We start from the raw sequence: 72,089 nt of genomic DNA, 5'->3' as shown, positions 1-72,089 counted from the left end.
TATGGCTCCTCCTTATACCTCTTTGGTGTCATGAACTCTGGCTGCTCTCACTTGATGAACCTTCACTCTTACCAAGATTGAGAATTCAATGCTGGTTAGAGGGTCAGATACACTTGGGGGATTCTTGTACTAATTATTCCCTGTCTTCCTGTAGATCCTTAAGCTGTAGGGTGATCACATCCAGAAATATGCTCTTTGTAAGGCTAACAACTTCACAAATGAGAAAGAAGGGTTCTGAATGAAGAAGGGACTCGAAACATTAACTCTGCTTTCTCTCCACAGATGCTGCCAGACTTCTGAGCTATTCCAGCAATTTCCGTTTTTGTTTCTGGTTTCCAGCATCAGCAGTTCTTCAGGGTTTTTTCCTCAAAAAATTAGGAGGCTTTTTTAAAAGAAATTTTGTTCATGACATGTGTGCATCTTTGGCTGGGCGAGCCATTTATTGTCCGAATGTATTACCCTAATTGATTAAGAGTCAACCACAGTGCTGTGGGTCTGGAGTCACATGGAGGCTGGACTGGGTGAGCTCAGAAGATTTCCTTTCTGTAAGAATATTAGTGAACCAGGTGGGTTTTTAATGACAAGTGACAGTGTCTGCTATTGGACTAGTTCTTAAGTTCCAGATCTTTATTGACTTATTAATTTCATGCTCTGTCGTGGTGGAATTCGAACCCATGTGCCCAAACTAATGTCTGGATGACCAGCACATTCTAATGACTGGTGACATTCCAACTAAACAACCCAATGATGCCAGCTGCTGCTCAAGCACTGAAAATCCAGAGGTGAGATTGACACCATTTCCCACAGACTTGCTGTCTTGTGGAAGCATCTCAGAATTCTCACATGGAACAGGATTACACACTGCTATGCAACCACACCAAAAACCCGACCACATCGATACCCCAAACCCCGCTCCCGTTCTCTCTCACCCCTGCCTCCCAATTCCCAGCCCCACCACACACTTCAGCGACAACTCCATGCACAGCCATACACCCTGGGTGACCCCACACACTCCCTGCCCAGCCTCTAGTACCTTGTCTGCTGCATTTTTACTCATCATGAGGGGGAAGATCCTCTCCTGGAAACGCAGTGATGCAGTCTCATTATTGTTGCAGCCATACATGAACGCGTTGTTCTTCCTGCTGTGTCCATGGAAATCACAGTAAACGACCACGTCCCGCTCCTCCAGTAACCTGGGTGGGGAGCCTCACTGTCATCTCATCATTCACTTCCGACCTATTCAATATTTACTCCTTCCTCATTTAATATTCCCCTATTCAGTATCACCACAATTGTACCCCCACTAGCTGTCCATTCACATTCTCCACGCTCACACTCTCCTCATTCAATATCTCCCTATTCACACTTTGCCCATTCACCAATTTCCTGTTTGCACTTGCCCGGTTTGCCCCACACTCTTACATTCACCTGCTGCAGATTCGCACAAGACCCATTTACCAGCTCCACAATCGCTGCCTTGCTCTTTAAATCATCATCATTCACCTTCAGCCTCCTGTTCTCACTGTTTCCACACTCACACCCTCCCCATTTCCCACCCTCTTCTCTTCCTGGTATCTGGGTTACTCGGGGGGTGAGTTGCTCACCTCTGCACCATATTTCTGGTGTGCCAGACACAGGGGAAAGTGTCCCGGAGTATGGTGCGGTAGTTCCGGTTCAGGTCACGGCCCGTAAGTGAGCAGCGGTAGTTGCCCGTTATCACTCCATCCGGATTGAGCATGGGCACCACTTTAAAGATGAACATGTCGCGCAGGAGACGGGCATCATCGGAGCTGCCCAGGAGGTGCTCCAGGAAGCCGGCCATCACCCAGGAGCTGTTGGTCTCCCCAGGGTGAACTCTGGCCGTCACCACCACTGCCTTCTTGGCGGGGCTGTTCTTGTGGCTCCTGGGCGGTGAGGTGATGGTCAGTATGTGCACGATATTGCCTGCCAGACTGCGACATAAGACCCGCACCTTGCAGTACTGGGACTGGACTGGGTCACTGGCAATGGCTGCCAGATAGCGTTGTAGGTGGGTGTAGGTGTATGGGTATGAGTGGGCAAAGTAGCACGTGTCATTCCCATGGGGAAACTGGAAACTCCAGGTCAATGAGTACAGGCTCCTGCCCTCTTGGCTCAGGCCGTTCTTGTAGTACCGGATCTGCTGGCCCACTCGGTACCAGCCCACCTGCCTCTGCGCAGCCTCCTGTTCCGAGTACAGCAAAGGCTTCAGGCCCTGACTGTACAGGCTGCTGGCCTTCATCAGGTTGACAATGGTGAAGCGATAAGTGACTCCTGCCCTGGTGTTCCTCACTCGGAAGTAGTACCACTGGGTGTGTTTGTCTGTGTATAGGTCCGTGCGGAGAGTCAGCTCATACTCGTAGGCCCCTCTGCAACACAGGAAGCTCCCATTAGCAAAGTGAACCTCACTCCCGACACCTGCCCTACTCCCACCCCCACCCCACCCTCCCCTCTGCCTGAAACAGGCTGCCCCCCACCTGTGTCTGTTTGTAGAGCCACCTGACCTCTCCCCAGTGTAAATGCCCAGACAAACTAATGCAGCTCCGGCACACAGTTGATGCAAACACCAAGCAGGAGATAAGTTCAAGGTGCAGCTGGTTGGTGTGGGACAGGGAATGGGGGTTTCAACCACAAAGAGGGTGAACAGGAGTGGACAGTTCAGAATGTTGCACAGAGCTGAGCAGAGCTATCCTCACAGTCCACACAAGGGTTGCACTCACACTCTGATGGCTTTTTGCAGATTTCCGCTCTCAAATCTAGACTCAAAGATCAGTGAGTTGCCATCTTTGGTATTGGCACCAACTGTAGCGAGATGGAGCAGACCTCGACGACCTCCAACACGGGAACAGGTGAAGTACGAACCTTTCCTGGCTGTGAGAGCATACAAGCATCAGGCAGTAAATACCACCACAGAGCAGGTAAAAGCAGAGCAATAACACAGAGACACTCAATCCCAATATCCACAGGGAAGAGGGGCACTCAATCCCAATATTCACAAGGAGTGGAGCCCCGGAATCCCAATATCCACAGGAAAGAGAGGCACTCAATCCCAATATGCACAAGGAGAGGGGCCCTGGAATCGCAATATCCACAGGGAAGGGGAACTTCTCAATCCCAACATCTGCAGGGAAGGACAAACATCTCAATCACAATATCCATAGGTCAAAAATCACACAACACCAGGTTATAGTCCAACAGGTTTATTTGAAGACTCAAGCTTTTGGAGTCTTGCTCCTTCTTCAGGTGTCAGTGAGAGAGGTAGCATCAGACACAGAATTTATAAGCAAAAGATCAAAGGGTCATAGAACTGATGAGGTGTTGAACAAACCTAAGATGGGTATTAAATCTTTAATCAGTTACACTGGATTAATGTACAAATTCCCGAATTTCTTTCAAGTTAATGCTCCGAGATAACTAAAAGTTTTATCAGTTCCCTCAGTATACCAGAGGTGACATCCCAGGTCAGAGAATGTATTTTAGGTTTGAGGCCTTGTTAAGAATCTGGCTGTGTATCAATTTGGAGCCAGAGTGGTTTTATTTCCAAAGTAGGAATTTATAAAATGCCACATTGACTGCCTACAAATTGTGCACTTTTTGAACAAGATAGAATGTATCTGCAAATACAAATCTGCAAATGCAGGACCTCAAGCTAGTGATTTCTGGACTATATCTGGTGCCATGTGTCAGTGAGAGTAGGAATGGGAGGATTTGGCAGATGAATGCATGGCTTTCAAAAGTGAGTTAATGAGGGTTCAGGGCCAGCATGTTCCTGTTGGAGTGAAGGGTAAGCCTGGCAGGAGTAGGGAATCCTGGATTGCTAGAGTTACTGAGGTCCTGGTCAAGAAAAAGAAGAAAGGATATGACATGTATAGACAGTTGGGATCAAGTGAATTGCTTTAGGAGTATAGAGGGTATCGAAGTACAACTTAGAGAGAGATCAGGAGGGCTAAAAGGGGACACAAGATGGCTTTGGCAGGTAAGGTAAAGGAGAATCCAAAGGGATTCCACAAGTACATGTAGGGTAAAAGGGTAACCAGGGAGAGAATAGGGCCTCTTAAAGATCAACAAGGTCGGACCCACAAGAGATGGGTGAGATCCTAAACGAATATTTTTCATCAGTATTTACCATCGAGAAAGGCGTGCGTGCTAGGCAACTTGAGAAATAAATAGTGATGACTTGAACAGAGTCCAATTTACAGAAGAGGAGGTGCTGGAAGTCTTAAAAACATTAAGATAGATAAATCCCTGGTGCCTGATGAAGTGTATCCCAGGACTTTGTAGGAGACTAGGGAGGAAATTATGGGGCCCCTAGCAAAGATATTTGTATCATTGACAGCCATGGATGAAGTGCCTGAAGATTGGAGACTGGATGATATTGTGCCATTATTTTAGAAAGGCTGTAGGGAAATGCCTGGGAGCTACAGACTGTGAGCCTAACATCTGTGGTGGGTATTTTGTTACAGGGATTCTGAGAGATAGGATCTACAGGCATTTGGAGAGGCAAGGACTTATTTAGGGATAGTCAGCATGGCTTTGTGTGTGGGAAATTATGTCTCATGAATTTGATTGAGTGTTTTGAAGAGGTGACCAAGACAGTAGATGAGGACAGTGCAGTAGACATTGTCTACATTGACGTTAGCAAGGCCTTTGACAAGGTACCACCATGGTGGGTTGTTGAGTAAGGTTAAATCTCATTGTATCCAGGGAGAGCTAGCCAATTACCAATCGGCTTGAAGGAAGAAGATAGAAGGTGGTGGTTAAGGGTTGTTTTTCAAACTGGAGGCCTGTGACTACCACCCGCCATTTAGTTCAAAGCCCTGTCTACAGCCCTAGTTATGTGATTGGCTAGGACTCTGGTCCCATTGGAACAGTTCCCTCCTTCTCCAGTACTGGTGCCAATGTCCCATGAAGTCAAACCCATTTCTCCTCAACCAATCTTTAAGCCATGCATTTACTTGCTTAATCTTATTGATCCTGTGCCAATTAGCTTGTGACTCGGGTAGTAGTCCAGAGATTATTGCCTTTTTGGTTCTGCTTCTTAATTTAGCTCCTAGCTTTTCATACTCCCTTAGCAGAACCTCTGTCCTAGTTTTACCTATGTCGCTGGTACCTATGCGGACCATGACAACTAGATCTTTACCCTCCCACTCCAAGTTCCTCAACAGCCCAGATGAGATATGCCAAACCTGAGCACCAGGCAGGCAACACAACCTTCGGGGCTCTCGATCCTGGTCACAGAGTCTATGCCCCTAATTACAATATCCCTGATTACAATTACATTTCTCTTCTCTCTCCCCACTTGAATGGCTCCCTGCACCATGGTTCTGTGGTCAATTGACTCATCCTTCCTGCAGCCCCTATTCCCATCCACAAAGGGAGCAAGACTCTTGAACTTGTTGGACAAGGACAATGGCTGAGGCTCCTGCAGCTCTACCTGCCTCACTCACAGCCACACCCTCCTGTCCCTGACCACTGGCCGAATTCAAGTTAGTTAATCTAAGGGGTGTGACTGTCTCCTGAAACACAGTGCCCAGGTAACTCTCCCTAGTCTAAATCTAGAGGGCACGGGTTTAAGGTGAGAGGGAAGAGATACAAAAGGGTCCAGAGGGGCAATTTTTTTCACACAGAGGGTGGTGAGTGTCTGGAACAGGCTGCTAGAGATAGTGGTGGAAGGGAGCACAATTTTGTCATTTAAGAAACATTTGGACAGGTACATGGATGGGATAGGTATGCAGGAATATGAACCAAAATGCAGGCAAATGGGACTAGAATAATTGTCAAAACTGGGCAGCATGGACAAATTGGGCCGAAGGGCCTGTTTCCATGCTGCTAACCTCCATGACTCTTTCCATGGGGAAGAGGGCCATTCAAACCCAACAGAAAGATGGAATGGGTAAGCTCAGTTCAGATCAAGGTGTTGGGTGGTGTGCTCTCACTGTAAGCTAAACCTGGCTATAGGGGTCACAGACCCCTTTCCTGAAGTTTCATCCTGGAGTTCACAGCAGGTGGGGAGTCGTTGATGACCCACTCAAATCCTGGGGTAAAGACACATCTGAAAGATTCTCACTGGAGTGTAATCAGTTGGAAATAGATTCAAATACACGTATGAGTCAGGTTATCCAAAAGCTTTGGTAAACAAGGAGATTATGGCGAGCAGGCCAGGACAGAAGAAAAGCTGAATGAGTGAAACTGAGAGCTGAGAGGTGGAGAGAATGGGTTGGCTGTGCTGAAAGCAGCTTAATGTGATGACAGGGCTGGGTTGAAGGGGTAGGGTAAAGAACATGGAAGAAGGTGTTCAGATCCTAAAATGATTGAACTTGATATTGAGTCTTGAAGGCTGCAGAGTCCTCAGGTAGAGAATGACTTGCTGTCTTTCCAGCTTGCATTGAGCCTCGCTGGATAACTGCAGCAAGCCCGAGACACAGATGTTGTTCAGAGAACATGGTAGTGTGTTGAAATTGCAGGCAACTAGAAGCTTGGGGTTATGATTTGCAGACAGAAATTAGGTGTTCTACAAAGCGGTCACTCAGTCTATGCTTTGTTTCCCCAATGTAGGGGACACCATGTTGTGAACTAACATGGGGGTAATTTTTGGGTGATGGGTTGCCAGAAGGCAGATATGACAGAAATAGGGGAGGATAACACCGTAAAGGGATTTGAACACGAAGAACGAAAATTTTAAATTTGAAACAAAGCTAGAATACAGCGTTCACCTCCATCGATACAGAATACCACGGTTCTGCTATGTTCCCCAGCACACTCTGGCATCTCCTCCTCCTGCTGACTGGGCTGGGACAGTTTCTCAGCTTCTCGAGGGCTCCACTCTGCCAGGAGAAACACAAAAAAAGTTCAGCCACACTGGCCACAACAAAGAAATAAAAGGTCACTCCAAGGAAACACGTTGGTATCATGGCCCAAACATCCAATGGGGACAGGTTCTTCTGATGGGGTTGTTTCTGCAGTGGTCTGTCTGCTGTCTCAGGCACAGTCTGCCCCCTCCCCCAACACCATTCCCCCCCCCCCTGACACCATTAGCCCCCCCGCACCCCCCCCCCCCCCCCAAACTCCTGAGTACATCTCTCTGTGCTCTTACCAATGTGGTGGATCTGTTCCTTGATGACCTCGCACTCTATTGGCCATCGTGGGGCAAGCTGTGGCCCAGAGGTTGCAATAGCATAAAGACTGAGCGGTTCTCGAAGACGAGGAATGTGCCTTCCGGCATGATAGGCAAACATAAGCTGCCTGGTCCTCAGTAACTGGGACTCGCTGAGGAAGGAATCTGGAATGTTCAAATGGAAACACCCCTATTATATTCCAGCACTGTTTGACAGGCAGACAGTGAGACTGGGCTCTGTCAATGTGTAAATAGGTGTTCATGAATTAACTGTGTACAAAGACTTGATCTGCACTTAATGACCCCCCACAAACACACAAGATAAATTCCAGAGAAATAACCCCTCACCCCACACACACACACACACACACACACACATCGTACTGGAATTCGATCCCCACTGTTCCTGGAGTTGTCACAAAAATTAAATACTTTTATTTAAATTCACAAAGTGGCCAAATCTGACCATGTTTCGTAAACTGTCAATAAATCAGCTTTTTGATCAATTTTAAGCATGAAAGTGAACAACCTGTCTAAATCTTCACCCGTGATCATCCAAGCCCAAAAACCTTTGCTTCTCATCTTACTTCTGTGCGGTAACAAGAGTGCTAAGGCTATGCCTTGTTTTCTCTTTGTTAAAGAAGTAACCCAGATCCACACTGTAACTGCATTCGTCCACTGGTCATAAGGCTCATTTTCAGGAAATGCGTGTGCAATCAAACCCTAAAATATACACCGATATGTCAAAGGATAACTATTTAAACAGGATTCAGGTCCACGCTTTTGTGAGAGCTTTATTTCACTCAGCCACATTCCATAAATCTTACCCTCCTCCCCTACTGATTACTAGCTTTCCATATTTAAACAATCAGTTCAAACCCAATTAACTCTTAACTAATACATCCATCACTGTTTGCCTCATTCCATTAGTTCTCAGGCATTCCTGCCGATCAAACAAAAAGATAACAGCTCAAACATTAATGTAACCTTCATACATAACCCCATCATGCCAATCCCCCATCAATCCACCTTCTCTGCTCCTCCTTTCCTGCCTTGTCCCTCCCACTCCCCCTCACTCACAGTGTAATGTTGGGACCTCCTCCTCTCCCTCCTCCCGCTCAGTCGAACTCCTGCTGATCTCAGTCTGCCCTCTGCTCGGGGTTGATGGAGCTTCTCCATCCGGCTTCATGCTCACGGGGAGCCAGGCTCTGTAACCTGAACCAAGGACATAATGTCAGCATCTTTCACTTCAACCCTCCATCTCCACCTCCATCTCCACCTCCACCGTCAATATCTCCATCATCAGCACATTCATCGTCAGCGCTATTTACTCCACCCCTCCACCATCACCACCCCCCCCCCCTCCACCATCACCACCTCCTCCCACTCCACCGGCACCACACTCCCACTCCGTCACCTCCCCCTCCCGCTCCACTGGCACCTCCCTTTCCTCCATCAACACTCCCTCCACAGTCAACTCCCCCTCCCCTCCACCATTACCTCCACCGTCAACTCACCCTCCCTCACTCTGACACTGCCAGTGTTTAGATTGGTCACTCTGGCACTGCTGGACACTGTCTCTCACAAACAACAGTTTGTTGATTGTTTGCTCTGCCTTCATTTATAAATTAAAATAGTCCCCTTTCCTTCCAGCTCTCAGCCTTCCAGAATTGCTACCAGCCCTTTAATGAACACCTCCCCTCTAAATTAAAATGAACTGAATGCCCTCGCCTTGAAGTCCCAGACTCTGGCACTAGCTGGACACATAGCCTACTTGTAAAAAGAGAACAATATAATTATAGGAGCATACAGAATCAATCAGCCTCTCAGGTTCCCTCCCTCAGAAGGATAGAAGTGGAGACACTCGCTGAAAATTCCATAACGAGCTCCACAAACCTGACACAGTGACTGATAGTCAAATGCAACAAGACCTGGACGATATCTAGGCTTGGACTGACAAGTGGCAAGTAATATTCGCACTAAAAAAAATTGCCAGGCAATGACCATCTCCACTAAGAGACAATTCAACCACTGCGCCTTGTGGTATATGCTTCTGCAAGGGTTAATACTAAGGAGTGCCCTAGGCTGCCTTCTTGAACCAACGCAGTCCACATAAACACACAGTGCTGTTAAGAAGAAGGTATTTTTTAAATTTATTCATGGGATGATGACATGATTATGATATCATAAGCTGGGTCAGTATTTATTGTCCATTCCCCATCGCTGGAGAAGGTGATCATGAATTGCAGTTACAAAGGTGTTGGACATGCACAGTGCTTTTAGCAAGTTCCAGGATTTTGACCGTCCTATGCAGGAGGCCATTCGGCCCATTGTGCCTGCACAAATTCTATTACCTAGTGCCAATCTCCTGCCATTTCCCCATATCCCTGTACGCCATGTCAATCCAAATAATTGTCCAATACCCTCCTAGTTCCTTGACTGAACCTGCCTCCACCACATTTCCAAGCAATGCATTGAAGACCCTAACAGCTTACTGCATGAAAAACCTCCTTCTTCCTTAAGACACTCAACTCTGGAGCAGGTGGGATTTGAACCCTGGTCTCCTGACTTAGAGTTTAGGAATATTACCATTGTGGCACAAGAGCCCTCGACCTCATTTCTACTCTTAAAATAACAAACGTTATCGGGTTAAACAAGTATCAGTGATGAACTGTAACAAACAAAATTAAATGATTAACAGATAGTTACAGAAATACAACAGAAGCTTATTAAATTAAAATAACATCGTCCAGGCTAATGATGCACTCCAGCCCCTGCGGTGCCCATTGGTCTCGAAAGGCCTCAACCGTGCTCAGATGAGCACTATGCGCTCCCTCTTCAGGGACACCCGAGCACGACGTAACCACGAAAGAGGGCCAGACAGTCAGGAATGATGAGACCATCCGTGGCACGCTGACTGGCCTTGTTAATGACCAGGCCCAGGAGCAGACCCACAAGAAGGCTTGTAGACTGGTCTCCCCCAACTCCCTGCACCAGGTCTCTGCAGGTCAGGAGCATGGGGGCTGAAGGGCAGCCAAAATTTAAGGAGCAGCCCATCAAAAAATGAAAGAGGGGCCACAAACAGGAGCACTTGATGTACACATGAAAGACTATCCCCTCCAGGCCACAAAGACTACACATGGTCTGGCACTCAGTGAAATAACTCAAACTGCAGTTGCACAGGATCATTGGTATAACACTCTCCATCCCAGATCCCTGATGTAAGAGGGGAAAACACCTTTATGGAAGGTCCTCTACTGGAGATCACCATCACCAGAGGGCAAAACATCACGCCAAGGTGTGTCTTGGGCAGTGGGCAAAGGTGGAAAAGTGGAGAGTGTGACTTTTTAGGATTGGGCTAAGGCAGATTTTAATAAAATAAGGAAAGATCTGGCCAAAACAGACTGGGAACAGTTAGTTGAGAGTAAATCTACAGCAGAACAGTGGGACGCATTCAAAAAGGAAATAGGGAGAGTATAGGCCCAACACATTCCACAAGGGTGAAATATGGGAGCAACAAACCCAGAGAACCCTGGATGTCTATAAATATTCAGAACTGGTTAAAAAGGAAAAGACAGATGTTTAATATGTACAGGTGGAGCAAAGCAACGGTGGATCTAGAGGAGTATAGGAAATGCAGGGGTGATCTTAAGAAAGTAATTAGGAGAGCAGAGAGGGGCCATGAGAAAATGCTGGCAAGCAAGATTATGGATAATCCAAAGATATTCTACCAGTATATCAAGAGATAGAGAATAACCACAGAAAGAATAGAGCCTATTAGGGACCAGGAGGGTAATGTGTGTGTGAATCTGGAGGACACTGGTAGGGTGTTAAATGAATATCTCACATCTGTCTTTACTTGGGAGAAGGATGATGCATGTACAGAATTTGAGAAGGTGGACTGTGAAGAGCTTGAGAAGTTTAATGTAAGAAGTGAGGAGGTATTGGAGATTTTGGTGGATTTAGAAGGGGACAAATCCCCAGGTCCAGATGAGTTGCATCCCAGGTTGCTGTGGGGGCGAAGGAGGCAATTTCAGGTGTCCTGACCCAAATGTTTAAATCATCCCTGGCCATGGAGGAGGTGCCAGAGGACTGGAGGACAGCTAACGTAGTTCCACTTTACAAGAAGCACAATAAAGATAGACCAGGGAACTATAGACCAGAAAGAACAGGCAGGGTGAAGTTAATAAACACGAAGGGACTGGCAGTCTGAAGTGTGTCTATTGTAATGTAAGGAGTGTAACAGGGAAGGCAGATGAGTTACAGCCTGGCTTAGTACATGGGACTACAACGTGGTAGTCATTACAGAAACTTGGTTGAGAGAAGGGCAGGACTCTCAACATTCAATGTTCCACGTATAGATGTTTCAGAAGTGATAGAGATATAAAGAGGTATGAATTGCATTACTGATAAGAGGGGAATATCACAACTGTACTAAGAAAACATCTTGGAGGGCTTATCCAGAGAGGCAACAACTCAGGAATAAGAAAAGTGCAATCACTTTGATGGGTTTATACTTTAGGCCTCCCAACAGCCAGCGAGAGATACAGGAACAGAAATGTAAGCAGATTGTGGAAAGATGTAAAAATAACAGGGTTTTTGTAGTGGGTGATTTTAACTTCCCAATCATTGACTAGGACATCCCTTAGTGCCAAGACCTTGGATGGGGCAGAATCTATTAGGTGCATTCAGGAAGGTTTCTTGTAACAATATGTAGATATGGCAACTGGGGAAAGGGCCTCAACAGACCTTGTATCAGGGAATGAGCCTGACCAGGTAACTGAGGTTTCAATGGGGGAGCATTTTAGAAACATTGATCATAACTCCATATGTTTTAAGATAGTTATGGAACGGGTTGAGACTGGTCCTCAGATAAAGGTGCTAAACTGGGGGAAGGCTAATTACAACAGGAAAAATTGGATAGGGGACAGCTTTTTGAAGGTAAATCCAAATCTGACATGTGGGACTCTTTTAAAGGCCAGTTGATCAAGTTTCAGGACCAGCATGTTTCTGTGAGGTTGAAAAATAAAAATGGTAAGATTTGGGAACTTTCAATGATGAGAGAAATGGAAAGGTTAATCAAAAAGGAAGCATATGTAAGGTTTAGGAAACAGAAGTCAAACAAAGCCCTTGAGGAATACAAAGGAAGCAGAAAAGGAGGGCTAGAAGGGACCATGATATACCCTTGGCATGTAGGATTGGGATGTGGTCTTGTAAAATAGTAAGGTAGATATCTCCCCTGGGCCTGATGGGGTCTATCTCAGGATGCTGAAGGAGGCAAGAGAGAAAATTGCTGAGCCTTGTATCCTCTTAGCCATAGGCAAGGTCCCAGAAGACTGCAGAATACCCAATGTTGTTCCTTTGGTCAAGAAGGGCAACAGAGATAATCCAGAAAATGATAGGCCAGTGACTTGTACATCAGAGATAGGGAAATTATTGGAGAAGGTTCTTAGGGACAGCATTTACATGCATTTGGAGATGAGTGCAATTATTAGGGATAGTCAACATGGCCTTATGCAGGGGAGGTCTTATCTCACAAATCTGATTGAGTTTTCTGAGGAAGTGACAAAAATGATTGATGTGAGTAGGGCAGTTGTTGTCTACATGGACTTTACTAAAGCATTTGACAAGCTCCCTCATGGTAAATTGGTGGAGAAAATTAAGTCACACTTATTGACCTGTGGTGAGTTGGCAAGTTGGATACAAAATTGGCTTGGCCATAGAAGACAGAGGGTAGTTACAGAGGGTTGTTTTTCTGACTGAAAAGTTGTGTTCCGCAAGGATCAGTACTGGGACCTCTGATTGAGATGAGCATGTGGGAAGGATGGTAAGTAAGTTTGAGGATGACATCAAGATTGGCCAGTTGGTTGACAGTGAGGAAGAAGGTGTTAGGATACAGGAGAATATAAATAGATAGGTCAGATGGGCAGATCAGTAGCAGATGGAATTTAACCTAGTGAGTGTGAGGTGATGCATTTTGGAAGAAGAAACAAGACAAGGGAGTACTCAATAAATAGCAGGACACTGGGAAGCTCAGAGGAACAGGGGGTTCATGGGAAACTTGTCTGCATATACTTTAAGGTGGCAGGGCAGATTAGCCAGGTACTTAAGGCAGCATACGGTACATGCCATTATCAGTCACAGTATAGATTATAAGAGCAAGAGATGGAACTTCATAGACTTTTGGTTAGACCACACCTGGAGTACTGTGTGAAGTTCTGATCGCCATAATAAAGGAAGGATGTGATTGCGCTCGAAAGGGTGCAGAGGAGATTCACCAGGGTGCTACCTGGGACAGAACATTTCAGCTATGGAGAGAGATAGTATGAGGCTTCACAGTGGGGTTAAAATTGTTTCAGAGATAGTAGGAACTGCAGATGCTGGAGAATTTTCTGAAGAAGGGTCTAGGCCCGAAACGTCAGCTTTTCTGCTCCTCTGATGCTGCTTGGCCTGCTGTGTTCATCCAGCTCTACACCTTGTTGTCTCAGCTACGGAGAGAGGCTGGATAAACTCGGTTGTTTTCTTTGGAGCAGAGAAGGTTGAGTGGAGACCTGATACAGGTGTAGAAGATTATGAGGGGCATAGACATGGTGAACAGAAAGCAGCTGTTCCCCTCAGTTGAAGGGTCAATAACAAAAGGGCATAATTTTAAAATGAAAGGCAGCTAGTTTAGAGGGGATTTGAGGAAAATTTTATTTCACTCAGAGGGTGTTGGGAATCTAGAATACACTGCCTGGGAGGGTAATTGAGGTGAGAAACCTTACAACCTTTACAAAGTAATTGGATGAACACTTGAAGTGTACTAACATTCAAGCCTACAGGCCTCTGCTAGAAAGTGTGACAATATAGGCAGTAATGTATTTTTAGCAGTACAAACTCAATGGGCCAAAGGGCCTCTTCTGTCCTGAATGATTCTTTGATTGTTTGATTCTATGATTCATCAGATTGGATGGATCTTAATACAGCTTCAATATTAATTCTTTCAATTCTTTCAATATTAATTCTAATCAGCCTCTACTTTGCTTGGTAAATATAATCACTGTGTGCTTTAACTTCTAAAGTGATTAGAAGTTGCCTGGTATTATTTGAAGCAATTTATTGGCCCAGTTTCCATCACCATTGTTCAACCTGCCTCAACTCCACCTCAAATGGGTTCTTTGACCTCGACCAGGTGCAGATTCATATCTCCTTGGAAGTGGCGCCACTTATAGACAGGGTGGTGAAGGCGACGTTTGGCACAATTGCCTTCATCAGTCATAGAATGAGTAAAGGAGTTGGGACATCATGCTAGGGCCGTACAAGACATTGATAAGGTCACATTTGGAGTACTATGTATAATTCTGGTTGCCCTGCTATAGGAAGGATGCTATTAAATTGGAAAGGGTGCAAAGAAGATTTACATGGATGCTACCGAAATTGGATGATTTTATGACTTTAAGTGCTCAGGTTGCATTGGGGAGGACTGTGAAGGCTGTTTTATGCCTGTGGTCATGTTCCTGTTTTGTGCATTCACAAAGCAGTCTGTCGTCAATATGGCAGATTATACTTGAACAGGACCTTTCTTGTCAACTGTATACACAACGAGCAGGTTTAGATAGAGGCAAACATGCCTGAAACCAAGCAGATTCAGTCCTAGTTCCAAATGTGTCTGAACTTCAGAGCATGTTACTGAAAGTGGATGCCATTCCTTAGCATAAAGGGACTTAGCCATTTTCTCACTCATTACACTGTTGACAGCTTCTCATGTGTTAGACATTATTATCAGAAATGTTTCTACAGCAGATGCAATCCCAAAAAGTAATCTGTTAAAACAACAGCATCCAAATGGTGTTATAAATGCAATCTGGATTCTTCATCCAGAAGGAATAGTCAGAATCTACTCTCTGTTTGGTAAAGAGGGTTCTCCTTACCAGTGTTGTCAAATATTCCACTTTGATTTCTGGATGGATCTTAAATTTCACTGCTTTGTTTCATGAAGTTAAACACACACCAATTGTCATTTTTTTGTTGTTTCTGGGACCATAATCATAATTAAAAACCATCATCTTAGCATGATAACTGGAGAGATAATCTCTGCCTCCCTCATTTCACCTCTGGAATTCAGCTCGTTTTTTCCATGTTTGAACTATGGCTGTAAAGAGGTCAGGAGCTAAGTGGCCCTGGCAGAACCCAAACTGGGCATCACCGAGCAGGTTATTGCTGAGCCGATGCTGCTTGATAGCACTATTGATGACACCTTCCATCACTTCACTGATGATTGAGAGGAGATTGATGGGGCGGTAATCGGCCAGGTTGGATTTGTCCTGCTTTTTGTGGACTGGACATGCTAAGACAATTTTCCACATTGCTGGGTAGATACCAGTGTTATAACTGTACTGGAACAGCTTGGCTAGGGAGTGGCAAGTTCTGGAGAACAAGTCTTCAGTACTATTGTCAGAATATTGTCAGGGCTCATAGCTTTTGCAGTTTCCAGTGCCTCCAACTCCAGTGTAGTGAATTGAATTGGCTGAAGATTGTAAAAATCAGAATATTGTCCAGTTGATTGGAACCTGGATTAAAGAATATGATGCTTTATGTCAGTTTCAGAATTTCCAGTTCACGGGCTCCAGTGCCTCCTCTTCACCATGGACACAATCCCTTTACACATCCATCCTCCATCAAGATGGTCTCAGGATTGTCCGCTTTTTCCTGGAAAAAAAAGGCCAGAAACCCCAGCCACCACCACTCTCCGTTACCTGCTCTATTTTGTCTTCACTATAAATAAATTCTCCTTTAACTCCTCTCACTTTCTTCAGATCAAAGCTGCAACCATGGTTACATGCAGTGAAGCCTGTCTCTTTGCGAGGTACGAGGAACATTCCTTGCTCCAGTACTACTTGGGCTCACAACTCTTTTCTCTGGTACATTGATGACATCATCAGTGCTGTTTCCGTTTCTCTTTCGGAATTGGGAAAATGTATCAACTTCACTTTCAATTTCCATCCTTCTTTCATCTTCTCCTGGTTCACCTCTGACTCCTCCCTTCCCTTCCTCGACATCTCTGTTTCCGTTTCTGGGGATAGGCTGGCCACCGATTTTCCATCACAAACCACTGACTCCCATAGTTACCAGGATTACACATTCTCACACCCTGCTTCCTGTAAAGATTTCATTCCGTTCTCCCAGATTTTCTGCTTCCGATGCATCTGTTTTGATGATGCTACCTTCTGTGGCTGGGGTGGTGTTGTTGCGGGGTGGGGGGTCCTCCGAGATATTCACCTTTTTCCTCAATCAGATTCCTGCCACCAGACGGGTCCCTCAGCTGTGTCTGACACATTTTTTGCACTTCTGCCCTCACCCCTTCCCTTTCCCTCCCACAAAACTGATAGAATGCCCTGGTCCTCAGTTTTCACCTCACCAGATGCGCACCCAAAGGATGGTGAGCTGCCATTTCTGTCACCTTCAGCGGGATGCCACCACCAGACACACATTCCCCTCCTTTCCCTTATCAGGATTCCACAGGGACTGTTCCTTCAGGGACACTTTGGTCCACTGCTTATCCACTCCCAAGACCTCCCCATACCCACACAGCACCTTCCCATGCAACTGCAGAAGGTGTAATGCCTGCCTGTTTACTTCCTTCCTCCTTGCTATCTGAGGCTCCAGACACACCATCCGGGTCAAGCAGTGATCTACCTACACATCACTCAGTCTAGTTTGCTATGGTTGGCTGCTCACCATGTGGTGTCCTTTACACTGGGGAAATGAAACACAGGCTGGTTGCAGTTGTTCTATACCCTGTCTGCAAAAATGACCCCAAGCTTCCAGTTATTTCTCACTTCAACACACCAATGTGTCCATTGGCCAACATTTCTGTCTCAGGCCTGCTGTGGTTCTCCCCTGAGACTCAACACAAGCTGGAAGAACAGCATCTGATTTTCCACTTGGGGACCCTGCAGCCTTAAGGACTCAATATTGAGTTCAATAATTTTAGAGTCTGAACATCTTCTTCCAGGTCCCTTACACACTCCAGGCTCTGTCATCATGTGGGCTGCTTTCAGCACAGCCAACCCATTTTCACTTATTTATGTTCCCTATTAGCAGTTGTTCTTTCTTCCTTGCTTACCATTATCCATCACATTGTCTGCCCAGCTGTCTTCCTCTCTCTTTGGGCTCCTTCTCCACCTATCACTTACTCCTTTATCCCCAACACCCACCCCCTGACTTCAGATTAAATACCACTGTTTCCTGGCTACCACTAGTTCTGAAGAAGGGTTACCCATGTCACAAAATGTTAACTCTGCTTCTTCTCCACAGATGCTGCCAGACCTGCTGAGCTTTTCCAGCAACTTCTGTTTGTGTTTCTGATTTACAGCATCTGCAGTACTTTCAGTTCCTATATTCAATGCATTGACTAATAAAGGCAAGCATACCAAACGCCTTCTTCACCACCTTATCTGCCTGCAACTCCACTATCAAGGAACTATGATCTTTCACCCCAAGGTCTGTGTCCAGCAACACTCCCCAGGACCTTACCATAAGTGTATAAGTCTTGCCCTGATTTGCCTTACCAAAATGCAGCACCTCACATTTATCTAAATTAAACTCCATCTGCTACTCCTCAGCCCATTTGACCATTTGATCAAGGTCCTATTGTACTCTGAGATAACCTTCTTCACTGTCCACTCCACCTCCAATTTTGGTGTCATCTGCAAGCTTACTAATCATACCTCCTATATTCACATCCAAATCATTTATATACATGACAAAAAGCAGTGGACCCAGCATCGAGCCTTGTGGTAAAGTGCTGGTCACAGGCCTCCAGTCTGAAAAGCAACCCTCCACTACCACCCTCTGTCTCCTATCTTTGAGCCAATTTTATATCCAAATGGCTAGCTTTTGCCTGTATTCCATGTGATCTTACCTTGCTAACCAGTCTACCATACATCTGTTGGAGAATTAATCTACTGACTTTAATAGTCTTCAATGGAGAAGATCTCCCATGGAGATTCTTCCAAAGATGAAAAGGTTCTGGGAAGATGGTGTAAAGTGATGTGTATAAGTAAATGTAATATAGTTATATACATTCATATGTAATGGTGAACATTGAGGAAGAAGGCCTCGTCATTGAGATGTTGTGTAAAGAAATGCTTCTGCATTGTCATCCAATCTGATGATATCGCTCAGATTTGGATCAAGACAATTGAGTTCCACACGACTACCTGAAGGGAGCAGGCATATTGTGTTCAGTCCCCAGAGTCATTGGTCATTATGCCCAAACTGTACATATCACTATCCTGCAAGACTTTGATTCTAAGACATGTTCTCTTGTGTTTAGACTCAGCAGTGGCCTATCCTTTAACACAGATAACCTGACAGGCCCCAGACTCTATAAAGAGAGGAGCTAAACCTGAATGAGCTAATCATGCTTGCAGCAATGAAAATACAGCATTCTCTTTCCCACATCTTCCATTTCTTCCTTCTTTATCCTTCACCCTTTCAATCGCTCCCTTTTTTCATTCTTCTACCTTTTGATCTTTTCTCCCCTTGGTCTATCCCTCTCTTGACCTCTTCTGCCAGCAATCTCTGCCCACTACCTGCAGGTGCCCCTCCAAGACACTGATGATCCTGGCTTGGAAACATATCACTGTTCCTTCACTGTCACTGGGTCAAAATCCTGGAATTCCCTCCCTTACAACACCGGGTGTGTGCACACCCCAAGGACTGCAGCGGTTTAAGAAGGCAGCTTGCCAACTTCTTCAGGGCAATGAAGGATGGACAATAAATGCTGAAATTAGTCAGCAATGCCCACAACCTGACAAAACTTTGCCTGTTACCTGGCATTCAGGTGAATGGTTAAAATCAAAGCTGTTCTGTCCCAGTCTTTCAGATTCCTCGGTCAATCTCTCCCCAGTATGTTTCATGTTATCTTTAGCCCTCAATACACTTCTGTACCTGTTCCAGTTGTCACTGCTTCTGCAGCAGGCCCAGCTGCTGTCTCTTCCTCTGGGTTACTTGGCACTTGTTGTATATCAGCTTTTGTCTTTCCAGTTTGCTTCAAGGCGGTAGTTGTTCGTCAGTCAGCTGATCCAGTCCCAATCACTTGTGTTACAACTCAAGATATCGGATACTCTCTCTCCAGCATCTCTACTAGTCTCCTTTCTCTCTCTATCTTACTTCCACTTCCCTTGGTTTCACATACACTGTCTTTCTCTTTTTCAGTTTTCAACTACTTTTCTCTGTCTCTCATATCAACAGTATCACTTCACTATCCAAACCATCACTTCCACTCAATATCTCTGTCTCACTTTTTCACACAGTTTCTTGCTCTATATCTCTCGTTCAGGCCCTCTCGCTCTCAACTTAGTTGCCTCCAACTGCACTCTGTCACCTTCCCTAACTCTGTCCAACTCTCCCAGTCAATTGCTCAGATTCTCTCTATTTCACTCTGACTCAATAAGCTCTCTCTCTCTCTCTCCCCCGACATTCTGTAGCTTGAGCTGAGACTTGCCAGGATGGTCTCCTGGCAACCTCTACAACAAAAACATGCAACAAGCAGCTTCAAAAACTGAGGAGCTCCTGTAAAATCACAATATAACTCGCACCCAAGCAAAGGCTGAGAAATAAACCACTGCCCTGATCAGGAGCAGCCATTTTTTAAACTACACATCCAAAGGGACGATCATTGTATATCAACAGGGATGCTGATATATAAAGTACACCTGAATAGTTACACGATCTATAAATTACACTCCTGAGCGAGGACAGTGATATATAAATCACACCCGGAGCAGGCACGGTGATACATAAACACACCCAGAGCAGGGACAGCGATATTTAAACTGCACCCTGAGGGGGCACAGTTAGGAAAAGAAAAACACATCCTAGAGTGAGAACATATATATATATAAGCCACATCCTGATTTGACTGTATAAAACACACCCAAGACCAGGCACAGTTATATATAAACCATACCCCATCAACACAGACAGTGATATATAAATCACACCCTCAGCAGGCACGGGGATATATGTAAACCGTACCTCAAGTGCAGACCGGGATATATAAACCACACCTCTCAGTGGGACATGATATGTATAAGCTGCACCACAAGCAGGGACAGTGATATATAAACTGCACTGCAGGCCGGGAGAGTGATATATAAACCGTACCCCATGCAGGGACAGCGATATATAAACTGCACCACAGGCCAAGACAGTGATATATAAACCGTACCCCAAGCAGGGACAGTGATATATAAACCACACCATGAGCGTGGACACTGATATGCACGCCGAGTGTAAACAGTGATATATAAACCTGTAGCAGGCTGCAAGTGCTCAAGTAAAATAAAATCATTTTGGCCAAGAAGCAAAATATGCTGGGAATACCGAGAAAGAGCCAAAGAGTTCAATGAACGAGAGAAAACTACAGGTATCTGGGAAGTGTTCTAGTTTCTAAACAATCAAATGGTTATGAGTTGTTAAAGTTTGAAAAGTTTGATTCTTATCTTTGTTGCCTACGAACAAAGTTGTGACCTACTTCACTTACAATAGCTGGTGCTGTCACACTTCCCTGATACATGCAAAGGTACTTGGGTAAATTAATATTGCTTATACTGCTAGAGGGGTCTGCAGGGTCCGAGGGGCACCCCATCCTGGACAACAAACCTCTCCCCAGAGTGTGGACTGTGATATATAAACCACACCCCAAGCAGATACAGTGATATATACACCATACCCTTAGTGGGGACAGTGATGCATAACCAACACATTGATCAGGGCAGTGATATATAAACCACATCTGAGCGTTCAAAGAGATACAAACCGTATTGAAGATTGAGAACAATGATATATAAAAGGACACCCTGAGTGGGACAAAAATATATAACCCAGACAACCCTGACCAGGAACAGTGAAATATAAACCACAGCACAGGGTAAGGACAGCAATACAATAAATCACACTCTGAGCAGGGACAGTGATAATATAACCACACTCTGAGGGCAAACAGTTAGACATAAACTACATCCAAGAGTGAGAGTACTGATCTGTAAAGCATACACCAAATAGGGTCGGTGGCATATGCATAAGCCATATCCCAAGCTGTGACATCGCTATATAAACCACACCACCCGAGCAGCAACAGCAGTATGTAAACCACACCCTGAGATCAGCTAATGTTCTGGGGACCCGGTTTCAAATCCTACCATGGTAGATGGTGGAATTTGAATTCAATATAAAGTACCTGGAATCAAGAATCTACTGATAACCATGAAACTATTGTCAATTGTCAGAAAAACCCAATCGGGCTCACTAATGTTCTTCAGGGAAGGAAATCTGCAACCTCACCTGGTCTGGCCTACATATGACTCCAGACCCACAGTAATGTGGTTGACACTGCCCTCTGAAATGGCCGAACAAGCCACTCAAATGCATCACATGCTACAAAGTCTCCACAAAGAAACCAAACTGGATAGACCCCTTGGCATTGAGCTAGGCACCAGAAAAGACAATGGCAGAAACAGCCCTATTGACTCTGCAAAGCCCTCATTTTTACCAGTCGGGGGGTGGGGGGGTGGAGTTGGGTGGGGGGTGCTGTGCCAGTGCCAAAGTTGAGTAAGCTGTCTCACAGACTAGTCAAGCAACAGCCTGTCATTGTTTGTAACATATGATTCCAGGTGTGTGGCTATGTCCCAAACACCTCCATCACCATTCCTGGATATGTCCTGTTCCACCATCAAACCCAGCACAGTGGTGTACAGTCAGGAGAGAGTTGCCCGAGAGTTCTCAATATTGACTGTGGACCACATGAAATCTCATGGTGATGGGTTAAACATGGGCAAGGAAACCTCCTGTTGGTTACCATGTACCGTTCTCCCTTGACGGATGAATGAGTACTCCTCCATGTTGAGCAACACTTGGGGGAAGTGCTGAGGGGGACAAGGACACAAAATCTACTCTGAGTGGGGGTTTTCAATGTTCATCACTGAGTAGCTTGGCAGCAGCCCTACTGCAGGACAAAACCAACCCAATCAATTATCGCCCATCATTCTACCCAAAATCATCCGTAATATGATGGAAGGTCTGATCAACAGGGCTATTAAGCAGCATTTGCTCAGCAATAACCTGCTCATGACACCCAGTTTGGGGTCTGGCAGGACCACTCAGCTCCTGACCTCACTACAGCCTTGGTTTAAAAGAGCTGAATTAAAGAGGGGAAGGGGAGAGTAACAGCCCTTGACATCAAACCTGCATTTGACTGAGTGTGGCATTAAGGACCTTTAGCAAAACTGACCAGAAACCCAACTGGACTCACCACGTAAACCAGTCAGGAGTGTGATTGAATATTCCTGACTTGCCTGCCCTCCACCATTGACGCTCAGTAGCAGCAGTGTGTACTGTCGACAAGATGTGTTGCAGATTTTCACCAAAGATCTTTGAACAGTGCCTTCCAAACCCACAACCACTTCCATTTAGAAGGACAAGGGGCAGCAGATACGTGGGAACACAACCCTCTGCAAGTTCCCCTACAAGCCGCTCACCATCTCCCTAAGGGCATTGTGAGGAAAGCTACAGCATGTGGACTACAGCAGTTCAAGAAGGCAATTCACCATCTTCTCAAGGGCAACCAGGGATGGGCAATATAAAGATGCTGGCCAGCCAGCAATGCCCCACAAGTGACTAAAAAAAAAACACATCCCGAATAGAGGGCTGCGATATAAAAACCAAACCTGAGTAGGGTGGTGATATATAAACCACATTCTGAGGGTTAGGGGCAGTGAAACATAAACCACATCCCAGAGTGAGAGATATATGACGCACACTGAGCCAGGAGTGTAGTATGTAAACTGCACCCGAGCTGAGTGATAAATAAGCTGCACCCTGAGTGCAGGTATATAAACTGCACCTCGAGCAGAGGCAGTGCTATCTAAACCACACCCCTCAGTGGGGACAGTGATATATATAAACCACACCCCAAGCAGGAATACCGATATATATAAACCAGACCATGAGTTGCACAGTGATATATAAACCATATTCTGCAGGGGGTGCAGGCACTGAAACATAAATCACATTCCCCAGAGTGAGAACAGTGATATATGAAACACACGAGCAGGGAGTGTGTGATATATAAACTGTACCCCAAACTAAGATACTGATAAAGAAGTCATATCCCGAGCAGGGGCAGGGCTATTTAAACCTCACCCCAAGTGGGGACAGTGATATATAAACCACACCCTGAGCAGGGAGAAGGATAAACAAACTATAAGCCAAGCACGGACAGTGATCTAGACATCACAACCCAAGTAGGCAGAGTTATAAACAAGCCGTACTCTTGAGTTGGGGTGGTCAACAGCTAAACCGCACTCCAGAGCAGTATCAGAGATTTACAAACCATATCTCATGATATATAAATCCCATCCTGAGTGAGGACAGTGGCATATAAACCACACACTGACAGGGTTACTTAGATATAATTGCACCCCAGGGAGGGCACAGTGATAAATAAACTGCACCCGGATCGGAGATGGTGATATATAAACCACACCTCAGATCGCAGACAGTCGGGAGTGGACAGTTACCGAGTTTGGCCTGTGGATTAACAGAAAGATCATGAGACATGCCTTTGGTACATATCATGCACCCAGAGTTGGAACAAAGAAATCCAGACCATTGTTTAAAAAAATGGTTTTATTGATGTTATATACAAATGTACAGCACAGATATGAACCTGCAAATATGGATTAGCTCACAGCACGGTTGCAATCACTTTAGTACGTGAATTCATTTGTAGCTCAAATCTTTAAAAAAAATGTTCGCTGGATACAGACCACTAAATCTACTGCTCATGCACCAAGCTGTTCACAGACCCAATATCTCAGTCACATTGATTTACACAAATAAACAGTTCTTGTAGAAATGTAGAAAAATAGTTTACACAAACAGTAAAAAAAAAAAAACCCTCAAAACATTAAGAACTTGAAGCCATTTTTCTCCTCTTCAGTCTTTCTCTCCAGTCTTCTGGCAGTGCTTCAAAGTTGGCATTCTTCTCAGCCTGGCCACTACAGGAGTGAACATACACAGGACAGGATCACTGGGCAACATCATGGATCAGAGACAGGATCATTGCGCAACATCACAGATCAGAGACAGGGCACAATCACTAGGTAATATCACTAAAAAGTCACAGTGCAGAAGTAGGCCATTCAGCTTCATTATGCTTGCATCATTGGCACCAGGTAATCTCCTGTATTTTTCCCCATAATCTTGTACATGATCATTTTCCAAATACTCCAATGCTACTATTGAACCTGCCTCCACTAAATTTGCAGGCAGTGCAGTCTTAGCCCAACTACTGATTGAAAATGTTTTCCCCTCATCACCATTGCTTCCTGTGCAGATCACTTTAAATCTATGCCCTCTTTTCTTGTTTCTTTTGAGAGTGGGAACAGCTTCTCCCTGGCTACTCTATCCAGTCTGTTCATGATTTTGAAAAGCTCTATCAGATCTCCTCTCAGCTGCCTTGTATTCAAGGAGAATAGTCCCAACTTCTTCAATCTAGAACTAATTTTAGTGAATCATTTCTGTACTCTCTCCAGTGCATTCACATCCTTCCAGATGTTGCACCCAGAACTGCACAAAATACTCCAGCTGAGGTTGAACAAGCATCTTACACAAGTTCAATATCACCTCCTTGCTTTTGTACTCTACGCACCTATTAATAAAGCCGAGAACACTGTATGCTTTACTTACTGCTGTCCACTTGTCTTGCCACCTTCCATGATCTGTGCACATATACACCAGATCCTTCTGCTCCTGCATCTCCCCTTTATAATTGTACCCTTTATCCTCTGTTGTCTTTCAATGTTCATCCTTCTAAAATGCATCAACTCTCACTTTTTGGCATTGAACCTCACCTGCCATCTATCTACCAATCTACCAACTTGTCTATGTTCTTCTGGAGTTCTGCACTATGCTTTCAATTTACAATTCTTCCAAGTTTTGTTTCATTGTCAAACTTTGAAATTGTCTCCTGCACACCAAGATCCAGATCATTAACATACATCAAGAAAACTAATACCAACCCCTGGGGAACTCCACTACATACCTGCTTCCAGCCCAGAAATTATCCATTGACCATTACTGTTTCCTACCACTCAGTCAATTTTGCATCCACGTTGCTACTGTCCTTTTTATACCATGACCTATAATTTTTCTCACACGTCTGCTATGAAACACTGTTCAAACACCTTCTGAAAATCCACATATATCATACCAATAGCAGTACCCTCATTGAGCCTGTTAGCTCTTTGAGAAACTCTGGCAAGTTAAACCCGATTTTCCATTTTGAAATCTGTGCTGACTTTTCCTAATCAATCCATTATTTTTCTGTGTAACTACTAATTCTATCCTGAATAACTGTCTCCTGAAACTTGCCCACCACTGAAGTTAAATTGCTGAGCTTTTTCTCATAACCTATCTTGAACAAGGCTGTAAAGTTTGCAATTTTCCAATCTTCTGGCACCTCCCTCGAGTCCAGAGAAAACTGAAGGATTGTGGCCAGTACTCCTGCAGTTTCCACTCTAACTTCCTTCAGAATCCTTAGATGCATCTCATCTGATCCACAAGATGTAACAGCAGAAGGTGATTCACTCCATTAAGTCTGTGCCACTGTTCAATGGCATCATGGCTGATCTGATAATCCTCAACTCCACTTTCCTGTCTTTTCCTGTGTAACCATTGATCCCCTTCCTGTTTAATTATCAGTCTCAGTCTTGAATAAACTTAATGAGACAGCCTCAACAGCCCTCTGTGGTAAAGAATTCCACAGATATACTATCCTTTGAGAGAAGAAATTACTCATTTCTATCTTAAATGCGTGACCCTTAATTTTGAGATTATGCCCTTTGGTGCTAGACTCTCCAAAGAGGGAGAAACAACCTTTCCATACCTACCCTGTCAAGTCTCCTCAGAATCTTGTTTGTTTCAACAAGGTCACCTGTAATTATTCCAAATTCGAATGAGTGCAGGCCTAACCTACTCAACCTCTCCTTATAAAACAGTCCCTCCAAACCTTGTATCAACATAGCAAACCTTCTCTGGACTGCCTCCTTATGGCAGTGTATCTTTCCTTGAAGAGGGGAACAAAATTTTTCATATTATTCCATTGTGGTCTAACTAGTGCCTCATATAGTTTTAGCAAAACTTCTCTACTTTTATTCTCCATTCCTTTTGTAATAACAGCCAACATTCCATTTGTGTTCCCTATTACTCGCTGAACTTGGATGCTAGTTTTGAGATTTATGCATGAGGACTCTTTATTCCCTCTGTCCTTTAGCTTTCTGCAGGATTTCTTCATTCAATATTCAGTTCCTCTATTCTTTCTGCCAGAGTACATAAACCCATACTATATTCCATCTTCCAAGTTTTTGCTCACTCACTTAGACTGCCTATTTCCCTCTGCAGACTGTTGTCCTCTTCGCTTGTCTTCCCACCTATTTCTGCATTATCCACAAACATGGCGACAGTTTATTTCCTTTCCTCATCTAAGGCATTATTATGTATTGTGCATAATTGCCCCTGCACTGATCCCTGTGGCACTCCACTAGTTACAGGTTGCCATCCTAAAATCCCCCCCTTTTCCCAACTCTGACTTCTATTAGCTAGTTGATCCTCTGTTCATGCCAATATAGAACACATGATCTCTAATCTTATTAAGTAGCTTTGTTTGTGATATCTTATTGAACAGCTTCTGAAAATCCATATATATTACAACCACTGCTTCTCCTTTATGTTGCTCGTTACCTCCTCAAAGAATTCTATATATATTTTTCAGGTGCAATTTTCTCTCCCTAAAAGTTATGTTGATTCTGCTTGATCATATTATGCATTTCTAAATTATGTGTCCTTTATAGTGGACATTAAATTTCCTGACTATAGATGTTAAGCTAACTAGCCCATAGTTATTTGTAGTGCCTTGTTAACTTTTAAGTACCAATACTCTATCCAATACTCTGCGGTATCAATTTTGAACCCTTCCAGTGACTAACTTCTCTCCTGTGTCACCATGGTCTGAGTAGCATACCTCTCTTTGGTAAAGTGAGATACAAAACATTCTTTTAACACCTCAGCCACGATCCCCACCTCCAGGTGTAAATCATCTTTTTGCTTACTAATTGGCCTTACTGCTCTTTTTACCACACTTGCACTATTTATATAGCTAGAGAAGTTTTTATGTTAGCTGCCAGTCTTTCCTCAGAATTCCTCATTGCTTCTGTTTGATTTCTCACGACCCCTATGAGCTTTTAATACTCCTCTCAGCTCACAACTTTATTTTCCATGGCACTTATCGTGAACATACTTTTTCTCTATCTTAATTTCTATCTCTGTCACACAGACTCCTCTAGATTTTTGTTCTATCTTTCTCATTTCAGCGAATACACCTTGCCTGTACTCGAACTATCGCCTCTTTTAAGGTAACGTGTTGTTTGGTTACTGTTTCTCCTCCAACCTCTCGTTTGAGTCAATTCTGCCCAGCTCTGTTCTTGCCCAACTGTAGTCCACTCTCTACTAATTGATTTTTCTCACTTGGAATTTTTAAATCACATTTCATGCCAAATTACTAAAGATTGACATGCTACTTCCAAACAAGAAGAGCTCAACACGCCCCGATTTCTCTACACTGTGATTGTTAGGATACTAAGACAGCATTCTGTTATACCGCAGTCAATCTAGTCAACTACAAGTTGGTCAGTCTTGGCTCCATGCCCATTTTCCCACCTAACTTTTAAATGATCCTGAAACCTGCGAACAACTCACTGTCTGGCTGAGGGGTTTGGACCAAATCAAAGTAGCTTTCAAACAACCCAGCTTTTCTCCCCAACTTGAAGAAATTTAAAAAAAAAACACACACTTTTAACTGTTAATCAGCTCAAACTACTGAGAAACTTCCATGTCAATTTGAATTCTTTAAACTTGGAAGTTCAACAAGGATGGACTACACTGCATTGTAAATACTGAGTGATGTTTGCCTTCTGAATCCTGATTCCAGAGGGATTTAACTGTAAGCTGAATAGCCAAAGGTTATGAAATACAGACCAGAAAGTGGTGCTGAGGCCACAACATAGAATAGTAACATGGGCCCAAAGAGCCAAATGACCTGTTCCTGTTACTCTTTTCTACATCCCCCACTTAAGTTAGTCGAGTTGCTGAATACTGAGCGGACACCCGAAGTGAATGTCACAGCCAGGAACTCAGCATTAGTGAGGGAGATGTTGCTCAGATATTACTGGGAGATCCTAGCTCAAAGATGGGTCATTCTCTGCTTTGAATGTGGGCCAGGAAGCTGTTAAAAGGTGCAGTCCACCTTGCCCTTCTCCAAAAGATTGTCTCCTTGACCTTCAGGTCGGGACGTAGCACCATAGATCGAAATGCACAGCACTCACCTGAGAAGCTGTTGCTGCTTCCATTCCTCAATTCGCTTCTGAGCCAGAATCGCTCTCTGCTCATCCTCACTAGAGCTCGAGTGCTCATCATCATCCAACTCCCGCTGAATGCTCTGCCACTTTTTCACCAAAGATGGCATCTTCATTTTGCTTTTCTTATTCTGAAAGATGAAAGTTCAGGAGATGAGGAACCCTGAATACAGCTTTACAATGGAGTCAATGCTGATCAAAGCTAGCTCTGGGTATGGACTACAAGTTACTTTACTAATATCTCGTCTCAAGTGATATTGAGGTCAATTGCATCATCTACTGATGCCCCAGCTCTGAGTTGATGAGGCATGGACTTTAAGACCGCTACGGTCTGATGACTCAGTAAACAGATGAAGTGGTCAAGACATGACAGTCACTGTTCCAGATTCAACATCGGTTAATTTGACTTGCCATGCCTACGGACAGGGACATTTTGTACAGTTGCGGTGTTACAGGATTCAATGCAGTGTCTCAGGTGCCTCAGTGGTTAGCACTGCTGCCTCACTGCCACAGGGACCCGGGTTCGATTCTGCCCTTGGGCAACTGTGTGAAGTTTGCACATTCACCCCAGGAGTTTCCTCTGGGTGCTCCAGTTTCCTCTCTCAGTCCAAAGATGCGCACGTTAGGTGGATTGGCCATGCCAGATTGTCCATAGTGTCCAGGGATTGGCAGGCTTGGTGGGTTAGCCAGGGGAAATGCAGGGTTTCTGGGACAGGGTAGGGGATGAGTCTGAGTGGGATGCTCTATGGAGGGTCGGTGTGGATTCAATGAGCTGAATGCCTGCTCCCACACTGTAAGGATTCTATAATTATTGGGGGTGCTGTTGCTGTCTCAGCATTTAAACAGGAAGCTTTGGGGACTGAGGGGAAAACAGCCTGGAAGCAATTCAAATGTACCAATTCCACAGAGGCAAACTGATCAATAAGAGAGTCAAAGATTATGACAGGCAGCAAGGAAAATAAGTTACAATCAAATCAGCCGCATTGTTGCTGACCGATGCAGCAATTTGGAAGGGCTGAATGGCCTACTGATCAGATCTTCACTGAGTTGTGGAAAATGAGGTGCTAAAGTTAAATCAGTTTCTGTAGGGCAGCCTGTATATTTGGATGTAAGAGAGTGGATGGCGAAACTACATTATGAAGAATCTGTAGCAGGTGCCAAAGGGCAGAGGGAAGCAACACTGCTCAGCAGTCAATACAAGTTTGCATACTACACCAGCAGCAACAAATTCTTTCAAGTCCTTCAACGGGTGAGTGCTGGGAGGGATTAGGAGAGAATTAATCTGAAGTTGGCAAAACCAATCCGCTCTCGACTAATTCTCTGCAGTCCCCACTCACTGAACACAGACACAGACAGCGAGCTGCACTCCACCTTGTCTTTCTTCACTTTTCTGCTCTTATCCGCTGCTTGAGTCACCGTGTTAGTTGGCAGCACTTCTGGCACCTTAGGGAGTGGTGGGTTTGCTTGGGCAACTAGTACTTGGTGTTGAGGGATATGATGTGGTGTCTGCACTGTACTGGTCAGCATGGGCAATAGACGGGGTGTTGGTGCAGGTACAGCCTGGTGCATGGGAGGAATGGGTACCATTGTGGCCAGCATCTGGGGACCTGTAGTTCAACAAAAATAGAAAGCAGTAATGTTAATTATTAACATTGCAAAATTTAGATCCCTAGAACAATGCAGACAATGAATGTCAAAGTGCTGAATTACATCAAGAACTGCGTTCACTGCCCTGGCCCCGCGCACTCAGCACCTCTGCCCACCTGTCACTTCCACAGCTCGAGTCCCTTGCAACCACCTCTCTACCCTGCCCACTTGCTATCTCTGCCATAGTGATATACATGCTAGACATCACCATGCAATGTGCCAGTCCCTAAAGATCATCACATACCAGCATGCAACTAGTTGTTTTACCTGCAATCATGGCTGACTGAGTGTACAGGACAGGACTGCTCCCAATGGTGATGGTACGAGGCACAGGTGCAGCAGTCAGCAGTGCTGCCTTCCTCTTGTTGCCTTTAGCAGTCTGACTTGAAGCTGGTGGATTCATAGCTGTGTTTGAAGCAGAGTTACTCTGAAAGGAATGATGATCAGTTCCATGTTTATTGGCATTGCAGACAGACGTTACTTGTTCAAATTACAGGCACAATCTTAGCGGAATGATAGCTGCTCTAGGAAGCCTACCAATAAAAACAGAACCTAACATAGAACATACAACATACGGCAGTACAGCACAGAAACAGGCCTTTTAGCCCACCATGTTTGTGCCAATGATACTATTCGAAACTAACCCAATCTGCCTGCACGTGGTCCATATCCCTATTCTCTGCCTGCTCATGTACCTGTCTAAATGCCTCTTAAATGTTGCCATTGTATCTGCTTCTATCACCTCCCTGATAGTGCATTCGAGGCACCTATCACTCTATGGTAAAAAGCTTCCTCACACATCATCTTTAAATTTCCTTCTCTCACCTTAAAAATATTCATAGAGCATTCCCCAAACATGCTAAATGGAACAAAGTAACAGAACCTGTGAGGATAGTGTATGTCCAACTCTCAAATCCTACGCAAATCATATTCTTTGGCCAATTAGAGCCTAATTCAAGACTGTGTTCAGCCAATGTTTCTTTGTCTGCAATTGATTGTGCAGAATAGCACACCAGCTGTTTTGGGGTCCTGGGTTTCTACCAGGTAATCAAACAAGGCTCTCGAGGAGTATACAGGAAACAGAAAAGAATTTAAAGGGTATGTCCACTCAAGGACAAAGAAGGGAACTTTTGCATAAAGCCAGAGGTGGTGTGTTAGGTCCTTAATGAGTATTTTGCATCAGTATTCACCAAGGAGAAGGACATGGATGATGGTAATATTAGGGAGGAGTAGGTTGATATTCTGGGCACGTCGATATTAAGGTGACGGTATAAGACTTAGGGCTTGATGGGATTTCATAGAATCCCTACAGTATGGAAACAGGCCCTTTGGCCCAACAAATCTACACTGACCCTCAGAGTATCCTGCCCAGACCCATCCCAAGACAGTATGGGCAATTTAGCATGGCCAATCCACCTAACCTGCACATCTTCGGATTGTGGGAGGAAACTGGAGCACCCGGAGGAAACACACGCAGACACAAGGAGAACATGCAAACTCCACACTGACAGACGCCCGAGGGTGGAATCGAACCCGGGTCCCTGGCTGAGCCACCATGCCGCCCCATTTTATCCCAGGGTACTGAAGGAGGCCAGGAAAGAGATTACTGGGGTCTTGACAGAGATCACGATATCCTCTTTAGCCAAAGACAATGTCGCAGAAGACTGGAGAATAGCCAATGTTGTTCCTTTGTTCAAGAACAACAACAGGGATAATCCAGGAAATTATAAGCTAGTGAGCCTTACAGTGTTAGGGAAATTACTGGAGAAGGTTCATAGGGGCAGTACTTGAATTTGGAGAAGAATGGACTTATTAGGGATAGTCAGCATAGCTTTACACGGGAGAGGTCTTGCGTTACAAACATGATTGAGTTTTTTTGAGGAAGTGACAAGGCCATGGATGTTGTCTGCATGGACTTTACTAAAACTTAAGGTTTTTACAAAGATTTACGAAGTTATGTGGTCCAATTCTATATGTAGAACCATGGTTCTCAAACCATTACGCAATCAACAAACATATAGAATTGGACCCCATATACAAACTCATAAAGAAGAGAACCTGAAGTGACACACCTCACCAATAACAAACCAGACAGTATTAATTCCATGTGGTGTAGAATAACATCACTTCATCTGAGGCCTCACTGATGATGTTATCTAGCATGGTGACAAAACGACTGAACGAAAACAAGCCAGCTCAGCGAGCAAGTCAACAACTTCACTTTACTGAAGCATTTGACAAGTCCCTCATGATAGTCTGATCCAGAAGATTAAGTCACATGGGATCCACGGTGAGTTGGCACGTTGCACACAAAATTGGCTTGGTTACAGAGTAGTTGTGGAGGGATGCTTTTCTGACTGGAGGTCTGTGACCATTTGTGTTCCACTAGGATCAGTGCTGGGACCTCTTGTTTGTAATATATTACAATGACTTGAATGAAAATGGAGGTATTCTGACTAGTAAGTTTGCAGAGGACATGAAAATTGATGGAGCTGTGGATAGCAAGGAAGTCATCAAAGGAGGATACAGACCAGTTCGAAAGTTGGGCGGAGAAACAGATGGATTTGAACCTGGATAAATGTCAAGTGATACATTTTGGGAGGTCGAATGCAAGACAAAAGTAAACAGTAAATGGTATGAACTTTCAGAGCTTTGATATAGTGGGACCTTGGGGTCCAAGTCCATAGCTCCCTGAAAGTGGCAACAAAAGTTCATAAGTGGTAAAGATAGCGTATGGGATGCTTTCCTTCCCCGGTCGGACCACTGAGTATAAAGTTAGAAAGTCATGTTGTAGTTGTTTAAAACTTTAGTTAGGCCATGTTTGAAGTATTGCGTGCAGTTCAAGTCACCACATTATAGGAAGGATGTGGGGGCTTTGGAGAGGGTTTACCAGGATGTTGCTTGGATAGCAGTATATTAGCTAAATGGAGAGGGTGGACCAACCTGAATTTTTTTCCCTGGAGCATTGGAGGCTGAGGCATGACCTGATAAAAGTATATAAAATTATGACAGGCATTGAATAGGGTCTTTTCCCCATGGTGGAAATATCAATATGGGGGGGACGTAGGTTTAAGTTGAGGGGGAAATATTTAAAGGAGATAGGCGAGGAATTTTTTTTCCACAGAGCATGGTAGGTGTCTAGAATGTGCCACCATGAGGGGCAAAAGCAGAGGCACTTACACAGACATGAACAGGTAGGGAATAGAGGAATACAGAACTGTGCAGGCAGATGGGATCAGTGCAGAATGGCACAGACGTGGTGGTCTGAAGGGCTTGTTCCTATGCTGTACTGTTCTATGTAACAAATAGGACAATATAGGTCTGTGGCACATCCTCAGGGTGTAATGTACATGACCATATTATAGTTGTGCTGCACAACTCTCAGGCTGTGTCAGCAGTGCTTAATAGCACTGTACCTATCCATTTATAGCACCCCACTCACCAACTAGACATCTTTCCTTTCTATCAGTTTTAGCTATTGACCAATGCAACCTTCAGAGGAAGAAGTATTATTTTTTAAAAAAATAAAGACTCTAATTTCACCTTCTTTACTGCTGGAGGCTGAACCGCTGTAACTGGAATGATATTCAGAAGGGCTCTTTCCAAACAATCTTCTTCTGTTCCTGGTGCTGGTGGCTCCTTACTCTCCACTTCCATCTCCACTTCCTGTATATCTCCATCATCACTGGGAGGCGGTGGTGGTGGGGGCAGTGGGGGAGGAGAGGAAGGTGGGGGTGGGGGTGGAGGAGGAAGATCCAGTGGGAGAGGAGGCTGTGGGGGAAGAGGAGGAAGAGGAGGTTGGACACTGCTTTTTACAGCAGTGTTATTTGGCTGACAAATTGCAACCTGGCTGGCACATGGCTCTGTATGCACTGTACCTGAATGCAAGAGGAAACAGGGTTACACTGCAAAGAAATAACTATAGGAAGAGCACAATTACTGTATGAGTCACTCCAACTTAGAATACCAGCAACCCAACCTGGTGTCCATTGACAGAATAACCCTAAATTCCAAATCCACAACCCATGTTCCAACCTACTCAACTCTGTTTCTGCAATCCCTTAAACATCATCACTCCCTACAACACTTTTCAATTCAGAACTCTAGCATCTTCACTTGGAAGCAGTGGGAGATATTGCTTCATCAAAAAGAAAAACTTTCAAAATTCAGGTTGCGCTCCAACTCTCACCATACAGAGGTAGCAAGAACTGCAGATGCTGGAGTCAGAGTCAATACTGTGTGGAGCTGGAGGAACACAGGTCAGGCAGCATCAGAGGAGCTTGGAAATTTGATGTTTCGGGTTTACACCCTTCATCAAGACAGGGGAGGGGGAAGGAAGCCGGGAAAGAAATAGAGGGAGGAGGGGTGGGGCTGGGAAAAGGTAGGTGGGACAGTGATAGGTGGATGCAGGTAGGGGGTAGTGGGGATTGGTCAGAGGGAAGGGTGGGGCAGACAGGTGGGAAAGATGATGGACAGGTTGTGTCAGGTCAAGGAGGCAGGGGGATGAGGGGGAGGGTTGGAAATGGGATGAGGCCGGGGCGGGGTGGAGGAGATTGTAAAATTGGTGAATTCTGTGTTGAGGCCATCGGGCTGTAGGCTCCTGTGTGCTTCCATATCCATAAGGAATTGAACCTATTACATTGTACCACTGATATGGGCAAGTCTATTGCTTCACACAATAGACACACACACACGCACACACACAGAGTCCTGAAGCAGTTCTGGTACTTAATTTTGTAGCAGTTCGTGTACTGGGTCATAATGCACAACCAATGATGTGGTTTGGGATGTTTTAAGGGTAGAAACAAAAAAGTAGAGAGCCAGCAGATAAAAATGCTCCCAAGACTGCTGCAGTGAGATACTTTGACTACAGCAGACCCTGGGACATGTTGTACACTATATGGGGGGTTGCTACATGGATTTTCAGACTTTGTACAGCTCATAACTACTCACAAGATCATATTTCTAACAAAACTGACTCACAGGATGTGCAGATTGCTAAAAAGACCCATATTTAAGCAGTAGCATGAAGTGACCTCTTGAACCACAGCAGCCTATTTGATGTAGTGACACACACAGTGCCGATAGGGATGGAGTTCTCGGATTTTGACCCAACAAGGAAGTGGCAATATACTTCCAAGTCAGAATGGTGGAAGTTGTGGATTTGGAACGTGCTGTCGAAGTAGCTGGGTGAGTTGTTACAGTCCAACCTGTAGATGGTATACACTGGGGTCAATGGAACAAGTAAATATTGAAAGTGGTGGATGGGTGCCAATCAAGCAGGCTACTTTGTCCTGGATAGCATCAAGCTGGAGTGTTGTTGGAGATGTACTCATCCAGGCAACTGAGGAGTATTCCATTACACTCCTGATTTGTGCCTTGTAGACAGTGTCACACAACACCAGGTTACAGTCCATCAGGTTTATTTGGAATCACAAACTTCTGGAGCGCTGCCCCTTCATCAGGTGAAGTGAAGAAAAGCATACAGGCACAGAATTTATAAGCAGAGAGATCAAAAGATCATTTAAATGTTTGAGTAGAATGTCGAATAATAAATCTGCAGCTCAAAAGTTTCAGATAGTGTGAGTAAACTGTCAACAGCTGAATAGTAAAGTGAAGGGGATGACCTATAATTCAATTAAATAAGGCAGAGAGACAGCAAGCCCACGGATAACCTCATGGTGCTGCACTTCTCTAGCTTCTACCCTAAATATGTTTTAATAAACCTAAAAAAGCCATCCCCTACGGACAAGGCCTGCATATTCACAGGATCTGCTCAGACAAGAAAGCATCAGACAGACACCTAAAGATGCTGAAAGACACCCTCATAAGAACAGAATACGATGCTCAACTCATCGAAAGTCAGTTCCAACGTGCCACAGCCAAAAACCACAATGACCTCCTCAGAAGACAGGCACAGGACACAACACATAAAGTACCTTTCGTCGTCCAATACTTTCCCAGAGTGGAAAAACTATGCCATGTTCTTCGCAGCCTTCAATATATGTCATTGATGATGACAAACATCTCGCCAAGATCACCCCTTCTCGCCTTCAAACAACTGCCAAACCTTAGACAGACCATCTTTTGCAGAAAACTACCCAGACTTCAGGACAACATTGACCACAACACACGCAGCCCTGCCATAGCAAGCTCTGTCAAATCATTAACATAGATACTTCCATCACACTTGGGAATACCACTCACCATGTACACGGCAGATACTCACGTGACTCGGCCAATGTGGCCCACCTCATACGCTGCAGGCAAGGTATATTGACGAGACCATGCAGACGCTATGGCAGTGGATGAATGGACACAGTGCAATAATTGCAAGATGAGAATGTTCCCTCCTAGTCAGGGAACACTTCAGTCAAGGGCATTCTGCCTCCAATCTTTGGGTAAGTGTTCTCCAAGGCGGCCTTCGAGGTACACAGTGCAGAATCGCTGAGCAGAAATTTATAGCCAAGTTCCCCATCCATGAAGACAACCTCAACTGTGATCTTGGGTTCATGTCGCGCTACATGTAACCCCACCAAACCGTTCTGTATCTGTAAAATCTTCCTTACTGTCCTGTTTTAACATCATCACCTTGATAACTTGTTATGATCTCTTACCTTAATTAGTTTGTACAGTTTTGGATTACTGGTCACTTTGGTTAGACCCTCAGCATGCAACTCTTATACCAATTACGCTATTCCAGCCATTTAGTTTGTCTCCAGCATCACCTTATTTTTAATTTTTTGTGACTATCTCTCTGCCTCATTTAATTGGATTTTAGATGTTGACACTTTACTCACACAGTCTGACACTTTTGATCACCTGCAGGGATTTATTATTCAACACTCTGTTCAAAGCATTTGTTTGATCTTTTGATCTCTCTGCCCATTGATCTCTGACTATAAATTCTGTCTCTGTTTGCTGTTCTTCACTTCACCGGATGAAGGGGCAACACTTGTGATTTCAAATAAACCTGTTGGACTATAGCCTGGTATCATGTGACTTCTGACCTCGACCACCCCAGTCCAACACTGACACCTCCACATTGTAGATGGTGGACAGGCTCTGGGAGTCAGGACATGAGCTACTCACTACAGGATTCTGGTCTGTTCTGGTGGCTACAATAAATGATCCAGTTCAGTTTCTGATCAATGGTACCCTCCAGGATTTTTGATAGTGGGGGATTCAGTGACGGTAAAGTCATTGAATGTCATGGGGTGATGGCTAGATTCTTTCCTGGTATATGTATAGCATGAACGTCATTTACTTATCATCGGTCCTGATATTGTCAAGGTCTTGTTACATTAGACATGGACTGCTTTAGTATCTAAGGAGGCACAAATTGTACTGAACATTACACAACCATCAGTGAACGTTCCCACTCATGAATTTATGATAGAAGGAAGGTCAGTGATGAAGCAGCTGAAGGTGATATGGCTCACATCACTCCCCTGAGGAACGCAGGAACTCTTGCACTGAAGTGGTAGAGTCCTTAACTCTAAGCCACAAGGGCCAGGTTCAAGCCTACGTGCTCCAGAGGTTTGTAGTAACATTTCTGAAAAGGTTGATCAGAAAATAGCTATAATGAGAAACTCTTGCACAGACATCCTACCACTGAGAATACAGATCTCCAGCAGGTTTACAGTGGCATTCCTCATTGCATCCAGACACCTGTTAGTCCAGAGGTCCTTCAGAAATCAGCACTCAGTCACAGATCTAAAGCTGACACTCATCTGATGAAACAGCACTCCTTCTCCTTCCTCTTGAAGGGAGCACTGAAGGTGGCAACAGTGCAGAATGCATTCAGGGTCAGGGAACCTCAATGCCCATCACCAAGATTGGTTCCACCACTGCCTCAGTCCTAAAGAGTAAACTGCTACAGTGGGCAGATACTGAAAGAATGATCAAGACGGAAAAATCTACTTGACCTCGTTGTCGCGGAGGTAGCAGTCATGGATGCACCTTTATTTATGAATTTTATGAACTTAGAGCATAGGTCAGTACTTGGAACTACGATGTTGTGGCCATTACAGAATTCAGGGACAGGAAGTCCTGGGATTTAGATGCTTTAAAAGAAATAGGGAAGAGGTAAAAGAGGCGGGGGAGTGGCATTGCTAGTTAGGGCTAGTATAGCAGCTACTGAAAGGCAGTTCGAGAATGATATGTCAACTGAGTCAGTTTGGGTTGAGGTCAGGAACAAGAAAGGAGCAGTCACTTTGTTGGGTTTTTTTTAAAATAGACCCCCTATTGGTTGCAGAGAAGAGGAGGAGCGGACTGGGAGGCAGATACTGGAAAGGTGCAGAAGTCACAGGATTGTAGTCGTGGGTGACTTCAACTTTCCAAATATTGATTGGAAACATTTTAGTTGTAATAGTTTAGATGGAGCGGATTTTGTGCAGAGCGTTCAGGAAGGATTCCTGACATAGTATGTAGATAGACCGAGGAAAGGCCACTTTGGATTTGGTGCTCGGCAATGAACCGGGCCAAGCGTTAGACCTGTTGGTAGGAGAGCATTTTGGCGGTAGCGATCATTACTCTGTTACTTTTACAATAGTCATGGAAAAGGATAGGTACAAACAGCAGGGTAAGGTTTATAATTGGGGAAGGGTAATTATAATTCTGTTAGGCAAGAACTGGGTAACATAAAATGGGAACAGATACTGTCAGGGAAGAGCACTATAGAAATGTAGAGATTGTTTAAGGAATGCATACTGCATGTGATCGATATGTTTGTCCCTAGCAGGCAGGGAAGATGCGGTCGAGTGAGGGAGCGTTGGTTCTCAAGAGAGGTCGAACGATTAGCTAAGAGGAAGAAGGATGCTTATATAAGGTTTAGGAAACAAGGATCGGAAAAGGCTCTAAGGGATACAAGTTAGCCGGGAAGGAGCTGAAGAAGGCTTAGGAGAGCTATAAGGGGCATGAGAAAACCTTGGCAGATAGGATCAAGGAAAACCCCAAGGTACATGTACATGAGGAATAAGAGAAAGGGTAAGGCCGATCAAGGAGTGTAAAGGGAATTTGTGTACGGAGCCTAAAGAGATAGGAGAGGTCCTTAATGAAAACTTGTCTTCGGTATTCACAACTGAGGGGGACCTAGTTGTAGGGGAGGACAGTGTGAACCAGGCTGGTAGGTTAGGGGAAGTGGATGTTAGTAAGGAAGATGTACCAGGAATTTTGAGAAACTTAAAGATAGATAAGTCCCCTAGAACTGATGGGATTTATTCAAGGATTCTATGGGAAGTGAGGAAAGAGATCGCAGGGCCTTTGGCTATGATCTTTTCGTCCACACTGTCCATGGGTATAGTGCTGGAAGATTGGAGAGTGGCAAACATCATTCCCTTGTTCAAAAAAGGGAATAGGGATAACCCCGGAAATTACAGGCCAGTTAGTCTTACTTCAGTGGTGGGCAAATTATTGGAAAGGGGTCTGAGAGATAGGATTTATGATCACTTGGATAGGCACAGTTTGATTTGTGATAGTCAGCATGGATTTGTGAGGGGTAGATCATGCCTCACAAACCTTATTGAATTCTTTGAAGAGGTGACCAAACACGTGGATGAAGGTAGAGTAGTGCATGTGGTATACATGGATTTAAGTAAGGCGTTTGATAAGGTTCCCCATGGTAGGCTCATGCAGAAAGTAAGGAAGCATGGGATAGGGGGTAATATGTCAGATTGGATTCAGAATTGGCTGACCCTTAGAAGACAAAGGGTGGCAGTGGACGGAAAATATTCAACATGGTGCTCAGTTATGAGTGGTGTACGACAAGGATCTGTTCTGGGTCCTCTTCTATTTGTGATCTTTGTAAATGATTTGGATGCAGGAGTGGAAGGGTGGATTAATAAGTTCATGGACGGTACGAAGGTGGGTCGAGTTGTCGACAGTGCAGAGGGCTGTTCTATGTTACAAGGGGACGTTGATAGGATGCAGAGCTGGGCTGAGAAGTGGCAGATGGAGTTTAACCCTGAAACATGTGAGGTGATTCATTTTGGAAGGGCAAACTTGAAAGCAGAATACAGGGTTAATGGAAAGATTCTTGGCAGTGTGGAGGAGCAGAGGGATCTCGAGGTTCATGTCCACAGTTCCTTGAAAGCTGCCACCCAGGTGGATAGAGTTGTTAAGAAGGCACATGGTGTGTTAGCTTTCATTAATAGAGGGATTGAGTTCAAGAGCCGTGAAGTTATGCTCCAGCTTTACAAAATCCTGGTTCGGCCACAACTGGAGTATTGTGTCCAGTTCTGGTCGCCTCATTACAGGAAAGATGTGGAAGCATTGGAAAAGGTGCAGAGGAAATTTACCAGGATGTTGCCTGGAATGGAGGGAAGGTCTTAAGAGGAAAGGTTGAGAGAGCTAGGGCTTTCTCTTCAGAACGACGAAGGATGAGAGATGACTTGATAGAGGTGTGCAAAATGATCAGCGTTATAGATAGAGTGGACAGCTTGAGACATTTTCCTAGGGTGGAGGTAGCTATTTCGAGGGGGCATGATTGTCAAGTGAATGGAGGTAGATACAGGGGAGACGTCAGAGGTAGGTTCTTTACTCAGAGAGTGGTAGGGGTGTGCAATGCATCGCCGGAAAGGGTAGTGGAGTTGGCCTCATTGGGGCATTTAAGCGGCTATTAGATAGGCATATGGATGATAGTATAAAGGTAGGGGTGGAGGTTAGACAGACCTTAGGTTTAGGGTAAAAGTTCGGAATAACATTGTGGGCTGAAGGGCCTGTACTGTGCTCTACAGTTCTATGTTCTATAATTCATGGGGATGTGGCATCACTGGATAGGCCAGTATTTATTGCTCATTCCTAATTGTACCAGGGCAATTATAAATCAACCACATTGCTGTGGGTCTGGAGTCACATGTAAGCCAGATCAGGTAAAGATGGATTTCCTTCCCTAAAGGACATTAGTGAACCAATGTGTTTTTAATGACAATTGACAATGGTTACGTGGTCGCCATTAGCATTTTATTCCAGCCTTTTTACTGAACTCAAATTTAACTATCTGCCGTGGTGGGATTCCAATTCATGTCCTTAGAACACGAGCCTGAGTTTCTGGATTTCTAGCCCTCTGAGTGGCATTACTTCTCAGCTGCTGCCTCCCCTGTCCATTACCGTAATTTTTTTTTTCTATTCATTTACGGGGTGTGGGTGTTGCTGGCTGGCCAGCATTTCCTGCCCATCCCTAGTTGCCCTTGAGAAAGTAGTGGTGAGCTGCCTTCTTGAACTACTGCAGTCCTCCTGCTGTGGGTTGACCCACAATGCTATTAGGGAGGGAATTCCAGGATTTTGACCCAGTGACAGTGAAGGTGGTGGTGTTCTATATGTGTGATGCCCTGTCCTTCTAGATGGAAGTGGTCGTGAGTTTGGAAGGTGCTGTCTGAGATTCTTTGAATTTCTGCAGTGCATCTTGTAGATAGTACACACTGCCGCTACTGAGCATCGGTGGTGGAGGGAGTGGATGCTTATGGATGTAGTGCCTATCAAGTGGACTGCTTTGTCGTGGATGGTGTCAAGCTTCTTGAGAGTTGTTGAGGCTGCACTCATCCAGGCAAGTGGACAAGACTTATGCCTTGGTGGACAGGCTTTGAGGAGTCAGGAGGTGAGTTACTTGCGCAGTATTCCCAGCTTCTGATCTGCTCTTGTAGCCACTGCGTTTAAGTGGTGAGTTTAGTTGAGTTTCTGGTCAATGACAACGCCCAGGATGTTGACAGTGGGGACTCAGTGATTGTAACACCATTGAATGTCAAGGGATGGTGGTTAGATTGTCTCTTATACCAATGGTTATAGCCTAGCATTTGTGTGGCACGAATGTCACTCGCCAGCCCAAGCCTGGATATTGTCCAGATCTTGCTGCATTTGAACATGGACTGCTTCAGTATCTGAGGAGTCACAAGCGGTGCTGAACATTGATTAATCATCAGCAAACATCCCACTTCTGACCTTATGATGGAGGGAAGATCATTGGTGAAGCAGCTGAAGATGGTTGGGCCTAGGACACTACACTGAGGAACTCCTGCAGAGATCTCCAGGAGCAGAGATGATTGACCTCCCACAACCATGACCATCTTCCTATGTCAGGTATGATTCCAATCACTCGAGAGTTTTCCCTGATACCCATTGATTCCAGTTTTGTGAGGGCTCCTTGATGCCACACTCGGTCGAATGCAGTCTTGATATCAAGGGCTATCACCTTGCCTCACTTCTGGAATTCAGCTCTTTTGTCCATGTTTGAACCAAGATTGTAATGAGGTCAGGAGCTGAGTGGCCCTGGCGGAACCCAAACTGGGCATCACTGAGCAGGTGCTGCTTGATAGCACTATTGATGACACCTTCCATCACTTTACTGATGACCGAGAGTCGACTGATGGGGCGGTAGTTGGCCGGGTTGGATGCATTCTGCTTTTTTTGTGTAGGGTGGTAGAAAGGATCACCACACACTTGAAGGATGCTGCCCATTTCATTTCATGGCAGACTTAAAGCCAGGCCATCAGCAGCAGAACTGTAGTCAACCATAACTATAACTTTAAGACCTGGAATATCCCCAATCTACCATGACTGTCAACTCTGGCTCAATGCAAAATTCAGGAGGGTGTGCCAGGATCTAGACTAAATATAGCTAAACGTGAGGTGTCAACCTGGTAAATCTACAACACAAGATCACTTGCATGCCAAACAGAAGTAGCAATTCTACAACCAACAGCTCAGATCTAAGCTCTGCAGTCCTACCCATGTTAAGTTGTGAATGGTGGTGGATTATTAAACAACCAACAGGAATAAAGTGCTCCACAAATATCCTCATGTTCAATGACCAAGAAGCTCAGCACATCAGCATAAAAGACAGGAATGAAGCATTTGCAACCATCTTTAGCCGCAAGTGCCAAGTAGTTGATCCATCACTATTCACTTGCTGTGGCGACCAACATCACAGATGCCAGTCCTATGACAATTTGACTCATTCCATGTGACATGAAAGAATGGGTGAAGATGCTGGATACGACAAAGGCTATCGGTCCTGACAGCATTCCAGCAAAATGAAGACTTGTACTCCAGACAAGCTGTGTCTTCAGTCAAGTTGTTTTAGTACACCTACAACATCGAAAATTTCCAAGTATGTGCTGGCCATAAACAGCAGGACAAATCTAACCAAGCTCCAGGCAGAGATGCAGACAACAGCAAAGCCCGTACCTGTCGGATCACTTAGTGAGGCGGTCATTTCTTTCACTGGAGCGTTGGTAGAGAACACGCTCTTGCCAACATTCAGGCTTGAGGCACACTCAGCCGTTTCATCCTCCTCATCCACATCAGGGAACTCCCACTGTGACTGGCCCGTCTGCTCATTGAGATAGAAATAGCGCCGGTGCTCCCTACGGCGTGACAGAAAGGACACACTTAGTTTGGGGGTAGCTGCGGACACACCCTGCCAGAGGCGAAAAAAAAAGTTTTTTTTTGCCAACAAGAGGTTTCAAACCTCCTGCTCCTAGCTGACTAGGAAAAGCAGAGGTTAATGAAAACCTCACTATTCAATTTTGGTTTGTATTTTTGTTTTTTTTAATTAATATTCTGAACATTTAAAAAAATTTTGGCCCAATTATCAGTGTTTTTGGTGAGAGAAAACTGCTGCCTGATAATGGTGGCACTGAGCAGGGTGTCTGATGGGTAACTCAGACATCCCCATTAATCTAGAAGCAAACAAGGAAGGAATTGGTGCAAAAATATTCTTCATGCTGAAAAATAAAACAGTAATTTTTATATATGTATTAAAACACATTTACATGTTTAACAGATACAGTAAACTGTAGTAAGAAAAAAGAAAATAATTCTGACCTGTGCTTCCGGCAATAATCTTGGTCTTCTCTCGTAGTTGCTGCAGGAGGCACTTTCCCTCTTTCTCTTGTGTAGTCGGCTCAGGAATTCCATCTCAGAAATTTCCAGCAAAGCGCAGACATTTCTTGCATGCGCATTTTCTCTCCCGCCCCTTTCCCCTTTATCGTTAAGCCCTTACTCAACACAATTATATGAGCAGTCTATCTGTTCAACTCCAACAATCAAACCTCAGCAAGAGAAATGGCCAAATTTTGAGGATTACATTTTAGGCTGGTCCAATGGTTTTGGTTTTGCTTTTAGGATTTGTGTACATGCGGGAGCATTACCAAATTAGCAGTTTAGTGAGCTGGCAGTCTGCAACTACTGTTGCCACGTCGTCATGTGGAGATGGGGAGGGGGGAGTCACAGTTCGGTTGTCACGTGTCAAAGGTGAAAGGTGAAAAAGTAGAAGAGTGCGTACCTGTCCCAATGGCAGGACCAGCCTTTTGGGGATGCATTAGATTCATAGTGTTTAATCTGTAAATCAGCTTCCTGCAGTTTACGTTTCAGGTATTGGCCATTCAATGCTCCTTCTCGCCAGTCTGATATTCGAGTCTGAAACCCAAGACAGACGTCACGGAATCACAGAGGTGTACAGCACGGAAAAAGAGGCTCTCTCGGAGCATGTCAAACACCGATTCAAACTTAGTGCGGAATGAACAGTCAATTCTCAAACCTCAATCTGGAGCAGCAGGAAGTGGAAGTTGGAGATAGACTGCCGGCTAATTCCCAGGAATTCCAGCTTACTGGAGAGAGTGTTCGCCAATTCAGCAATCTGAAACTAAGAAGAGTGTAAGTCCGTATTAAGGTTCGAATATTTGCAGCCCCAAGATGTCCTCATTACCCCCTCTACCAGTAAGCCAGTATAGGGCAGGCGATAGTCACAGCAGTTAAACTATAGGGCAGCTGTAATGGCAGCACAGTCTGGGCTTTCTCACCTTTAGTTCACCCCGGTCATCCTTCTCTTCTGGAGGTGGTTTTGGTGCAGCTGCTTGCTTTTCTGTAGGTCCTTCAAGATCCATGTCACACTCCTCAGGATCAATGCCTGGCTTTTCAGGAGCTGCACAGAGAAGTCAGGTGGTGGGGAGTAGAAGCATGAAGCAGGAAAGTACATGAGCAGGTTTTAGAAATCATTTAACTCTCTGCTATATCAAAGTCACACACAACACTCAACCACTTACTTTCAAACCAAGACCTTCCTGCCCAAACCTATAACAACAACCCAAGTTTAACTGTCTAAATGACTGCTGTACTGTGATTCCTGCTTAATTTCCTGCTGGTTTCAGGAGTAAAGGGAAATAAGGTCCACTCTCTCAGCTCATTTCTAATGGGCAGAATGGAGGTGGTTTTATTTGGCGTAAATCATTAAGTTTGCTCATTATAGTCACAAAAACTGGCAATGAAGGCAGTCTCATACTCATCTGTATTCTAACTTTTAAACAAAGCTTTCACAGGACGTGGGACGTTGCTGAATTATGCCAACATCTCTTGCAATTATCTAATTACCCTCAAGAAGGGTAGGTGTACCCAAAGTGCTGTGAGGAAGGGAGTCCAAGGCAGACTCATTAATCAGAGTTTGTGCCTTGCCCTGAGAGTGTCTGATTGTGTCAAGCTCCTTCTATATGGTCTGATATGAAGAAACTGTGACCATTTAACTTTGAATCATGTTGAAAATGTTAAAGGTTGAATATGATAAACAATATAGCACTGTGCCACTGGTATTTAACTAACAGGATCATGAGTTGTGAAGGTGACCATAATGCTGCTGCACATAAACCTGAGCTGGTTTATGAATGTCTGTACTTGCCATAGCTAGCCAAGTCTTGCCCCATCTTGAGGCTATGCACAAAAGAAATGAAAGCCTACTACACTGCTAGGACAGCAAGGTGGACAGGACAGTGGGGTTTATGAATCAGGTCTTGCAGTGCTAGCCACATTCTGGAGTAAGAGGCCTAGCTTGGTAGCCCAATCAGGTAGCCCTTGGAATGAAGTTTCCCCAACTACTTACCAGTTTCAGGACGGTGTGTTTCCTCTGGGGTGGTGTCACGCTCCAGGTTATCGGAAGTATGGCTGGTAGACTCAGGGCTGAAGGTGCGAACCAGTGCCTGCCACTTCCCTTTCCTATGGACGTGTTTGCTGTTCTCAGACACCTGACCCTCCTGCACTAACGTCTGGCTGCAATCAGAGCGAGGACTAGAGCCAGTCAAACTGGCATCGCCCTCCTCCAGTGCACGCAACTCTGCCTGTGAACACAGGGTGCAAGTCACGACCATTGATATAAAAAAAGCTATTACACAAAGTTATGCATGAGTGCCTTTGTCTTTGTTGTTGCCATTTTTTGTGGATGTCGTCCACGGTGACCAGATATTACAGCTGTGAAACTGAAAGATCTTCTTCAGTGTTACTTCTTACCCTGGTATACAGGACTTTGGAATGCAGTAAAAATTGGTACAGGTGTGATTATCAATGCATTCAAATGCTCAACTGTATACTTGGTCCAACCAGCTGTTTATTACCGTTGGTCCCAGCAACCAGTCCATAATCTCACACTGGTGTTCAAATCAATTTTTTCATTCCAAATGAAAACAAAATGTTAATGCTGGCAGATTCTTAGTGGCATCACTCACTGTATTGCGAGTAACACTTCAACCTCCACAGAAAGGAATGTTCTATTATGATGCACCATACACTACTCTACTGTAAATCAGAACTTCTTGTTTAATAAGCTGTTTCAAAATCGACATGCAATTGCTTGAAGGAATTACACAAATTACAAATGGTAGTTTAATTATGCTAATCATAAACAATCAATTCTTTTTTAAACTATAGACAACTTGCATCAATTCAGTGGAATAAAAGTTCACCTTCTTTCTCTCCAGTACCAATTCTAGTTCCCGGGTATACTCCTCCTCCTCTTCTTTCTCCACAGCCTCCTCTTCCTCTATGCTCTCCAGGCCAAGGTTCAAGCTTGGACGATCCTCTGGAGTTGCTTCTTGCACAGGTATGCTGCAGCTGTTCTTGGTACTGTCCTCCTCAGCAACTTCATCCTCCTGGCAAATTAACTTCTTCCGCCACTTCTCCTCAGCTTTCTTCACCTCCTCAGGGATGAGTGGAGCCAATAGAGATGCAGCCACACCAGAACGTTCCTCCTTCTCACCGGCCAGTGCAAACACGCTCTCGTTAACTTCCTTTGGAACCAGAAAATCACAGGTTAGAGACACGACACACAATGGAACCAGAACGGCCGCAATTCAAAGTTACCTGGACATCAGTGGCCCCACCGAAATAAATGCAGGCTTCCGCACAAGATTTTATTTTTGTTGCCCCTTTGCCCTGCAGAAAAGCAACAGATATCACATTATTTCACCCCTACCTTCTTCTTCAGGTTTCTGCCATCTGGCTTTGTCACAGTTTGGTCATGGTGATAGACGCCTGTGTGCTGATAACTACTCTCCACCTCGCCAGCGGACAGGGTCATGGAGCTGAAAGACAACATATGGTAACATGTGTTTCCTCACTGCACTGTTCAAAAATTCTGTGGCAACACACCTTGCCTGAACTGATTGGCCTTGCTGACTCCTTTTAAAGCTACTGTCATAACCATACTGCTGCACATTGTGAAAAGACAAGTGAAAAGGCTGCTCATTCTCTACATATTGCATAGGTAATCCTTACATAACCTGGTTCCCTGGTTTCAATGTTCAAGTTATATTAGTTATTTAAAACGCTGGTTGGAACCCATTTGGCATACGTCAAGAAGAATGGATTGACCTTGTAGAGGTGGAACACAGATTCACAGAATGAAACCATGGTTAAGAGTCTAATTCTGTGGGTAGGTTGCAGACTACGCTTGCAGTCTCATGTAGGGGCAATCTAATTGACAGGTTTAAGATGATCAAAGTGAAAAGAGAAATTCTTTGCTTTGGTCAGGAAAAGCCAGAATGAAGGGACAGAACCTTAAAATTGGAGGTGGGATGATGTGGTATTGAAAACTCTTTTCCCCAAAGTTCGCCCTGCCCACGCAGAAAAATCTGGGGCTCAATTGAAAATCAAAAAATAACACAGCAAAGATACTCAGGAAATGGAGCAAGTAGATCAACTAAGGTGGAACATGCTTAAGTGGCTGAATGGTTCACTCCCATTATGTTCTGAGTGGAAATGGTCAAAGATCTCATCAAATCACTCACGGTTGGGAACTCCACAGCTGTGATAAAGAAGAAATCCAACCTTCCACAAGAGCTTTGCTATAAATAAATCCAACTGTACACCTGTCCAGCATATTGTTCCTAAACACAGGAACCTTAAACTGGAGCTGTGTGACTGCAGACACAGAGCAAACAAGGCACTGGGTTGGTGGCTCTTCAGTGAAGTTACAAGCCAGGACTTCTCAAAGTGGTGGCTGGAAACCCAAGGACAAGGATGAGCTATAAATACCTGGGCTGCGCAACCCGAAGCAGTAATGGCAGCTAGCTTGTATGGATCAAGTTATACAACCATGTTCCTGCTCTAACTGGCCTTCTCACTGAAGGGCTGTGACAATCTTCAAGCTAACTAAATGGCGCTTTAAAGTGCTATGACTCTCACTGTTGAGCCAAAACCTCCTTTGTTGACTGCCTTTGCAAACAAATATTTTGTTTAATTTCATACTTTGGGTTTATTTACCAACTGCAAATTAGTTTTTATTAAATTACATTGACTGCACCTCCAATTTTCATTTCTCTCCCCTCATCTTTAATATCTTCCTATAATTTGCAGACAAATTCTGTGATTTCCTAATAATGCACCCTAAAGCACTAAAGTGGTGAGCATATTATCTAATGGCCGGCCTTCGAAAACTAAACAACTGACTTGCATTAAATACAAAGTAAATGTTCCTTTCTGAAGGCAATGTCAAAGATCTCAGGCAAAGAATCCCAAAACTGCATAATTGAGGAGTGCTGCCTCTCTACCCGTATCAATGACAACATCTGGTAGCACCATTTCTTGAAGGAAACTGTGCATACATGCTCTTACTGGGGATTTTACTAAAAATGTCACTGCTCTCACGTGTGGCTCAGTGCATTACTGTTATGGCCCACAGATGCCCCCGGCCACTCTATAGTCATCCACCTCAGAAAATCGTAAGTAAAATTTAAGTTGCCATAGTCCCACAGGGACTCATTAGAGAGAAGGACAACTGTTGGTGGTTTAACCTGAGGGCGGCCACATCTCAAGCAAAGAGCGAGGTTAAGAAGGTGGGATCTTCGTGGGAATTAAAGAATTACTGTTGGTGTTACTCTGCATTGCAAATCAGCTCTCTTACCAACTGAGTTAATCAACCCCAAAAAGAACATAAATAATAGCAGATCATGTAATCCTTAAAGCCTGTTCCACATTCAAGTTGATCATAGAATCTAGAAATAAAATTCACTTTCTGCTCCAAAATTCGACCAGGCTCTAGTCTTGATGATGGTGTGCTCATCAGGTGAGCAGTCACAGGTCTCTGATTTAGATTTCCAAAGCTTCACAAATGACCAAAGACATTTCTTACGTGTCCAAAATGGCTGACCCCTCCAGAGAATATAAGCCCATCTGATCATGGTTTCCACATCTCAGTAGCCAATCTAGTGAATCTTAGTTCCATTCTCTCCAAGGCAAGTCTATCCTCCCTTTGATTAACAGACCAAAACTAGACACTGTACTCCCGGAATAGTCTCACCAAAGTCCTAAATAATTGCAGCAAGGTTAACACTTTCTGGTAAAGACCAATATCCCACTTGGCTACAATTTGTCTACTATTTACTATACAAGTCTGTTAACCACAATTCATAGACATGGACCCCCAAATCTATACGAATACCAATGTTTATAGATCCAGAGTGGATAAATTCATATCTCCACATTATCCCCTCATCTACCACAAATCCCAACAACTTAACCAGTGTCTTTTATGGCCCCCTCAGTTACAATTCCGCACCCAGTTTTATATCAACAATCTGTACAGTCTCTAGTTTTGGCCTCTGCCCAAGTGGAAACATTTCATTATTTCAAACACCACCTGGTCACCCCTCAGCCTTCTCTTTGTTACCTCATGATCTAGATGATGTGTATTACTAGGAGTATTTTACACAGCACGTTGAAATGTGAGCCCCTCCTTGCGTCACTGTCTTGAGACCCTTCTCCATCCATTACTCTTGTACGGTGCATACATAGAATAGATAATCTTGGATTACCGTATAAAATTGGACATCATAACTTTTTCACACATTCTCCTTTGGGTCAAACAGGACGTCAGGATCAGTGTTTAAAAGAAAATAGCAAAATCAGAACATTAGTGAGTGGCTTACTTTTAACGGTGAGTGGAAAATACGAATGATAAATTGTACTGGAAATAAAAACCCATGTCATGGAATTACAGGGTTTAAAAGCTCAACTGTGATGTACAAGGAAGAACTGTCCTGTAACGTCTTCATTTTATGATTCTGATTGCTTTTATTAACATGCTAATCTCTCCAGCATATTAGCAGTTAAGGATTTAATCTATGAAGGAGCTCCTGAACATGTTTGCACCAATGCCAACTGAAATGGGCCACTTTGAAACAAATCTTGCCTTAAAATCAACCATGAGCCTGAACACCCCCTTGCCCATTTTCTACCTGTCACTATTTAGTCACTTGCCTCACTGAAATTCAAGAGGGGGAACAAGGAATGAACAACTATAGTGTTAACTGAAATTCCCCAGCTCTTTAGGCTCGGTGACTCCAGCAATATCACAAATTTGTAAATAACCCATTACAGGTTGTGTTGTAATGCTTAACCTACAGCCTCCATGTAACCTGCAGAACGCTAATTGGTTACCTTCTGCATGCTCTCAATAGTAAACGGGTACAGGAAGAGACAGAGGTAGATGCAAGATCACCACTTGCACTACACAGCGATGAGCGATTGGTCGTATCACAACTACTCTTGTGCAAATCAAGTTGCTGGGCCCCCTGGCGAGGCAGCCCTTCACATTTCACACTGCTAGGAGCAGAGACATCGCACATCGTTTCTTTGGTTAGAATCAGTGTAATATCAGCAGTATATTTCAAGCTGTGGCCCCTTCCCAGCTTCAATCCCTCACTCTTCTTGTAAGTACTCACATGCTTGTCTGTCTTTGTTTCAATGCCCTCAATTTGGGCCATGTGTTTTGCTACTGCTGCGTCTTCTCCATTACCGTGGTAAACTTTCTCTCATGGAAAGACACAAACGGATGTAAACAACTGTCAAATGTGCATTTCCATCCATTCCACGCAACTAAAAAACTCTGGATTCCCACACAGATCACATGCATTAAGATCAAAGCATGTGTCCAATCACGACATGGGATCAAACATCACAGAATTACAGGTTGGGGTGGATATGAAAGAATGCTCTTTCAGTTGCAAGTCAAATCTCAATTTCTCCAGTTTGCCCCGCTGCACCGGGATAAGCCAGTGCTATTGAGATGCCTCAAATGATTCTACATAATCCAGTGCACAACATGGCCTTCTCCCTTGGTCAATGCATGGGTGCAGTTGTGGAGGAAGGAAATGGAATTTACACCAAGTGCCAATTTTAAAGCTTTTCTTTAATTTGAAAATAAAGTTAATGCAATTCTATGTTGTATACACAAAGCACCCAGCAATTGAAATCCTTCCATTTTGTGTCGACAAATAGCATTAAACAAAATATAGCATTGGAATGCTTCTTAGGCGGTGTGCTGACTGAGCTTGTGTAGACCCATTGTAGTTAAACACCTACCTGTGTTGGTAATGGAGCCCTTGGAGTTGAGCAGCCAAGTAGAGGGGCAACTCCCATGTCACTTCATTAGTTTGAATATTCCAATAATAGTAGCAGCCAGTATTTTCATCCCACACCTCCTGCCAGTCGCCCATATCTACATTAACTGCACAGAGAGAGAACAGCATAGTCATTACGGCTACACATAAAGCACAAAACACATCTAATTCCAGGCACATAGTCCTCCAGCAGGACAGTTAGGTGGTCTGACTTATAGGTAGTAAATTAGTTTGTATATAGGAGATCGAGGGAACATACTCCAGTAAGCGGCATTACAACTAGTAATGTCTCCCAAATGCCTGTATTGGAGTTTCAGATGTTTACTGAAACTGTTAATGATTTGTATGAAAGAATAAAGAACTATACACCCACGTTTCCTGAACAACACCAAATTAGGTGGCACAGTTAACACGTACACAAGAACAAAAAGTTGCAAACAGTTATTCATAGATTAAGCTTGTGAGTGAAACTGCATGATGGCATTTAATATTTAGTGGAGGTATTGGCCTAGTGGTATTATCACTGGACTGTTAATCCAAAGACCCCAGTAATTTAGAAAAAAAATCTAGAATTAATGAATCTCTTGTTGATTGGCAGAAAAATACCCATCCGGTTCACTAACGCCTTTTATGGAAGGAAACTGCCATCCTTGCCCGGTCTGGCCTACATGCAACTCCAGACCCACAGCAATGTAGTTGACTCTTAACTACCCTCTCAGCAATTAGGGCTGGGCAATAAATGCTGGCCAAGCCAGTAACACCCACATCCCATGAATAAATTTCAAAAAAAAAAAAAAAAAAAAATGGTAAATCATAAAGACAATCACTTCAGGTCCAATGAATTCAGATAAGAGTATATTCTTCATGTAATTTCCTCAATGCACTATAGGAAATACACAGTTGAGAGGTTTAAAGATCCAAATGCAAAAATACTAAAAACTAGTGATGGGCACAAAGACTAAGGTAAAAGGCTCCTGAAATGCTGGCCTTTAGCTCAAAGCAACTGCAGTACAAAGTTATTTAAACCCTACATGGAATACTGTATTCAATTTTGAGCATACCATAACGTGGTCATATTGGCCTTGGAGGGCTCCTATCGACATTCACCAGTGCTACTAGAGAGAAATAGTTAAATTAAGAGGGTATTTAGTGCAGGTTTGCATTCCCTCAAGCATAGTTTATTAAAAGGTGGTGCTTAAAATACTTCAAGAATTTGATTAGGGTAGTTAGAACAAAATCACTCCCTCTAGTGACAGTAGGAAGCACTTTTCTACATTTGCACACAACACCAACGTGGCTGGTAGAATGCAGAAATCCTTCAGCGTGATTTGGACAAGGTGAGTGAGTGGGCAAATACATGGCAGATGAAGAATATGGAGGATAAATGTGAAGGTAACCACACAAAACAGGAAGATGATCTGAATGACAATAGTTTGAGAAAAGAGTCGTGCAATGAGATGCACTTGTACGCTAGTTGCTGAAAGTAAGCATGCAGGAACTGCAGGCAGTGAAGGCGGAAAATGGTATTGGCATTCATAGCAAGAGGATTGGAATACAGGAAGACTTTGGTGAGACCACACCTACAGCACTGTATGCAGTTTTGACATTCTCATCTGAGGTGGTTATTCTGGTTATAGATAGACTGCAATGAACGTTTACCAGACTGATTCCTGGGATGGCATGACTGACATATGAAGAGAGATTGGTTTGGTCAGAACATTAGGGTGTCTTCAATTTACGAGTGTTTGACTTACAAACACTTGTACTTACAGTGTTTGAAGGGTGCAATTTCAAAGATCTGACATAAAAACATTTCCTGTACTTACAAACACCTGCTATACATCACCTTGCATTGTATTCTAAGTTGTGTTCAAATCAACTTGCAAATGGACTCAAGAACAGAGCTCATTCGCAATCCAGGGACTGCTTGTATATTCATTGGAGTTTCGAAGAATGGGTGAGGGGAATCTCACAAAAAATTACAAAAGTCTAACAGAACTCGACAGGGTAAACATAGGAAGGGAGTTACTGATGACCGGGGTCACAGTCTAAGGATACGGGGTAGGCCATTTAGGACTAAGGAAAAACTTCTTCACCCAGATAGCGATGAGCTTGTGGAATTCTCTGCCACAGAAAGTGGTTGAGGCCAAAATATGGAATGTTTTCAAGAAGATGATGGATATAGTTCTTAGAGTTAAAGGAATCAAAGGGTATGAGGTGACAACAGGAACAGAGTATTGAGTTGGATGATCAGCTTTAATCATTCCAAATGGCAGAGCAGACTTGAAGGGCTGCATGACCTATTCCTGCTCCTTCTATGTTTCACAAAGTGTAGAAATCAGGAATTCTCCAAAATCTGTGTCGTCTGGATGTCGGGCAGCAAAGTAATTTGAAAATTTCTGTTGGAAGTTGTGAGATTTTTGTTACCTCCACGATCATTCAGGCTAGATTTTTATACATAATGGAATGAGGGAAATAGTAATGGATATATGAATTAGAAGTTAATTGGGTCTGAATTGATTGTATAAATATAGAAAGCTAATAATCAGTGGCAGGGACTGAGACTTATGGATTGTGGCCAAGTGAAATAAAGCACTCACACATCGTCTTGAATCCTGTTTAAATAGTTATCCTTTGGCATATTGGGCTATGTTTCAGGGTATGATTTTCACTGCTATTTTGTGAAAATGAGCCTTATGACCAGAGGAACAATGCAGTTCCAAATGTGGACCTGGATTACTTCTTTACCAAACATGTAAATAGCCTTAGAGATAGTAGGAACTGCAGATGCTGGAGAATCTGAGATAACAAGGTGTAGAGCTGGATGAACACAGCAGGCCAAGCAGCATCAGAGGAGCAGGAAAGCTGACGTCTTGGGCCTAGAACCTTCTTCAGAAATATTCAAAAAATTTCCGAAACGCCAGCTTTCCTGCTCCTCTGATGCTGCTCGGCCTGCTGTGTTCATCCAGCTCTACACCTTGTTATCTCTATGTAAATAGCCTTAGTACTCTTGTTACCACTCAGAGGTAAGAGAAGATGAAAAGGTTTCTGGGAATTGGACGATTTGATCACAGATGAAGATTTGGACAGGTTGTTAACTTTCATGGATAAAATTGATCAAAAAGCTAATTTATTGACAGCTTAGTCAGATTTGGACATTTAGAAAGACCAAGATGAGCAGTATGAAAGAGCACATAATGGAATTCAGTAGGTTGCATGCAAGACTGCAAAAACTTCATTTGGAAATTCCCCAATCTGCGCTTGCAGTTAAGTTATTGGGCTGCGCCAAAGTGTCAAGTGCGGACTGACACCTTGTTTTGATCAGAGTTAAATTTGTGGATAAATATACGCTGCTAGAACAAATGTTAGAAGCACAGAAAATTCCTGGGAAAGCATTCCTTTCCAGCAGCATTCGTGGCACAATGGAGTCAACTGGTGATTCAACAAGAAGTGGAGGACACAACGTTAACAAATTGGTGAGACCATCTAGGTACAGGCCATAGTTGATAACCACAGTTCTCCTTTTGTACTATTAGAAATGAGAACAGCAATGTAATGGATAATTTTGAGAAAGGAAGAGGATTTGGAATTTACAATAAGCAAATGAACACTAGAAACAAACATCCAGGGTGATTCAAAGTATGACCACATCATGAACTGTCCCAAACACTGTTATAAAGTATTCAAAACCAAATATGAAACAAAGGATTCAGAGGAAGAAATCAGAAATCCCGATCAAAGACAGGGCATTGTATTGGTCACAAGAACCTTCAGCTCAGTGATCAACGTGTTGGTTGCAGAGCTTTTCAGGCAAAGGCAACTATGTTAAAAATATGTATGCATTTTGCTCATTGTTTCTCAAAAGATTAAAACTTTTAGCAAAAAAAAAATGCAGAAATAAGAGATATGGAAGGCAATAAGTTCTTAAAAGGTAAGCGATAACTGCAGCATTTGCAAGAAATACTGAAGGACACCATAAGGGCCTAACACAAGTCTAACCTTAGCAAGAGATTTCAATGAGGCGGTGACTTAAGAAAATAAACCATTTTACATGTCATAGATTTGGTAATTAGATTTTGTCAGTCAACAATAATGCACAGTAAAGAAGAATTATGGGTAAAGTAATGAAAAAAGGTTCAGGCACAGGTAGAACTCGCTAATGAAGAATTCAGCTGTGTGTGTGAATATAGACATAATAGTTATGAATACAGCAGCAGAAAGCTCTTATTGTAATGGAGTGTGAAAGGAACCAAACTAAGAATTTGGTGCAGAAGGCAGGAGGATATAGTCCATAACAGTTAGATATTATAGGATTCCTAAAGTTCCATCATTAATAAGTGATCAGCTAACAACTTGAGAAGGGAGCTACAATGAGTTCTGTTTTCCAGAGCATTTGAATATACTGTGGATGGGCAGAAAGCCTGTATTTAAGGCCAGGGGAAGACACAGTATTGAGGGCAAGGAGAAGAACTCCCTAAATATGTATAGGAAAACTCTATTAACCAACATATTCATGCCACACAAGTGCCGGGCAATGACTGTCTCCAACAAGAATCTAACCACTGCCCTAACCATCAGCCCAGCATTATCATCACTGAATACCCCTCTATTAAGCACCTGGGGGTGACCACAGACCAGAAACTGAACTGGACCAGCTGTATACAGAGGGTCCCCAAATTATGAATGCTCGCAGTTACAAGTGAATCCCATACAGGGGTTAATTTTAAAGATGTGGCGCATGAACATTTCCTGTACTTTCAAACAGCTGCTTTATACTATCCTGCATTGTGTTCCAGTTTGTGAATGCACTCCAGAATAAAATCTATTCGCAGCCCATCTATTGTCTGGCTAAAAACGCAGGTCAGAGGCTGAGAACCATGCAGCAAGTAACTCACCTCCTGACTCCTCAAAGGCTGCCCACCACCTATAAAGCACGAATCATGAATGTAATGGAATATTCCCAACTTGCCTAGATGGCTGCAGCTCCAACAAGTCAAGGAACTTGACATTATTCAGAACCAAACACCCATTTGATTGGCATCCCATCCATCACCTTCAATTTTCACTCCTTTCAGTACCAAGGCAGCAGTGTGTAACATTTACAAGAAGCAGTGCAGCAATTTTCCAAGGCTTCTCAGACTGCACCTTTCAAATCTACCTAATAGTATTAGATGTTATATAAATAGACCTCCAAAAAGGTTATGTATACTACATAACAGATTTATTTAGAAAATCAGAAGCTCATAGGATTAAAGGCATGGTTGTAAGGTGGGTAAGTAATTAGCTGAGGGATAGGAGGTTAAGTATAGCGACAAAAGACATTTTTCTAACCAGTCAGGTCCTACAGAGCTCCATTTTTTGGACTATTATTTTCTTAATATAAAAGTGACTAGCAGCTAAACAAAGGTAGCACAATTATCAGATTTGTAAGTGATTTTCGAATTTGGGAGAAGTAAACTGAGGGATGAAACAAACTAGGGTATTGAAGACAAAAACAAAGCAAGCACGCTTAGCCTGTACAAATCACTGGCTAAACCCACCTTAGTGACTTTATTAAATTTAGAGTTTGGTAAAGCCAGGATTCTCCTTAAACAGCGAAATATTCAAAATGGAGTTTTGATGAAGCAAATAGGGAGAAACTGCTTCCTTTCACATAAAAATGTCAGCACCCAATGGTCAGAGATTTAAAATAATTGGCAAAAAAATGAGAAGGGCAACAAGGAAAAGTTTCGGATCACAACATAATGCCCAAAATATTGGTAGAATCAGAGTCCAGAGCAATGTTCAAAAGGCAACATTGAAATACATGTAATAAGGTCTAATTGGCAGGTTATGGGATGAAATTCGATATTTCAAAAAGGTAGGACAGGCTTAATAGGTTGACTAGTCACCTGTGCTCAGAAAAGTTGATGATGAACAGTTACAGTCAATGAGCACCATATATAGTATTAATCACAGACCTCCAATGTACTGGACATGTACCAATTACATACCTCCAGCAAGTGAGTACTGTGTATCGTAGTGCCAATCAGTTCCCACGTGACTGCCTTCCACTGTTGCATTCACTTCACTGCTTTTATGGTTGTTTGCAGCTTTCTGAGCAGTGGGTTCTGGTCGTGGTGGTGTGGGTGCTGGCATTAGCGTCTCAGTGGGAGCTGCCACTGATTCAGAGACAGGCATGGGTGCTGTAATTGCATCAATCTCCTGCATTTACAGAAATACAAACATGACACTTGAACAAGCATTGATTCAGCCCACACTCAACTCAATGCTGCCTTTCGGACTCAATCTCACAAAGTGTTCAAAGAGAAATAGGAACAGGAGAAGACCATTTGACCCTTGATCATGGTTTGCCCTTCAATAAGATTACGGCTGACCTGATCACAACCCCAACTGATTCCCACGCATCCCCATAATCCTAGACTCTCTGTAGATTAACAATCTGTCCACCTTAGACTTGAATACATTCAGTGTTCTGCCTCCACTGCTCTCCGGGGAAGAGAATTCCAAACTCAAATGACCCTCCAGGTTCCTCCTAACCTCCTAGTCTTAAGCAAGGGAAACAGGGCCTCTTTCTAAATTCACCCACAAGGGAAAACATCCTATCAGCATCCACCCAGTCAATCTTCCACAAAACCAATTTCTTATTGGCATCCAAAAACAAGACCACATTTTCCCATGCAGAGAATCCTTGCTCACTGACCCAGGATCTGCAATATAATACGCATACACGTGGAGAAGATCGGTATATGTACGGAATTGTAGAGCAGACTCAATGGGCTGAATGATCGACTTCTGCTCCTATGTCTTATGGTCAAACTGTAACTGGATTCAGTCAGCCACACATTCAGTTCTGTCCTCCAAGGCTGAGATTTTAAGCTCCAGTCTTAATGGATGGTCCTGAGGTGTTGAGAAGCTGCACTAAGCAAAGGACAAATAGGCAAAAATCAAAAATAAAAAAAAACAAGCCTATAACATCAAAGAACAAATGCAACTAGTTGCCTACGTCCTTGTTTCCTGTGGGTCAAGGACAGTGGAAGGTGATGGCCACTTTCACCTATAGACCATCTGAATGAATATTTGTTGATGCACAACCAATCAAGTGGGCTGCTTTGTCGAGTTTGACAGTTGTTCAAGCTGCTCTCAACCAGGTAAGTGGAGAGTATTGCATCACACTCCTAATTATGCCTTGTAGATGACGGACAGGCTTTGGGGAGTCAGCAGATGAGTTACTCACACTTAATACCTGCAACTTGTAGGTGATGCTAAAGACCACATGTCAAAACATGGAATAGGTCCAACACAGAGATTTTTTGTAACTGCTCTTTGTCAAGTGCAGTCACCTTGATTGCTGAAGTACCAGAATGAGCTTTACTAGTTCAAAACAGAGACAATGAATGCTGGGAATTTGAATGGGAAAAACTGAAATTGGCAGTGAATGAGATTCCAACTTGACATGGGGAAACACGGGGAGCCTAGAGCTATAATCCTTCCTTCAACAGGGACAAACTTTCAGAATTAAAACCATAGGCACTTGTTCACCTCCTCAGTCACAAATTCAAATCTACCAGGCAGAGGTTTAGCACAGATGACTTTGTTAAGGGCCAACTGTTACAAGGCAAAATGATCAAATCCCTGTGAGGTTTCTAAATTGGCATGCATCTGAACGTGGACAAGGACTTATGACAGTGACTCACCTATACAGCATTTGCTGATAATAAACTTCCAACAATTAAAATCAGGACATAAAGTCTATTAGGAATGGACAGTCATGCTCCAACATGTGGGAGTTGGGAGCCATGGAGATCACAGGCTTGTGGAGAAGGAGGGGCAGTGCACCATGTACGTGGGATTAGAACAAAGAGGAGGAGGAATAGAGAAACAGGTTGCCCTTAGTATAAGAGAAGGAATTGAGAGAGGTATGGGTGGCAAAAACCTGTACTTGCTTATGCTTTACAAGTATCAGTTAATTTTTAAGCAGCATCTTAAAGGAAGAAAAGAAAAGAGGTGAAAAGATTTTTGGGAGGAATTTCACAGCTTCAAGTACCAGCTGAAAGAACAGTCATCAAGGGTGGAGTGAATTGAGATACCAAGGCCAGAATTAGACGAGTACAGACATTTCAGAGAGCTCCTCCAGTCCGACAACTCTAAGAGACAGAGATGAGACAGTTGAGGGATTTGCGGAAACAAATGATGATTTTAAAAACAAGGCACTGCTTAACCGGGACTCAATGTAGATCAGTGAACACGAGGTGGTGTATGACTAGAACATGACAAGTTAGGATACAAGAAGCAGAGTTTGAATGTCCTCAGTTATTGCAGTAGAAACTGTGCAGCCAGGTAGGAATGTGCTGGAAAATCCTAGACTACAGGTAACAAGGCAAATGAAGGTATCAGCACCGGAAAAGCAAAGAAAATAGGTGGAATTGGGTGATGTTACAAAGTGGAAAAGCGAGGTCTTAGTAATAGGTCTATGATTGGGAGGTCATCTTAAATATCACATCAAGTTTGCAAACAATCTGGACGTCGGGCAAGTATTCCCATAATTTAGCAACTGTGGGAAGGAGTGGGGAAAATCAAGGTGGGGTTGCTGACATACATATGCAAGCTAACATGCTTTTCGACGACATTGACAACATCAGCACATCAATGAGAAATAGGAGGGAACCGAAGATAGATACTCAGGGAAAACCAGAAAACTGTGCAACAGAAAGGGAACTCACTGTATAGATTTGATCAATAAGAATGGAACCAGAAACAAATATGTGTAGTCCTACCCAGCTAAAACAGGAGATGCGCACTGGAGCAGGGGAAATTAGGAGGTAAATCATGTCAAAGCTAAAGGAAGAACATGGATGGCGAGGAGGTATAGGATACGATTTCTGAATATGATTAAACTTGTCTTGATGTTATAGCTAAGGAGATCTGATTGAGGAATTCAAAAGTTGTCATGTTCAAACACTTAGACAGGCATGAAATTGGAAACAGGACAGTGGTTTGCATCGACAGAGCAATCCAGGGTTAATTTTTTTGAGCAAGGTTTGATGTCAGCTTATCCAAAGGAGAGAGGGTTCATACCTTGTGGGAGAAATCCCTCAAACTTAAATTATATAGGATGCAGGAATCGAAGCTGGGTGAAATGAGGGCTGTGCTTGGCGTGGGGGTGTTGAACAGAGAGGAAGAGAAGATGCAGGCTATGCGCAGGGCTTGAAAGGTCAACCTAATCCTCACCGCCATGAAGTTCGCCAACGTGCTGTCGATGTCTGCAGATTTGCCAGTCTGTGGCTCTGCCTCTTGAGGCTCAGTGTCAGGACCATCATCATCCTCGCTGTCTGTGTAGGCTCCGAGTAAGCCCAACCCACCTGCAAGTCAGGATTACATATAAAAATAGCTATCATCTGCTTTTTCCTCCACCTCTCACCCACCATGACAGTCACCAACAATTCTCCAGCAACAGTTCACATTGAGCAGATGACCTCAGATGTGAACTGTAGACATGGGAACAGAAATGAACCATGACAGATTAAGTGAATGGTCGAATGACAAAAAGGAGTGCAATATGGACAAGTATTAGTGCTGAAAATGACAAATGTTTAAAATGGTTAATAGGGTAGATGTAGCTAAACAATTTAATCTGGTGGTGCAATCGCGATACTACAGCTAGGCCATCCAGAAATGTAATTAGGAAGTAGTTACCTGTAGTCCGGACTGCAGGTTCCTTTGCTGTCCCATTGTCGGTATTGTTTGAACTCAAATTAACAAACAACTGATCAGATGCTTCCTCTTGTTCATCTGCAGTAAAGGAAGGATATTACAGTCTGAAGGAGGAGGCAGTCACTAAAATAAACAGCTAGAAGGACTCATGATGAATAACACACTTCCCAAAACTTTAAAGAAATTGCAGTAAATAAATCACTCTGCTTGCTCATGAGTCTGAATCTCCCTGTGGAGCTCAATGTCCATTCTGGGGAGAATGAAACAATCATGGTGCAAGATCACAATTTAAAAAATGCCTGGCTGGAGATCCAGCAGCTTTTCTCAAAACACTCAAAGCTGGCACATAATGACATAACACAAGTAGTAACTGGAGGACACAGGGACAGGTAAGAGCTTTGAAGAACCAAGAACTGCAGCCTAGCAACTGTATGGTTTCCCCCAAAACTCAGCACGATTCACCCCATCAGCAGCTGGAAACACAGCTGTTTATTTTAATCACATAACTGATTCAAATTTGTTCACAGTTAGAGATCAGCAAAAAAAATTGGGCACCAGAATATGCACAGAAACAAGAAGCAGTCAGCAACCAGCTACAAAGAAACCAACTCTACTGTAGTTACCAGCCTCAGTTGAATTCAATTTCAGCTGTGTTCTTGAGGGGTAACAAGCTGAGACAGGTGTGGGGATGGGAGGTCACACAGCCAAGGAACAAAAACGTTAAGAGAAACCCATAATGCTCTCCTGAAGACCCACAGCTCAGGTTTGAGACTCTCAGCTGCCTGCAGGCCAGGACCTGGTTGATTTATGGATTTCTCGCCATTCAATCAATACCATCACAAGAACAATTCCCCCTGCACCATCAGCACTGGTATAGAAACAGGAGGCTGCCGTCAGCATGAATCAAAATGCCAAACAGTCATTGAAAATATATACCTGATTAATTTTTCATCGAAAATTTTAATTACGAAATGTAGAATCAATGAAATAATGCCTAGAATTAAGGAGTAAACAGACAGGCTGAGCTGCAGATCAAAGGAAGGGGCTAATTGTACTGCTGGGAATGGCAAGAGAGGTAGTCACACCTCAGGTTATAATGGCCTCTCTAAACATCACAAGTGCACAGCACTAGGCATTCTTAAAGAAGATTTGAAGTTCAGGTTGTAAGTCACGGGTTTAAATTATTCAGAAACCAAATGAACTGCAAATGCTGTAAATCAGAAACAAAAATAGAGATTGCTGGCAAAGCTGTGCAGGTCTGATAGTATCTGTGAACAGAAATCAGAGTTAACGTTTCGGGTCCAGTTCTGCAGAATGGTCACAGGACCCAAAATGTTAACTCTGCTTTCTCTTCATGGATGCTGCCAGACCTGCTGAGCTTTTACAGCAGTCTCTATTTTTGTTTATATTATCTATACACTTTTCAGATTTAAAACAGTTAAGGATAGTTTGTTTGCATTTCCGAATGAGAACGGGTCACGAGTCACATGGAGATGGATTGAGGTGAGGAGTTTGTTTTAATGTATACTACCTATGCTCTCAGTCTGGATAGCAGGTAGCTAGAAAGGCTAAAGGTATTTCATTGTCAGCAAGTGTAAATGAGCCATGCTTAATGCTCAATATCTTACATTTATACACAGGGACGCATGCTCTGCAAAAAGAGTATGCTCAAACCTCATGCATCTTTTAAATTTCTAGGAGTTGGTAAACTCATCGCTTCCCACTCCATGATAATACCTCAGCCAATCAGAGCTAACTTGTTGACCTGTCTTTCATTTAAAAAAAAAGAGTAAAGGGTAAAGTTTTCTACTGTATTTCACCCTGCGCTGCATCTGTCCTGAGTATTTGATGGAGTGTATCAAGGAATATTCACTTTCAGTTTTGAAGAGTACAGAGAACTTTGTTGTTGCTTTAAAAGAGCAGAAGGAATTCTACTCTGTTTCTAACCCTGCACGGGGAGTATTTGAAGGGTATAGTGTAGTTTGTTACTTCCAGTTATAGTAAAGGAAGCTTTATTTTCTGGTTTAAAAAAAGAGCAGAGGCAGCTATGCTGCTGTGACTGCATCGCAAGATATGGGAACTGCTGGATGCTAGTATAATCCAGCACAAATTTGTCTTGAGGAACATCAGTTCAGAGTTTCTGAGCTGGAGATACTGTGACTTATCAGGGAGGGGCAAGTTCCTTGCATATTTCATCCCAAGTGGAGTCATAGCCCTTAAAGTCATCCAAAACGGTCAGTGATCAGGAACAGGGGAGTATGGCTGCAGCTCTGCTGGGGAGAAGCCTCAGCCTTCGCAATTGTGCAACAGGTTTGAGAGTCTTTTCAGCTTTGAAAGCGAGAGTGGGCTGCAGAATAGGTTAGCTAAATGACCATGACACATCATACAGAAAGCCATTCAAGTGCAGATAGAAAAAAATTGTTGCAGAAGGGGACAGAGACATAAGGGGTACTAACACTTTTCTGAAACAAACAGCATGAGTCCAAATGACACAGACTCAAGGCTTTATAGGAAGTCACTGTGTAGGGGAGTAGAGGAGTGAGCGGGAGTAGAGTAGAGGAGTGGGTTGAGAAAGAGAAGAGGGTGCTAGTGGGGGGATTGTATTTGAATGCATGTAGCATTTGAAACAACACAGATGAACCAACGATGTGAATAATAAACAAAAACGATTTGACAGCCAGAAAAGACCTGGCTGAAGGATTAATGAATTGGGACCTGGACAAAGGATACACAAGATGTAGGCAGGATAGAAAGCAAGGAAAAGGGTGTGGGGATTGCTCTGTTAGTTACTATCATGAGTACAATGAACGAGAGAATCTCAGTTCGGGAAACCGGGATGGATGTGCAGTTTGCGTAGAAGTGAGCAATAAGAACCTCGTGGCAATGGTGTACAAGTCTCCTAAATGGGCAGGTGGTGGTTTTTTTTTAAAATCCGTGTTTCAGTGGACAATGCTGTAGGTTTCAGCCCTGTTTTGGATGACAGCAGCATCTGAGGCATGCCCAGTTACTGGGAAATAGGCTGAGTTTCCCCTCCCCCAAGTCGGAGCTCCTCCTCTAAATTCCCCACTGCCCGTCACCCCCACCCACCCAAAAGCCCAGTAGAGGCCCGAAGCCCAGCCTCTTCCAACTCACCTTCCGAGCCCGAGCCACGCTCCTCCTTCTTGTGGCCAGGCTCCAGCTGTAAGATGGGCCGCCGCCGGCTCTGTGGCAGATTGATCCGTGTCTTCTTCCCCATCGAACTGGCTTCCAGGGTAGGCCGCAGCTCGGCGGCTCCCGCACGGGCTTGGATCAGGCCGCCGCTGCTCTCCTGGGCCAGCCTGGGACCACCAGCCAACCTCTGTGACTCCTAGCCGGGTCTGAGTCCCTCTCTCTTTCTGGGTCTAAGCCCCTTTTCTTTTCCTGGTCCGGCCTAGGCCCCTATCTCTCTCTAGAGTTTCTCCTTTCCCTCCACACGGAGCCGACGGCGTGATGACGTCAGCGCGTCAATGGAGGTAGGGGACCGTGACGTCACGGCGCCGGGCGGCACAACGTCAGGCTCCTGCGGAACGGGCTTGGAGACCCCGTGCTCCCGCCACCAGCAATAACAGCAGCCGGAACAGAGCGCCATTAGCGAAAAGGGGGCAATCAGAGAGAGAGAGAGATTTAAAAAAAATCATCCAGGACCGCCAACACCTGAATAGATAGAGTGAGAGACCAGAGGTGGGAGCCTCTGGAAGGCAGAATCGCCTTTTGGTAAGAGACGAGATGGTCATGGCAGGTTTCCTCAGTGAGAGCCGATGGTCCATCTTCCCAGGAGGGTGTCCGTTGGCTCGTTTCTGATGGACACTGATGCTGAAAGCACAGGCTGAAACCCCACCTTTTTAACTTCAACTCCTTGCCTGACTCGGGCACTCTTCAGTGAGTTCCAGACTCTCACCTTCACTCCCTTAGCCTTCTGTCACTAACCTTCAAGTTATGCCCCCAGTTATTGACTTTAACCCTGAACTGCGCCTTTCCATTGGAATCAATGTTAAGGATGAAGTTAGGATTATTTTCGCCCAGTTGAACGACTGAAACAATTGGAATATCGTTCTATAGAGTGTAATCCTACTTGAAATAACTTGCAAAATAAAAAAAACAGAAATATTGTATAAATTCAAATAAGACAACACTCACCAGTCTCCCTTGAGCAATCTCCACCTCAGGAAAGCCTTCAGCCCACCACCTCTGTGCCAACCAACAAACACCATAATACCCTAATCCCACTGGCATTTTATGGTCTCAACCAGATGATTTGTAAATGTTGTAATAGTACCTGCTTTCACTATGGTCTCAGGCAGCACAGTCCATATTTCTACCACCCTCTGGCTGATAATTTCTTGGCCCTCTGTCATGGGGAAAAGATTCTCATGATCTACTCTGTCTATGCCTCTCATAATTTTGTATACCTAAATCAGATTCCCCCTCAGCCGCCTCTGCTCCAAGGAAAACAAACCCTGCCTATCTGGCCTGACCCCATAACTGACTCTTCATTGTAGGCAACATCCTGGTGAATTTCCTCTGTACCTTTTGCAGTGCAATCTCATCCTTCAGATAGTGTTGTGACCAGAACTGCACACAGTATTCCACTTGTGGCCTAACCAATGCTTTATGAAAATGTTTTCTCACCTTGCCCCTTCTCCGAGATGGTAAAGCTTCGTTCTAGACTCCATAACCAGCGGGAGCAACCTCCCTGTCTGTCCATCCCTGTTTTAATTTTATACATTTCAATCAGATCTCCTCTCATTCTTCTAAACTCTAGAGAGTACAGGCCCAGTTGGCCAATCTCTCCACATAATATGGTCCTGTCATCTCTAGTACTCTTCAGTCAACCTAGTCAACTTTCACAGCAGTCTTCCTGTGGCAAATATATCCTTTCTAAGTAAGGAGACCAAAATTACGTGCAATACTCCAAGTGAGCGCTTATCAGGAGCCTGTATAACTGCAGTAAGACATTCCTAGTTCTGAACTCAAATCGTCTTGCAATGAAAGCCAGCAGATTATCTGCCTTTCTAATTGATTACCGCACCTGTCTGTTTGCTTACATTGTCTGGTGTATAAGTTTCCCCAGATCCCTTTATACATATAAATTTCACAGTATATCATCATTTAAATAATATTCTGCCTTCCAGTTTTTCACATTGAAGTATACAATTTTACAATTATCCATGTTATGCTGCATCTGCCATAAAGTTGCTCATACCCTCAACTTGTCTAGTTTGCCTTGAAGCCTCCTTGTATTCTCCTCAAAACTCACAATCCCAACTAGTTTTGTGTCTTAAGCAAAGTTTCATGTAATATTGAAAAAATGAAGTATTGCATTTTGTTCCCGCATCTAGATCTTTATATATTTTGTGAATAGCCGGGATCCAAGTATTGATCTCTGCGGAATACTACTAGTCACCACTCGCCACCTGGAAAAAGACCATTTATCCTTACCAGTCTGTCAACCAATTCTTAATCGATGCCAGTATATTACCCCCAATCCCTTGTGCTTTAATTTTGCTTTTATCAAAAGCTTTTTTAAAGTACAAATACACTGCATCCCTTGGGTCTCCCTTACCTATTCTACTTAACATTCTTAGAAAAAAAAATCCCACCAGATTAGTTAAGCATCATTTCCCTTTTATAAACATATACTTACGTTGTCTAATCCAGTTAATGCTTTCCAAATATTTTGTTATCATGTCTCTTATAAGAGACTCTAGCATTTTTCCCCACTACCGATATTAAACTAACATCTGTAATTCTCTTTCTTTTAACTTTTCTTTTTAAATAATGGGGTTACATTTGCCCCCATACAATCTGTAGGAATTGCTTCAGAGTCTATGGAGTTTTGGAAGATGACCACCAGTGCATCTAGTATTTCCCTTGCCATTCCTTTACTATTCTCGCATGTAGAATATCAGGCCTTGAGGATTTGTCAGCCTTTAACTCCATTAGGCTCTTTAACACCTTTTTTTAACCTAATACTGATTTTTTTTTTCAATTCCTCCTTCTCACCATACCCTTGGTTCCCTAACATCTCTGGGAAATGGTTTGTGTGCTCTTCTGTGAAGACAAAACCAAAATATGTGTTCAATTGCTGTCATTTCTTTGGGTGTCATCTTTGTCATGGAGTTGTACAGCATAGAAACAGACCCTGAAAACTTATTCTCTATTCTATTTTGCCCCTCTTGATTTTAATCTCTTTGTCTTCTTTTGCTGAATTCTAAGCTGTTCCCAGTCGTCAGGGTTGATGCTTTTTCTGGCAGATTTATATGCCGCCTCTTTCCATCTGATACAACCCCAATTTCTTTTGTAAGCTATGGTTGAACTGCGTTTTCTGTTTTATTTTTGCACCCAATGCGAGTGAATAATTATTTTAATTCATGCACATGTTCCTTAAATATCGTCTATTGCCTATCCACTGCCGATTCCTTTGGTGAGGTTCTCCACTCCATCATTGCCAATTTTTGCCTCATACCCTCCTGGTTCCCTTTATTTAGATTAAGGACCCTAGTTTCACATTCAATTTATTCATTCTCCATCTCAATAAATGATTCTATCTTTTAATGGTCAGTCATTCCCAAATGATCCTGCATAAAAGGTTGTTAATTAGTCCTTTTCAATAGCAAGGTATCCAGACTAGGATAGCCTGTCTAGTTGGTTCCTCATTGTATTGGTCTAACATAACACTATGTATACATTCCTGGATATCCTCATCCACGATATTTTTGCTCGTTTGTTTTGTGCAATCTATATCTAGATTAAAGTCCCCCACAATTACAGTTGTACCGATATTGCATTTGCCTTTAATCTGTTTAATGCCTTTTCTTACATCCCGCTACTGTTTGGGGGCCTATAGACAACCGCCACCAATGTTTTCTGTTCCTTGGGTTTCTTATCTCCGTCCATACAGATTCCAAATCATGATTTTCTGAGCCAATATCTGTTCTCCTTTACTAACAGTACCACAGTACAGTTCAGTTCCCATCCTTGGTCAACCTGCAGCCATGTCTCTATAATTGCAACTCCATCAAAATGTGTGTATATCAATTTGTGCTGTTAACTCATTTATCTTATTATGAATGGTTCGTGCTTTAAGACAGAATACCTTTACTTGTTCTTTTAATTTTATTAGTCATCTATGCTTTATTTTGCACTGTAATCCCATTTTTGTTCTTGTTTTTTATGCCTTCCCCTTTTGCTTCTTACTTTTCTGTCTTTTGTTTCTATCCGTGCTTTCTCCTTCTCTGTCTCCCTGCTCAGATTCCCATTCCCTGCCTTTCTAATTTAAATCCTCCCTGATAGTAGTAACAAACACCCCTCTGAGGACATCAGTCCCAGTCCTGCCCAGGTGCAACCTGACCTGTTTATACTGGTCCTATTTTCCCCATGACCTCATGCCCCTGGAATCTGAATTCCTCTGCACTGTACCATTTTTTCAGTTGTGTATTCATCCAATATTTCTACACTTGCCAGTGTGTGGCTGTGGTAGTAATTCTGAGATTTTGAGGATGTAATTATTAATTTATGTCCTAACTTCCTGTACTCAACATGTTGGATCTTGTCTCTTTTTCTACCTGTGTCGTGGGTATCAAAATGTACCACCACTGGCTGTTCACCCTCCTACTTCAGAAAGCCCTGCAGTTTCTGTGAGACATACTTGAGCCTGACATCAAAGAGGCAACAGACCTTCCTCAAGTCTCTTTTGATATGGCAGAAACACCTATCTATTTCCCTTACTAATGTATCCTCTATCACTATAATCCTGTCCCTCTTCTCTCTTTGTGCAGCAGATGCACCTGTCTCCTGTGCTATCCTTGAGAAGTTGTCTCCAAAAATAGAATCCAAAATGATAAATCTTCAGGAAAACTGAAACATTTCAGTGGAGGTGGCTTTGAGTGATTTAGAGCCTGGAGGCTGGGTATTTTGTTATTGCATCTTTTGTCTTGTCAGTGGACTTTAAAAACCTTTTGAAGAGCTTGCTGGTTTTGAACTGAAGGTAGCATACAACAGCAATGTCTTGGTGGAGTTAATGGGATGAAGGCCTGGATCAGCAACAGATTTGAAATTTTTTTCTGAGGACTGTAGGACAGTTGACCTTCGCTTCTCCAGGTTACATTTCATTGTAGTAGTTAATGGCATAATTGATCCTACTCTTTGCCCGGGCACTGTTGTTTCTGTTCTTTTGATTCTCTGTGATGTTGTGACTGTAACAGGAGGAGTGTGCTAGTAATCAGGTCCCAATACTTCATGAGCCGTAACAAAAGTGTACATCTCTTATTTAATTACCAAATAAATGGGCAAGTTGTTTGTCTTGGTTAACGTTATCCAGAACAAAAGAGATTTTCACACGTTTCTGTAATAAGCTCAAAAATAACTTGTTTATTATGAAGAAACTTATTCTTACAATAAGTGGCAAAACTGGTTGACAATTAAACTACTAATCACCGAAACAGAAAGTTGGGACAGGAGTGGGCCATTCGCCTCATTGACCCACTCTGCCATTCAGCATGATCATGGCTGATCCTGTAATGCTGTGCCACATTTCTTCTCCTTGAACCTCTTGACACATTTAACCTTTGACCTCTCAGCCATTATCGTCATCATGCAGTCTGTCCAGCCTGTCAAGAGTTATATATATTTCCGTGAGACCCTTGAAAACAAAAGTACTAGGTAAACTAATGGACCAAAAGATTGAAATATCCCCTGGATTTGATGGATTACATTCTAGGATTTTAAAAGATGTAGCAGCAGAGATGGTGGATGCACTGATTGTATTCTTCCAAGAATCCTTAGAAATCTAAGGGGTTTCAAAAACTGCCAACATACTATCTTTATTCAAAAAGGGTGGGAGATTTTAAAAAAGTGGTGACTATAGGCCAGTTAGCTTGACTTCTGTCATTGGGAAAATGTCAGAATTTTTATAAAGAATGTAGCAGTAAAGCATTTAGAAATACATAATCTAATCAAGCAGGGTCAGCATGGCTTCAGGAAGGGGAAATCCATGCCTGATTAATATATTGCAGATATCTAAGGAAAGGTATACTGGCTTTAGAAGCAATCCAGAGAAAGTTCTCTATGTTGATTCTGCGTGTGTTTTGTTAAGAGAAGAGGTTGAGTAGCTTGGTTTTGTACTCACTGGCATTTAGAATACAGGGAGGAGATCTTATTGATTCTTAGTGGGTTTGACAGGTTATATGTAGAGAGATTTTTTTCTCCCCTTTGGTGCTGGACTCTCCCACAAGGACATAATCTTAGCAAAAGGGGTTATCGATTTAAGAGAGAGATTCAAAGGCATTTTTTTCTCCCAGAGAATAGTGAATCTTAACCACCGACTGCTGTGGCGGCTGTGTATGTTCAAGGCTGAGAGAGATTTTTGATTAATAAGGGAATCAAAGGTTATGGGGATAAAGCAGGAGAGTGGTGTTGATGGTGATCAGATCGACCTCGATAGTGTACGGTGGAGCTGACTTGATGGCTGAATGGCCTACTTCTGTTCCTAAATCGTATAGTCTTATGTTTTATCCCTTCTCATTCTTCTAAATACCAGTGAATACAGGCTCAGTTGACTCGATATCTGCTCATAAGTCAAACCTGGAATCAATACGTTGACCTGTCACTGCACTCCTTCTGTGGCAGGTATATCTTAAGGCTACGTGAGTTTGAAATACAGAAAACTAACACATTGGTGCAGCAGGTAATCTGGAAGGCTAGTGGAATGTGGCCCTTATTTCAAGGGGGTTGGATAAGGCAAGTCTTACTGCAACTGTACAAGGTGCTGGTGAGACCACATCTGGAATACTGTGAGCAGTTTTGGTCTCCTTATTTAAGGAAAGATATCATTTCATTGGAGGCAGTTCAGAGATGGTTCACTGGAATGCTCTTGGTTAGGAGGATTGTCTTATGAGCCAAGGCTAAATAGATTGGGACTCTACTCACTGGAGTTTAAAAGAATGAGAGGAGATTTCATTGAAACGTACAGGATTCTTAAAGAGCTTGATAAGGTAAACGCTGAGAGGATGTTTTGCCTCATACTAACCTCTTATGTGGGACTTTACCAAAAGCATTCTAAAAATCTAAATGAAGTACATGCACTGGTTCACCCTGATCAGTTCTGCTAGTTATGTCCTGAAAAAAAATACTCTGGTAGATTTGTCAAGCAGTATTTGGAACCAAGCTATTTTCCCTGTTGCCAAATAGAGATCCTTTTGCTACCAGCTTCTTGGAGGTTCGTTCCTTCAACTGACACATGAGTTTGTGTACTGAAATAGCAACTTCAGTTCAGAGGGTGTTATTAGGTAACTGTCAGCACATAGGCCCCATTTCTTCCAAACCCAAGTTTGTCAAGCAATTATAGAGCATAGAACCCACCTTTCCAAAGGCTTGTTTGTGTCCTGTTGCACTTATCAGGTTGTTGGGTGATTTCATTTTAATCCAGAATGCCCAAACAGTTCCATGTTCCAATTCCCCATA

General features: G+C 43.5%; 2 protein-coding genes across 3 annotated transcripts in view; both read right to left on the bottom strand.

Annotated features, from left to right (window-relative positions):
* Positions 1–19,600, bottom strand: part of agbl2 (AGBL carboxypeptidase 2) — a 54,648-nt gene extending 35,048 nt beyond the window's left edge. Inside the window, exons 1-7 of the mRNA XM_048607275.1 lie at positions 19,067–19,600; positions 8,213–8,347; positions 7,112–7,297; positions 6,732–6,842; positions 2,739–2,889; positions 1,605–2,387; positions 1,034–1,193 (exon numbers count right to left, since the gene is read on the bottom strand). Coding sequence (XP_048463232.1) covers positions 1,034–1,193; positions 1,605–2,387; positions 2,739–2,889; positions 6,732–6,842; positions 7,112–7,297; positions 8,213–8,321 — 1,500 coding nt within the window. The 5' untranslated portion in view covers positions 8,322–8,347; positions 19,067–19,600. The remainder of the gene's footprint in view (positions 1–1,033; positions 1,194–1,604; positions 2,388–2,738; positions 2,890–6,731; positions 6,843–7,111; positions 7,298–8,212; positions 8,348–19,066) is intronic.
* Positions 19,601–23,791: 4,191 nt separating this feature from the next.
* On the bottom strand, positions 23,792–65,099 carry fnbp4 (formin binding protein 4). 2 transcript variants are annotated; one of them, XM_020534207.2, is made up of 17 exons: positions 64,743–65,099; positions 61,593–61,688; positions 61,128–61,258; positions 57,890–58,100; positions 51,859–52,003; positions 47,471–47,579; positions 46,962–47,285; positions 46,106–46,340; positions 45,036–45,157; positions 44,774–44,878; positions 44,519–44,652; positions 43,420–43,598; positions 33,781–34,115; positions 30,505–30,664; positions 29,962–30,197; positions 28,561–28,721; positions 23,792–24,177 (listed from the first exon to the last, which is right to left on the bottom strand). In XM_020534207.2, the coding sequence occupies exons 1-17, from the start codon at positions 64,843–64,845 to the stop codon at positions 24,087–24,089; spliced, it is 2,877 nt and encodes a 958-aa protein (XP_020389796.1). In that variant the 5' UTR covers positions 64,846–65,099; the 3' UTR covers positions 23,792–24,086. The 2 variants fall into 2 exon arrangements, with proteins under 2 accessions (XP_020389796.1, XP_020389798.1); XM_020534209.2 differs by lacking the exons at positions 57,890–58,100; positions 61,593–61,688; positions 64,743–65,099 and having other exon boundaries at positions 61,128–61,238.
* Between the last annotated feature and the right edge of the window lie 6,990 nt (positions 65,100–72,089).

Source organism: Rhincodon typus, chromosome 17 (assembly GCF_021869965.1).
Source record: "Rhincodon typus isolate 14 chromosome 17, sRhiTyp1.1, whole genome shotgun sequence".
Taxonomy (NCBI): domain Eukaryota; kingdom Metazoa; phylum Chordata; class Chondrichthyes; order Orectolobiformes; family Rhincodontidae; genus Rhincodon; species Rhincodon typus.
Note: the sequence above shows the minus strand (reverse complement) of the source record. Positions and strands in the feature narration are given on the sequence as shown.

What these genes read in the sequence shown, in the direction of transcription:
- fnbp4 (XM_020534207.2), bottom strand. Translation starts at nt 64,845, where the DNA reads ATGGGGAAGAAGACACGGATCAATCTGCCACAGAGCCGGCGGCGGCCC. An exon ending in CGTTGGCGAACTTCATGGCG is followed by an intron (nt 58,101 to 61,127) that starts GTGAGGATTAGG and finishes CTGTAAATGCAG; the next exon opens with GAGATTGATGCAATTACAGC. An exon ending in TGGTCCTGCCATTGGGACAG is followed by an intron (nt 43,599 to 44,518) that starts GTACGCACTCTT and finishes GTCACGCCGTAG; the next exon opens with GGAGCACCGGCGCTATTTCT.